Below are 72,089 nucleotides of genomic sequence, written 5' to 3' on the forward strand. Positions count from 1 at the left end.
AGCGGGTGTATGAGAGATTTTCATCGCTGGCGGAAAGATTGGGAGAGCCTGCAGCAGCAGGGAGACCCATCGGGGTCGCCAGAGGTGAAGAAACTCCACCTTCTCGAGAGCATAGACCGAAAGGTTTTCGAGGAACTCAAACTCTCGAGCTACCGCTCAGCGGAGGACGTATTCAAAGCCTTGGAGAATCGGTTTGGAGACAAGGCAACCATCGCGCTGCAAATTATTGAGGAATTGGAAAGAATACCAGCGGTAAAAGGAAACCAGCCGAGGAAAGCGATCGACCTTATTCAGGCAGTGGAAAGAGCCCTCATGGACCTGACTGACTTAGGAGAAGTGGGCGCTATGAAGAACCCACTTGTAATTAAGGCCATCGAGAGCAAACTGCCAGATCGCGTGCAGGAAGGCTGGTTTACCTTTGTAACCGAACCCGAAAACCAAGTCACCCCAGACAAGCAATTCGATGCTCTTCTTCTGTTTCTGAAAAGGCAGGAAGTAATCCTCGAAAGGATGGCGCGAATCCGAGGCTCCACAGAAACCTCTGGGGGAACACCGGAGAGGCCAGTCAGATGGGAGAAGAGGGCATTCACGAGGGCCACGGAGAAAGACTCACCGGTAGATGAAGAAGAGGAGGAACATCGAGGTGAAACCAGAGTCACGGGCAGGAACTCGGAAAGAAGAGAAGAGTGTGACATCTGTGGAAGCGATCAGCACGGTGGCAAAATATTCTTCTGCCAAAAGTTCAAGAGTGTCAGTCTGGCAGAGAAACGAGCCATAGTAAGGCAAAGCAAAGCCTGTCAGAAATGTTTGGGCATGCACGGCGCCGACGGGGAGTGTAGTAACCGGTACCTGTGCAGAGTGTGCAAGCGGGATGAAGGAAGGGCAAGTCATCACTACCTTCTGTGTCCCGAGTGGAGTGAGGGAAAGAAGACAGGGCCAGGGTTCGCTGACAAGCAACGAGAATTCCTGGATTCTTTGGGACTCAACCCTGAACAGGAGAGGAGGGCGAAGGCATTCACCAGTAAGGCTTCGATGACGCTGAGCGCGGGCGCAGAAGGCGGAAGTCTCTTCGCAGAGGATGGGCCAGAGGAACATCCAGTACTAATGATGATATTGACAGTCAAAACAGAAGATGGATATGCCCTGGGAACTCTCATAGACCTCGCCTCCGACACAAATTATATCACCAACCGGGCCGCCGATCGGCTCCGACTGGAGCGGAAGCAAGTAACACTGACTGTGCATGGAGTCGGTGGAATGAAGGTCAAGGTCAAGACTAATAAGTACCTGCTAAAGGTCAGAGCGTGGAGCAACAACAGATGGAGTCCCCACGAGATGGTATGCTACGGGCTCGACACAATCGCTCGTGCAGACAAGGTCATCAGTCCAGAGCGACTCTGTAAGTTCTTCCCTGGGGTCGAGAAGGAAGAGCTGGTCCGACCTAAGGAAATCGAGCTCTTGATCAGCCACCGAGAGGGACGACTCGCTCCACGGTGGAGAAGAGGGACGGGAGACTTGGTGCTGTGGGACGGGCCTCTGGGGAAGACCGTGGGAGGAACGCACCCAGACCTGTTTGAAAGTTGGGAAAGATCCGCACACAACTCCCAGACGCACTTTGCGCGTTCTCTGAGAACGGAGGCAGTAAGATTTGAGGAAATCCCCTGCAAGACGCCCAGCGCAAAAGAAGAGGATGGAGACCAGAAGCCGCAAGGTCATGAAAAGACCGGGAGAACAGCTGCAAGCAGCAAAGAGGTCCTCGAGTGGTGGAGCTGGGATAGCATCAGCGCCGCGTGCGAGCCAAAGTGTGGAGGGTGTCGCTGCGGAAATTGTCAGCCGGGCGGGAAAGAGATGACTCTCGCAGAGGAAAAGAAGATCAAAACCTACGCAATTACCCGCGTCAACATCGGGGACAAGCCAGCCGGATGCATCGCCCAGCTGGCCATGAGGAAGACGGCAAGGCTGCCAGAGGTCGCCCACCTAAAAGAAGAGCAGAGAGCACTTGAGGAGGACACCTATGTAGACGACATTCTAGCGTCTCATGGCGACAGGAGAGAGCTGAGGAGCATCACGGAGGGAATCGAGAGGACGCTCAACGCTGGAGGTTTCGCTCCGGAACCACGGATCCAGTCGGGTCAAAGTGGGAGGAGCAAAGAGGGCCAGCCTGCAGAAACGAGGGCCAATGTGGAGCCAGAGTCAGAGGTGTTGGTGCTGGCTGATCAGCTGAGCGAGGAAACATCCAGGGGAGTGGCTGTAAGTGCTCGAGACAGCGTGAGCATGCTGCAACGGAAAGCGTTCACTGCAGCTGTAACACGCGCTCAGGCGAGGAAGGGGCTGGACCCGAAATGCGGCATTGAGGAGGAAGCAAATGCAAAGGGGACATCCACACCGGTTGGGAGTTCCAGGGACCCCGAGCATGAGAGGGAGAGGCTCTGGGGCGCTGCTCTCATGGACCTGATTGAGCCAGAACGCTTCAGTGAGATAGGCAGGCTCATTCGGGTAGTTGGGTGGGTCCGGCGAGCTGTTAGGCAGTGGTTGGTTTGCAGGAGGGCTCCAGAAGACGCAAAGTGGGAGGCTACACGCCCGAGGGAGACAAGAAGCGGAGTTAGCCTCGGCGTCCAGGAGCTGAACGCAGCTTTCCGCGACCTGTGTCTGGCTGCACAGGATGGAACAGAGTTTCCTAAGACGACTTGGGACAGACTGGTAGTTGAGAGGGTCGAAGGGCCGGGGCTGCTGGTGTGTTCCGGAGGAATCCAGGAGGCGAAGGAGGTGGGAATCCCACTTGTCCCCTACACTGCATGGATCAGCACTCTGTTGGCAGGGGAGGCCCATGGGGCGAACCACGAGGGGTTGGCTGGCACCCTATTGAAGATGCGCAAGAAGGCGTGGGTGATTCAGGACGAGGAAGGAGCGAGGGCCACGATCTCTTCCCAACGCTCGACCGAGACGTTGGGCGGGTGGTCGTGCTGCTTCCCGTGGAGGAGCAGTAGAAAATAACTGTATTAAAGAGAGGGAAAGTTGTGGTCCATTTAGGCACAAAGGACCAATGGACCAAGTGGGAGGTGTTTGGCTAATCCATGGGAGGGTATTTGATTGGGAGTTTATTTTATTGTTTGATTCATTTGATTGGGTAAAAGTATGCATGCAGAGAGTGATTGGCTTAGATAGAAATGGGGGCGGGCTTAATGGAGGTAATCTGGGTGGCAGGGAATCGGAATGACAGTATAGAGCGAGATGGGAGTTGGTAAGTTGAGCTCTGAATGATTGTGTAGTTTGTTGAATCTTTTCTGTTAGTTCGTTCACTGTTAATTATTTACATGTACTAATGGATCAATGTGTTTTCAGTTTTACAATCTGTTTATTAGAGGAAGAAGGAAATCAAACCGAATTGTGTCAGTCTCATCATTTCACCCGTACTGCCGGAGCAAGCAGAAAATTCACCATTCAGCTAAACTAGAGGGAGAGCTGAACAGACGATGACAATTGACTCTTGCTTATATGATAACAGCTGACTCTGCACAATGTTCATTCACACTCACACTCACTTCAATGTTATTTAATTGCACTGCCTATATCACACATACAGACACACTGTGATTGGATGGGAAGTAGAACAAGATCAAATTGAGAGACTGCTAGACTACAGATAATAAATCACCAGTTTGGATGTGCACCTTGGACTGGAAACTGGAAAGACGAACTAATTAGTGCTGATCAAAGCAGTGACAAGAATTCCAATTTACCTGTACCTGCACTAGTTTTTGGCAAGAATAAACTTTTGATTTCTATTTATAAGCTGGGCAGATGTGTAGGAGTTTCAACCTTGAAGCCTATTCTAGGCCGGAATTCAAATCTCTTTATCACTTGCACTTTTTGCTTGATAGTACACCTGTTTGATGAAAATGCTCACAGACTCCACTCCCCTGCCCTGCTACAGCACTGCAGTTGGTTGGGATTGATCACCAGACTCCTCCCATTCACCATCAACAGTTTTTGGCTGTTCACTCTATTTTGGAGACCCTCATGACATGCACATGTGTGACTAACCGTGGCAGATGCAGCACTTGAATGCCTCTTTAAGGGCTGCTTCCTGCTGTGGGGCCAATGTATGACGCAGCCCGGCCACCTGCTGGATCCTGTCCAGCACTGCAGGTAGGCAGTCTGCCGCCAGGACCACCTCCTCGATCTTTGCAGACACCCCATCCAGTGCAACCGCCTCCTCGTTCCTCCTGGCTGGCCTTGGTATATAATGGCCCAATGTGAATAATATTAACTACTGTATGCTTTCATCTGCATACAAAAAGTCACTTTCACCATTACAATAAAGAACACATTACAATGGTGGGTGGAGCAACCAAGTAGTATATTTTTGCTTTTTACTACTGTACAGTGTATTACTACTTGAGTGTTCTTATATCTAGCATGTTTTTTTTAAGTACTACACCATCAAGTGGATCCCTTATACCTCTTATTTGACTAAATACTATGTTAGTATGCAACACTCACCCCATCCTCCTCCTCTTAGCTCTGGTGAGCTCCTCATATGTCTCTTTAGGGAGAGCAAAAATCTTTCTTGAGCTCGACCTCCAGAAGTCGATCCCTGCAAAGACATGAGATTTTAAACACATCAGTCATCGATCTGAGTGGACAATACACGTCAAATCATTAGAGGCACGCTGGACAGAGTGGAATGACAATGGCTAGGTTTCCCGATAAAGAACCTTAAGGAACCCTTCTTAAGCTTCCCTTTGCATGGGAGTTATGAAGTACTTTGGAGTTAAGTGCTTCTTAACTCGTTTGGGAAACCCAGCCAATGTCTCTTCAAATCAAGCACTTAACTGGATGGATTCGCACTAATCTTAATTTATCATGAACAGTGTCTTTCATTAAGACATTGGCCTCTATATTCGTACCGGGGCTAAGGGCTAAGTCCTAAAGTTGATGCTAGATTGGATTGTCCAGAGGGATGCTGGGGGGGGGGACTGCAACACATAGCGGAGCCCCCACCCCCACATCCCTCTGGACGATCCAATCTAGCATCAGCTTTAGGACTTAGCCCCGGTACGAATATAGAGGCCAATGTCTTAATGACAAATAATCATGAAAACAATGTCTTTCAGTAAGATCTGATCCTCAATGTCTTCAACCAAGTCTGCAGCATTCACTAAGACATGTCATCATTCACTCTACACTACACACCACTATGTCACTTTCTGCTGGCAATAGCAAACAAGGCTGTCTGCTCTACCTATTACAGAACTTACCTCGCGTAGCCTGACTGTCAACAATCAGGCACCCCTGGCAGTCAGTGAGGACAATGTCCTCTGTGGTCCCCATGGCTGCCTTTGCTTTTTCGGCCACATGAGTGACCGTTGAGTCACTTGGGCCGAATGCGACCTGGATCACATTGTCGGGATAGAGCCGTCCCCCCTCAACAACTCCAGCTAATATTTTTCTGTAGAGTTAACACACACGCACCAAGAAAGTACTTTAAGCCTAACAGCTTCATTAAAACTTTTTTCAGACAGTCTAATGTAGCTGAGTGATGGTGCAATAAGTATTGGTGGTACCATCATGATGGCCACTGAAAATTATTCATATTAAAATTGTAACCTATTAGCAAGGCCCACCTAATTTTGTTATTAAAAGCCTTTGTTTGACTTGGACTACTGAAAAAACCTTACCGCATGTATGTTTTGGGAGGTCTTGAGCTTGCAGTCGGAGGGCCAGTGGGTGTTGAGGTAGATGGATATACAAATCCATAGTGGCCAGGGGAAGGAAAGTGAAAAGTGGAGGTAGAGGGGGGAGTGGAGGGAACAGGAGCAGGACTGAGGTGTGAGGAGGATGGTGGGACGTTGTCCCCCATTACATTGAAGGTACGTCCTCCTGACACACCCAGGGCATAGGAGCAGAAGCGCCCTTCCTCAGGGAAAAGGGTGATCCCCGCTTCATCCACAAGGTGAATACTCTCTGGTGTCAACTGTGTTTAAAAAAACATCTTGGTGAGCTTACTAATTATTAATAATCACCCATCCAACCACTAAATTTAAAATTGCATTCTTATTGGCGATCATACAACAACAGTTAAAGCACACACTTGTTCTTTGTAGCTTTTCCCACAATGGGACACAGACAGCCTGTCTGTCTGTCTGTCTGTCTGTCTGTCTGTCTGTCTGTCTGTCTGTCTGTCTAACCCTGACCCTGTCTGTCTGTACCCACTATAGACAGTAGTAATAAGATATAGACAGTAGTAATAAGGTATAGACAGTAATAATAAGATATAGACAGTAGTAATAAGGTAATTACTAGGTAATTACTAGGTAATAATTAGGTAATTAAAGGACAGTAGTAATAAGTAGGGTATGCAGTACCACGCGCTACGAGAAGCTAATACCACGAGCCGATATGGGCTCTACATATATAGGGCAATATGAAGTGAGGCCTATCATCTGTAAAATTTTAGCATCTGGCCTGTAGCTCTAGCATTAATAATCTGCCAAATGTAGGACTACTGTACAAACCTTGAATAGGAACGCAAGGTTCCTGGTGGTGCAGTCAATTTCATTTAATTTGTTTGTCTGGCCAGACTTCACAAACACGTAGCTGACGTCTGACATGCTGACAGGATATGTTTTTATAAGGTCCCGGCTTGAGTGATCTCGAGAGATCTCGAGAGATCTCTGTCCAAGATGCCAATTGGCTACCTAACTTTTTTTTAATTTTACCACCCAAAACTTGCTTCCTACTTCAACAATGTCGAATTTGACGCCCTTTGCTGACATTATTTCAAAGATGTTTGAAAGTGGTTATTCAGATTCTGATATTTCGCGACATCTACAAGTAGAGTGCGGTGTAGAGAAAGGTTCCAGCCGAACCAATATTTTGCGCTTCTGTGCCGAACTCGGCCTGAAAAGAAAGGCGCCAGTGAGAAAGGTCGAACTAGAAGGCGCCGTTGCTTCAGCCGTATTTGAGGTAGGCCTAGTCTGTCATCAGAGCTGCCAACTTTTCAAAAAGTTATTTTGTTGACGGGGGGTGGGGGGGGTGCGCTCAACTTATTTTGTTGACGGGGGGGTGGGGGGGGGTGCGCTCAACGCCGGGGGCAGGGGGGGACAATTCTGTCAAAACTGATCAATGAGGCCATTCCCAATCAATGTTTGTCGCCACTCCATCTTTATTACCCCAATTTAAATACAAGCCTTTTTGCTCCACATTCTACAGACAGGTCCAACATATGGCAGAAAAATTATGAAGGGGTACCTGTCTTCAAAAGGAGTAAATGTTGCAGAGTGCCGCGTCGGAAAGGTGTTGAGAGATACCCATCAACCATACAACGAAGCACGTCGTCTAGTAAGTAGGCTATGTACACTAAATAAGTAGATTAATCAATGATACGTATATCATTACTAACATTTTGCTTGTTGTACAGGGTGCCCGTAATTTGAATCCCCAGCTGTATCATGCGGAATACACTGGCCATAAACTGCACTTAGACCAGAACGAAAAGTTGGTGATGTTTGGTGTGACACATGTTTTGGCAGTGGATGGCTATAGCTCCAAGATTGTTGGCCATGCAACCATGCCTGTCAAAAACAATCTTATCATCTATGAAGATGTTTACAGGTAAACACCTACATTTCTGTATAGTAGGCTACTAAAATGCATTTTATTTTAGGCAAAAACAAAACATTTAAAAATGAAACAGCAATACAGTATAGTGCTGTGTTTGGTGTTATGTAATCCTTTATACATGCAACTCTAGTGATTCATGGTGTTTTACAGGCAGGCTGTTGTCACTGAGGGAATGTGGGACACCGTAAGAGTAGACCATGGTAAAGAGTTCTACTTAACCTTGTATATGCAAGAAAAGCTATGCCAACACCGCCACAACACCGAAAGGCCACCATACCGCCAAACCCCGTCCACAAAAGTATGTTTATTTTCATGTTCCGCACATACTTTTCTGATTTCTCTTGTATTTGGTATACTTGTTTCATCAAACAAGTACATGTACAGTAGATCTTCCTAGACATATATAGAATACTTTATCCCCTGGCTGTGCCCAGTCCATAGTCTATCAACAAGTATACTTGTTTCATCAACAAGTATATCATCAATAAGTATACCGTGATTCATAATCCTTGTTGTTTTAAGTATACCATATGTGATATACTGTAAAGCGGTTCTTAAACCTTTTTGCTTACTTTGTTTTGTCCAATTAATTAAAAAAAATCTTTTGAATTGAATTGTGTAAAAATATGAAATGTATGTGAAACAATGTTTTCTTTCAGAATCACAAAGTAGAAAGGATGTGGCCAGAGGTCAACAACCGGGTTAATTACCCATTGAAACAGGCTCTGGTCAACATGGTGAATGAGGACATCATTGACATGAACGATTCTCTGGTCCAATACTGCATCTCGAACCTCACCTGTCAAGTCAGCAAAATAGGCCTGGATAGAGTTGTCCAGTCATGGAATGCGCATCCAATTCCAGGTGCATTATATTCACACATCACATCAGCATGAGTAACATGTACAGTATAGATCTTCCTAGACATCTATAGAATACTGTGTCCCCTAGTTGTGCCCAGTCCATAGTCTATGGAAAAATGAATAGAGTGAATGTTTGGGATGCGATATTATCCTAATCAGTACATACGGTATTGCTCTGCAGGCAAGGGTGTTCCAAATCAGTTGGCAGGAGGAGGATGCCAGAAAAGGATCAATCCTGACCTGCTGCCAAATGGAGAAGGTGCTGCCCAGATGTACCAGCAAGATGTGGGCTCAATACTGAAGCGAGCATCAGTGTTTGGGGCAGAGCCTTTCTCCAGAGACGACCAGAGACTGCATGCTGAGGAAGAATTCAGAGAACAGTTTCCCGACATCTCTCTGCTTTTTAACCATACTGTTAATGGAGATTATGCTCCATTTCAGGAGGCTGTACTTAATCTTATAAGTAGTACAAGGAGATGGGCTTGAAGGGGGAGTGTGTGTGTTTGTGTGTGTTTGTGTGCATGCACAAAACATGACCATGAAACCTGATTGGCTGCCAGGCCTGTGTGAACCAGGCCATGGAAACGAGCCCGCACTTAGGTCTGCCATAATCAGACAAAATTGTTACAGTTACTGGGCTATCAGAGGTGCTGGAGGTCATCCACCTACTGAATAAATAAAATACATTACTCTGTAAAAAAAAAAAAGTGGATTTATTATACATTTACATACATTACTACACACTACTTAGCGTAAGAGTGCACTAGCCATAGCCTAGTGTAGCAGGTTGTCTGAAAAACTGCAGCCTACAAGCTTAAATCAGAATCAGTTTATTGCCATGGTAGTTTATACATACTCTGAATTCCTTTATCTCAATGGTGGAGAATCAAAGAGATTGTGACCAAGGTGAGGGGTCCCATGTAATGTGAATTAAACATGAACTACATTTCCCACACTACAACAGATGAAATTGCAATAAATAAGATTGCAAACAAAATATATTCAAGTAAATGCTGAGTTCAAATGAAAAACGATGTATGAATGCTTTTGTGGTGAGTAATAGTCAAATAAAAGTAATCTGGTGTGAGAGTACAGCTCGATGGAAATTCTTAATATTACATGGTTTGCCCAGTGGGATGTGAACTTCATGATTACTTTCAAAAGCTTATTATTATTATTATTAATTATATAATTATTATTATTATTATTATTTCAAAGACTTATTGAGAATAAGAGTAGCCATTCTGCTCTGCTCTGCGAGAGATGGAGGAAGAAGAAGGCTCTCCCTTGGCTGCTGCTGATGATCTACAGCTCTGCTTGTGACTGTTCTTCACCTGAATCCTCTGCACCACATGACCTGCTATTGGGAGCTGTCAGACAAGCAGAGGAGAGAAGCATTGATGATGATTCCCTCCTCAGACTCTTATCTTCATGGAATAGACATTAGTGCTTTACAAATGTAAACATTGTGTATGCAATCATGTGAGTGTGTGTGTGTGTGTGTGTGTGTGTGTGTGTGTGTGTGTGTGTGTGTGTGTGTGTGTGTGTGTGTGTTTGCCTGTGTGTGTCCATGCCTTTCTCCATGTCTCACCTTTACACAGGACCTTCAGAGTCCACTTGCAGACAGGGTTAGGAGTCTAACCCCTATGATAGATGGGGCCTCAGACAGTGTAGTGAGGAGAGATTGGTGGTTGTCTGAAAATATAGACCACACAGAGGCAGACGTTAAGACATTAGAAGGTTCAGCTGGAATGTTATTGACTTGGCATTATTATTATTATTATTATTATTATTATTATTATTATTATTATTATTGTTATTGACTTGGCATATTGAGCCTACATAAGGTTAATACGGTTTCTAGCTATCATTGTTAATCATTGCGTCCAAGCCATACACAAAAACACCCAAAGTAACGTTAACACCTCGAACAAACCCTCTCCTTGTCGACGCCCACCTACGTCACTGACAAGTCAATCCGTTTTCGTTTTCAAAAGGAAAATGGAATTGACAAAACATACGCCGTCTTCGTTTTCAAAAGGAATATCGAGCTGATAAGTCAATCCGTTTTCGTTTTCAAAAGGAATATCGAACTGACAATACTTCCACGGACCCTCCTAGACATCTCGTGAGCTTAGAATTATAAGGTTCTATCTCCGTTTCGGGTTGTTCAGAGATATTGAGCGTCAAAGTGTTTACATTCCATTATGTTTTGTGAGATGGAACCTTTGTATTTTATGAATTACTAACTCAAAAATGTCAACATTTTAAAAAGAACACCACACAGGCATTAATAAACACCTAATGGATCAGATTATGTAAAAAACAACATTTTGACAAAAATAGAGATAGAACCTTATAATTCTAACGTCACGATCTGTCTCCTGCCCTCTTGCACTCTAGTAAATTATTAAAAGAGTTAGAAGGGGAAGAAATGATTATGTGTACTTGCCATGTAGCCTATTCTCTGCTTTTTCACTAACACTTAGGAGGAGCAGAGAGAAAATAGAGGGAAGTAAACTTCTCTTATCTACCTGCTTCATGGTCAGAGGAGGCAGGGCCTCCACTTTTAACTTTGTTGAAGATCAGTGGCAATCCTGTATGGAGGACCAAGTCTGACAAAATTAACAATAAATATATAGACACATAAATGAATGTATGAACAAATACACATACACATACACACAGTATACCACAATACATTTCTATATGTATTTATTCTTTTCCACATTCATTCTTTCTTTTCCACATTGTTTTCCACATTCATTCTTTCTTTTCCACATTGTTTTCCACATTCATTCTTTCTTTTCCACATTGTTTTCCACATTCATTCTTTCTTTTCCACATTGTTTTCCACATTGTTTTCCACATTCATTCTTTCTTTTCCACATTCAAGCTTTCATTCTTTCCCCGATTATCAGTAATGTATGCAAATATAGGGGCGTGTCTTGCATGTTGTCCTCGCCCCACGCATTTTCATTGGTTGATGCCCCACGCATTTTCATTGGTTGATACCGCGCGTGACGTGGTAAAAGCGACAAAGTTGACATGTTTTCATTGTTAACATACTGTGTTCAAAACGGTGAAGAACACGTTCAAAACAAAATGATTTGGTGCATTTTTGCAGTAATCATATTCCTATCATAATATATCACAATAAAACTCACAATAAACTGTTTTTTTGCACAGTGTTTGAGTGACTGTTATTTTGCACTCTATTGACACTCTTCAGTTCCAGCACCTCAGCAAAGTCTGATAATGGATGAGCGGTGGTATTTTCACTATTTGCAGTAATCATATTGACATGTCTAGACAATATTAGCAGAATATATACAATGAAATGAAATAGACTAGATGCATTGCCTGGGAAGACATTAGATGTGACCATTTCTTAATGTTCTTGCTCTGTACAGAAAGTATGCAGCAACTTCAAAAAGTACATTTGAGGTACACACACTGTCACATTCTGTGCTTCATGTGTTGTGTAGACAGGCATACCCATGCACATACAATTGTAGCCAGTGTTATTTCAGAATTATTTGAGATTTTTCAGACATAATACTGTATTTCGACAGTGACAGTGAAAACAGTGTACATTCCGTCCGTGTTTTGTGATTCAGCATTTGCAGACATTTTTAAGAGATGTATTTCATAGCTATTGGCGAAAACAATCTTAGTTTGGTTCTTTCATTTCTATTCTTGTTCATCACCTGTATTTTCTTTACAGCTTTGATTATACAGTTTTTCTCAATTGCTAAAACACATTTCACAAAACTTCCCTCCATTTTCCCAAAACTCTAAACACAACACACTTTTCTAAAGCCACATAAGCAAAACCACACCTTCTCTCTTCAAAACTCAAACTTTCACACCAAAACAGCTGCTCAAAGCCTGCAAAAATGTAAACACTATATGCATCATTACAGACTACAACAAAACAACTGAAAACACAATGTTCAGTGTGTGAGAATGTTCTTTTTTTCACAACTGCCAAAGCACATTTTTAGAAACCTTACAGTATCTGTTCTCAGAATATATCACTGTAGAGTATTGGGCATTCATAGATGTGTGTGTGTTTCATATGAACAATATGTAAATCTACAGAAAATACAGTATGTATGTTACGGTACATGTGGGAATATGGTACATGTGGGAAAACTAGGGTTAGGGTTAGGTGCTAGGGTGACTTGGTACATGCTGGCATGTCTAACCCTAACCTTAACCCTAACCCTACCCCTAATCCTAACCCTAACCTTAACCCTAGCACCCTAGCACCTAACCCTAACCCTAGTTTTCCCACATGTACTGTATTCCCACATGTACTGTAACATGTACACTACTGTACTGTATCACAACTCAATGCAAACACTACAGAGGATCCATTACACACAACAATACTCACTGAAAACAATGTTCAGGGTGTGATGTTTTTTTTATTTATTTATGGAACTATACCACACACACACACACACACACACACACACACACACACACACACACACACACACACACACACACACACACACACACACACCACAATCATTTGCAACAAGTGTCTTAAATTTTGAGTCGTTATGTTTAATGAATGAAGCCAGGTGTGTTCATTGTGTTCAAATTTTGCTGACTGTGGCAAGCATTTTGCATCACATGAGCTTTAATTTGAGAATTTGAGCAGAGTTTTTTGCAACTTGAATGAATGGATGGATGAATGAATGCATGAATGAATGAATGAATGAATGGACTTTATTGTCATTGCTACAGTACAGGTACCAAACAACGAAATTTAGGAGGGGTGGCTCCCCTGGTGTTAGGAAAGGGAAGAAAAAAAACACTTTTAAAAAGAAAATCACAAGAAGGGAAGGAGCTGGTTTACATAAATAAAGGCTATGTACACTATCCACTGTACTATACTGTACAGATAGACGACTAGGGTTGTCATATTGCACAATAGTATTATTTCACATTTGTTTAAAGTGTCACAGTTTGCAGGCTTGAAATGTACATGTTTGTGCCTCAGCACTACACCTGATTTTTCCAGTCCAGCAGCTGCCATCAATCCGTCCAGACTGTCCAGGGCCCAGAACTTAGGTCTTTGCTGTGTTCAGGGCCAGGACGGCCCTGTGGTAGAAGCTGTAAAACTTGTGTTTTAGCAAGACAAAATGTGTTTAGACTTATGAGAAAAGGAGGATTGTGTTTTGTGAATTGTGTCTTCATGTGAAATGTGTTTATGGTTTTGGCAAATGGGAGCTAGTTTTATTAAATGTGTTTAGAGAACTGGTCATTTGGTTTAGAGAATTGGCTTTTGTGTATTAGCAATTGGGAAAAACTGTAATTAGATCAATGTGAAAGTCAATTGAGAATATAAGTTCAAAATAAATGTAATATGGACGCTTAGTAACTAGCTAGATAAACATTACCACTAACTCTAAACTAGCTTGCTAGCTAAAGTTACCTGAGGTAACTTACCTCTAAATATGGATCTGACTGGGGCTAAGTTAATTTATTTGAGGGGGTAAACACACACTTTATTTGTTTTTTTGCTTTGAACAAATTACTTACCAACAAGGCATCTGCCTATGGTCCTAGCGGTCACCAGCAACTAGACTCACTGAACATGTAACTACAGAGATGTGTGAAACCTGGACATAAACAAAACCTTCCAAAAGGGTTTAGGCAAGGCAAGTTTATTTGTATAGCACATTTCATACGACAAGGGCAATTCAAAGTGCATTATATGCACACATTATATAAAGACAATAGCCTACAGTAAGAGGAGTAAGTAAGATTTGTATGTATTGTATGTGTTATTATCCATATTCTAAAGGCTTGCTTAGATTAGTTTTAGATTAGTTTTTACTGATTAGATTTCTATTCTGGAAAAGTCTGTATATTTTACAGATTACAATACAAATTATATATAATGTATAACCCTAACCCTAACCCTAAACCCATGGATGGGTACATTTATTGTTTGTACAAATTATACATTATCTACTTAAAATAGGCATTTTCCCAGACTTTTTTTTTTTTTCTTCAGATTTTATCCCTTTTTTCACCCAATTTGGTAGCCAATTGAACCCAACCTAGCATCCAATTATCCCCTGCCTATTGCAAGGGATCCGCCGCACGACCCCGCGGCCGGCAGTCCCAGAGGAGGCCGCCAGGCAGACTAGCTGTTGCGCGACGGATCCTTGTCCGGAACTACTCCTATACCCCCCTCGGGAGCGGCCACCCAATATGCCGTTCCCCGTGTGTGCCCTGGCCATATCCGGGTCTGGCGAGCCGGGATACGAACCCCGGCCCCGGTGGGCAGCATGCACTAGTGGCCAGTGCTTAGACCGCTACACCACCGCAGGGCTTCCCAGACTTTTCTAGGGATGTATAGGAATAAAACAATCACATCTAGAATTTGCCCACCCAGATGGTAATGAAATGTTCAGGTAATCTTGGCTGAGTGCTTTACCACGTCACGCGCAGTATCAACCAATGAAAATGCGTAGAGTGCGTCCAAGATACGCCCCTATATTTGCATACACATCTGACAATGACAAAGACAAACTATTCTATGTGAATAGCTAGGTGAAAACAACATTGTCTTTCGCTTTATCAGTAATGTATGCATTATCAGTAATGTATGCATTATCAGTAATGTATGCAGCATGTTGTCCACGCCCCTGCGCATTTTCATTGGTTGATACTGTGCGAGACGTGATGAAGCCCTCAGCTCTCGCCTCAGATTTTAAATCCTCAATTTTGGCCGCCATTGGCTACAATCTGTAATTTGGCTCTACAAGTGTTAATATGTCATTTTATGAAGTTTTTATATGTTTTCAGGCGAGAAAGTAACCATATATATTCACAAAATGTGTCCAGTTTATCAAAATAACCCGTTTATATATCTGATCTGACGTTTTTTCCCCCACTTCTGTGAGAAACTTCGCTAGCAACAAGAGTAGAGCTTTGCATCTGCATCGCACGTTGAAGTACGTCAAGTCCATCCCACCAGGTTGCGCCAGAACGGTGGGTCACGGTCCGCGGTGTGCACGGAGCGTTATTGAGTCAACTGGTATTGTGGTTATCACCAAGTTCTCCCATACAGTGCTGATATTCCATGGAAATTATAGGGAGGAAGACGCTGTGAGAGAACAGGGCTATAGACTCTCTTACCCGTCTGTGGTAATAACAGTGTCGCTGCTTTCATACGTCACGCGTGGTATCAACCAATGAAAATGCGTAGGGGCGTGGACAACATGCAAGATACGCCCCCATATATTTGCATACATTACTGATAAAGTGGAAAAGAAAGAATGAATGTGGAAAAGAAAGAATGAATGTGGAAAAGAAAGAATGAATGAATAAATGTGGAAAAGAAAGAAAGAATGTGGAAAAGAAAGAATGAAAGAATAAATGTGGAAAAGAAAGAATGAATGTGGAAAAGAAAGAATGAATGTGGAAAAGAAAGAATGAATGTGGAAAAGAAAGAATGAATGTGGAAAACAATGTGGAAAAGAAAGAATGAATGTGGAAAACAATGTGGAAAAGAAAGAATGAATGTGGAAAAGAAAGAATAAATGTGGAAAGAATAAATACATATAGAAATGTATTGCGGTATACTGTGTGTATTTGTATGTGTATTTGTTCATACATTCATTTATGTGTCTATATATTTATTGTTAATTTTGTCAGACTTGGTCCTCCATAATCCTGGGATAAAATCCACTCCACATGTTAGATACTACCAAGTTTGCAAATGCAGAGGGAGCGGGGAGGGTGGAGAAAGCAAGAGATAAGAAGAATGGAAGCACGTTGTACAACAATTTAGATGGGTAGGTTCACAGGTGGGTGTGGCTTATTCAGAAGAACAACTTTTATGATGTCTGAAGAAACGGCAGGAATTCAGGAATACAATGGGATTGAATACAATTCTGAACTCTGTTACAAATATGTCATAGGTCTGCAATCACAGGTGTCTTTTCTAGACTGTCAATAGTTTCAGCTTTTTTTTTCTTTTTGTGGGGGGGTTTCCATACTTTTCCTGGTGTGGAAATTGTCAATATTTTATACCAGACTTTTCCAGACTTTCCAGACCTGACAGATTTGAATTTAAATTATTTTCCACAATTATGTTTGGCAGAGACTTTCGGCTCTGGCAGAGACTTTATATTTTCTTGATGGCAAAATCTATATAATATTGATAATCTGACTCCAATGTAATTATCACTATGTGCAAAGAATTGTTAAGTATTTAGTGCAAGAAAGGTAGAGAGAATAGAGAGAGAGAGAGATGTATGGGGGGGGGGGGGGGGGGGGAATGACACATGCATGCTGCCTTCTCTATACTTCACTGCCGACTCTGTGTATCACAGTTCTCTACACTTTATATCTAACTCATTGTCCCGTAGCACATCACTGTGTACTCTATGATCTGGTTTCCTGGCCTACCTTAAACATTCTAAGACCCTCATCATTAGAAATGTCAGAAAGAACATGTATACCTTTATCACTCCATTGGGGATATGAAAAGGGAACTTTTCCGGTTAGAAGAGCGAAATTGTGGAAGATAGGAGTATGGGTGTGCCACTTTAACTGAGAGTGAGTTGCCTTCTCGACAGCCAGCCATACTGATAAAAGAGAGGACAGTATAGGGCCCAGCTTAGATTTGGGTAGATAGACCTGAGTACACTAAGACCTGTAAGCGGTGAGGGGAAGCCAAATGTTCCTCTATCGCTCGCCATGAAACCGATGCATTACAATCTAACCAGGTTGATAAAGGGCGCAGCACATACGCCCAAAAATACATTTTAAAATTGGGGACAGCTAGACCTCCATCCTGTCTGCTGCGCTGTAGAGTGGATAGTTTTAAGCGAGGGCGCTTGCCTTTCCAAATAAATGTTGATATAAGACTATCTTGTCCAAGTAACTCTTGGGAGGTGAGATTGGCAACATATTGGAATAAAAATTTACCCTGGGAAGAACATCCATTTTGACAATGGAGACACATGCTTGTAGGGAGTGTGGATGAAGTGACCATCTATTCATGTCTGCCTCCACTCTGCTTAAGATGCCTTGGAAGTTTTTGGTTACAACTGAATACAGAGAGGGAAAGATATCTACCCCGAGGTATTTAAAAGACTTAACGACTGGAATGTGAGATGGTAGGGTAGATGGATCAAGAGAAGTACTGAGAGACATTAATGAAGACTTGGACCAATTGATCTTGTAGCCTGACAGAGTGCCAAACTCTTCAAAAGTGTCCAACACTCTGGGAATGGATGCTGCAGCCTTATCCATATATAACAGAATATCGTCGGCAAATAATGAAATGTGGTGTGATGTATTACAAAACTTGATAGAGGAGATAAGAGGGTGTTGCCGAATCTTTTGAGCTAATGGCTCGAGTGAGAGACAGAATAGGATTGGCAAGAGCGGACATCCCTGCCTAGAGCCCCTTGAAATTTTAAAAGAAGGTGACATTATATTTCCTGTAGTGACCATAGCTGAGGGGTTTGAATACAAAACTTTGATCAATTTAGTGAAGTCTGAACCTAAGCCAAATTTGTCTAGTACCAGCCACAGATAGTCCCATTCCAGCCTGTCAAAAGCTTTTTCAGCGTCAGTCTAATGATAGGACTGCACATGGAGACTTAATATCCTGAGAGAAGTGGAGTACATGGAGCAATCTACGAATATCGTCCGCAGCTTGGCAAGTTTTTATGAAGCCTGTTTGGTCATGATGAACGAGTTTGGTCATATGCACGTCAAGTCTAGAGGCCAGCACCTTGGCATAAATCTTTACATCGGCATTCAATATTGATAATGCTCTGTAGCTGCTACAGAGGGTGGGGTCCTTGTTAGGTTTTTAAAGGAGAGATAGAATGGCAGAGTTGGCGTCCCTATTGAAACACCCTTTCTCAACAGAAGTAGTAATCATGTCTAACATGAATTGGCCTAACACATCCCAGAAGGTAAGGTAGAATTCAGGAGGGATGCCATCCCAACCCGGCAATTTACCCTTCTTCATCTTTTGAATAGCGTTTATCAGTTCCTCCAGGGATATTGGAGTCTGCAGCTGGTCAGATTCGTCCTTATTCAGGGAGGGAAGATCTAGGCTCTGCAAAACAGTTTTACAATTGTCCCTGTCTAGAATGACCTCAGAAGAATATAGCTTACAATAGAAGTTACGGAATTCAGAGTTAATTGCTTTGGGGTCGGAGATGGTATCATGAGAATCACTAGGCTTGATAGTTGATATGGTTGATAATTTTTCGTCATGTTTCAGTCTAAGGGCTAGGAGGTGGCTAGGTCTGGGGCCGTTAAAATAATAATTTTGTCTAGTCTTATGGATTAAGAATTCAGCTCGTCGTCTAAGAAGAGAGTTAAGTCCTAATTTGGTAATACGGATATTCCGGTCCCTAGTTTCAGAGAAAGATATCTGCTGCTGTTTTTCCAGTGTTGCAAGATCGGATTCCATCTCATCAATTCTGCCCAACCGAGTCTTGTTAAGGTGGGATGAAAAAGATATTGAAACGTTCCTGATACACCCTTTCAACGCATACCAAAAGATACGAGGGTCATCAACACTACCAACATTCTCAGATACAAATTTATCAAGCTCGCTCCTAAAATAAGTACAATAATCAATATTTTTCAGAAGGGTTGTATTGAAGCGCCAGCGTGATGCTTTAGTTGGTGTATTAGCTAAAGTCAATGTGACCATAGTGACACAGTGATCAGAAAGTGGACAAGGAAACATTAATGCATCATGTAATTCAGAAATGGATGGAGAAATGAAAATGTAATCTATACACGAGTATGTTTTATGTCTGTTGGAAAAGAAGCTGTATTGTTTAACCGAGGGGTTAATAACTCTGAATGTGTCCAGGAGGTTAAAGTCTGATATAAAACGTGACAGAAAGGCCGATGCTGAATTTTGGGAGTGAGAATGTTGGTCCTGAGGATGTGAGCGATCTAAGGCAGGGTCCAGGGTCGCATTCATGTCCCCACCCATGATCAAAGCATAATCTTGCAACTCTGACATTATCACTGACAGTTGTTGGAAAAACTCTTTGTCAAAAGGGTTGGGGGCATAAACAGACAAGAACGCCAGCTTTCGCCCAGCAATAATGGTTTTGATCAGTGAGACCCACCCATCAGCACTGCCAGACTTCTCCAGGACATTTATAGATAGGGAGCTTTTTGTTACAATAAGAGAACCACGGGATTTGGAATTATATGAAGCCGACGCTGCTATACAGTAGTGTCTGTTAGCAAAACGACGTACATCAGCTGCTTTAAGATGTGACTCCTGTACAAATGCTATATCAAACTTCTTCCTATAGAGGTAATCTACGTTTGATCGGGCCATTTAAACCCAGTGTTTCCTCTACATGCATTTCATCGTGGCGGGCCGCCACGATGGAATTTCCTCCGCCACCATTCAGATTTCTCAACCCAAAAAAAAAAAAAGATTTAGGCCGCTTTTCAGACCTTCACAGCGCTAGACACACCCACAAGCGCGAAGCGACGCGCTTGCAAAACTGTTTTGTGATTGGTCGAATACATCTAGGCTGCGTCTAGTCTACAAACTACTTCAAATGTTACAATCCATTACAGATTGATTAGCAACACTGCATCAGCACGACGGTGGGTTATTGCATTCTATGGTTCGTGTTCTTATACCAGTGCTCAGTATACAAGTATTTTAAATGAACATTCGTAATGTAGTCTGATGTTCATGGTCAACTAAATCAGGCTATTTTGTGAAACAATTATGTTTCCGCTACCTTAGAACTACTTAAAGTAATTGCCAGAAATGTTAGCTAGCAATGTTAGCTAGCTATGTGTTCATAAATTCCTGGTTCCATTTTCAGATGAGTTTGTTAAAGTATTTCAAACGAAAAGTACCAGAAGATGAGGAAGATGGTCAGGTAACCACACATAGTGAAAAATATGATGATAAATACGATGTAATAATATGATGAGACGGTATGATATAGCACGTGTGTGGTGGTCTTGCGGCCTGTCTCGTTCCAGCGAGTCAACTCGTATACATTGTGCGCTCTGCGCTGCGGGCTAACGATCTTGTAACTTCGCAAACAATAGCAGCATTTAAAATGTTTTTAAAAAAAGTTTAGTTTATGTTCAACTGGAAAAGGTAGTGAGCACAGAATTTCGTGTTTTGAATCTGCTAAAATTGCCTTTTAAAAAAGCCTGGAGCAGGAGAGAAGAGTGGAGCAGCAGAGAAAAGAGTAGCAGGAGAGAAGGGTGGAGGAGAGAAGAGTGGAGCAGCAGAGAAGAGTGGAGGAGAGAAGAGTGGAGGAGAGAAGAGTGGAGCAGCAGAGAAGAGTGGAGGAGAGAAGAGTGGAGCAGCAGAGAAGAGTGGAGCAGCAGAGAAGCAGGGAGACAAAGGAAAACACAGACTCTCAGGCTGGGACCCTAAATGGGCAGAGAACAGGAAGTTCCCATGGCTGTACAACAGTGACCGTGGTGAGTATACTATTTACACCATATCATGCACTTCAGAATATTTCAGTGCAATATGACCAATAATGCCAATTTACTCTGTCCTTACAGGAATGTTTTGCCGCTTATGTCGGCAACATAAACAGACCCCAAAGGGAGGACCAGCAGGAGCCAATCGGCCATTTATAGAGACAGGCAGCCAACAATATAGGCTTGATCAATTGGACAGGCATGCGAGGACAGAGCACCACAAACAAAGTGTGAAGTGTCATGCTTCAGTGGCACAAGGTGAACTTTCTTCTTTAGATATAGGAAGCTATTTTAATTGATAAAGGACTATCAGGTATAACCAGCTTTTGTTGCAATAACCATTTGTACCTGCTTTGTATAGGTTCTTCAGTTGTGACTGCATTCAACCCAGTCATCAATTTAGAGCATGAGGCCATCATTGGGGGGTTTAAATGCCTCTATTACCTCACCAAGCGAGAGCAGGCACACCACACCAATTATCCTGCTCTCCTTGAACTTGCCGAGTTGCTGGGGTGTGACTACTTCAAAAAGCTGAAGGTAAACAATGATCATGCTTGCTATGTTGTTCTTGTTCTTGTTCGTTGTTCTTGTTCTTGTTCGCAAATTATCTTCAAAATGTAATATTCCAACTATAATCAAATGTATTTTTAGATAGGGAAACAGACCACCTACCGGTCCCATGTCATCATAGATGAAATGTTGGAGATTTTGGCTAAAGTGGTCATGGAGCCAATCCTCCAAAACATCCACTCGTCCTTGGCTATTGGGCTGGAGGTGGATGAGAGCACAGACGTCTCTGTGCAGAAGCAGCTGGATATACACATCAGGTACTATTCAAATCAAAGTACACTGATTGTGTCTGAGTAATACATATATGTTGAGGATGTCTTTTTGTGCTTTTCAGATATATGGACAATGAAGGCCAGCTCCACAGCCAGTTCCTCGATCTGGTGTCAGTGCCTGACGGAAAGGCAGCTACTATAGTGGCTGCCATAAAGGATGTGCTGCACAAAAACAAGGTTCCAACCGAAAGGTTATTTGGATTGGGAACAGATGGAGCTGCTGTAATGACCGGTATGAGACACAACATGAGCAAGTGGAATTACTGTAAATGGGTTTTTATTTTTACTGCATGTTTTAGTTGCTCAGACACTGACCATGAAATGGTATCTGCATGTCTTGATTCGATTATATTTATTTTCCTGTAACAGGGCGGGTGAATGGTGTGGCCAAGCAGCTGCAGGACGACTTCCCCTGGATGCTGCCAGTGGCGTGTGCTGCCCATCGCCTCGCCCTGGCATGTAGGGATGCCTCATCTGCGGTCCCCTACATGGCTACCTTCAGGGACCACTTGCAGCAGCTCCATCTATACTTTCATAACAGCGCCAACAGAACGGCCGTTATGAAAGCTGCAGCACAGACCTTGGGCCTCACTGACTTAAAAATGAAGGTGAGATCACAGAAAAACATAATAAAATACTTTTAACTTTTAACAGTAATGTTGGCCATGATTGTGTACTTCAGATGCACTTCCTGTGTTCTGAATGTCTTCTCTCATGACGGAAATATGTTTCAGCAAGTGAAGGACACACGCTGGCTGTCCCAGCACCTGGCAGTAATGAATTTGCAGCGGAACCTCAGTGCAGTCCTGGGTGCCTTGGCTGATGAGACAGAGTACCATAAGTGCCCAATAGCCAAGGGCCTGTATGGGTTCTGTTGCACCTACCGCTTCGTTGCAGCGGTCTATCTGCAGGCGGATGTTCTGCCACATCTGACTCGGCTGTCCAAGATGTTCCAGAAAGAAAATGTCAACTTCTTGGCCATCAAAGAGCAGGTATTTCCTAAAGGCAAATCACTTTTAACATGTTGCTCTAGAACTCAATAGAACTAATCATAGCCTTACTGGAAAAAAATTAAGCCTGGCCCTTGTGTGACTACCTTTATGAGGTCCCAGTGACGATGGCGTGCCTGAGGACCATCAGAGATGCAGGAGATGCACAGCCCCCTGGCTCATTCTTGGCCAGGGGGCTGTTGGTCATGGATAGCCTGGACAGAAGGTTCCAGAACCTGGACATCATGGGGGCATTTCATGTTCTGGGACCCCAAGCAGCCAAGGAGGATGATGCCGTCAACATTGCACATCTTACCTCCCTGTCTGCAAAATTCCTGCAGCAGTCTGGAGGAAATGTACCGGTACTGCAAGAATGGCCTTCTTATAAGCAGCATGTGCTGATTGGAGCATTCAAGGTAAAATCTGAAAGTCACAATTAATAGTTCTGCAGAAAGATAATTGAGGACCCCAGAATAATGTTGTCTCACTGTGTTATGTGTTTCAGAACATGGACCAGCTCACTATGATGGGTAAACTGTCATCCCAGCACGATGAATGGGGACAGCTCTACCCATGTCTGAGTCAGCTGGCTGCCATTGCCCTCACAGTTCCCATCTCCAGTGTGAACTGTGAGAGGGACTTTTCCACAATGAATAGGGTAATTTACTAAGTAATCTAAATCTGATATTGTTTGATTTCTCTCACCTTCCCACATACCACTTATCTTATTTTTGTCATTGTTTCTATTTGCAGGTGAAGACTGACCTGAGAAACAGACTGCAGGGGGACCATCTGGCCGCCTGCATGATACTGAGCATCAACGGGCCGCCAATAACCGAGTTCCCTTATGACAGAGCCTTAGAGCTCTTCTTCAAAAAGAAAAGAAAAATAAAGTGCTCTCAGCCAGGCTGCACACTTTGCCACTAAGGCCCCCCCCCTCCAAAAAAAGCATGACCCTCCCCTGTTTTTCCACCTAAGAAAAATCCACCTCTACCAGAAAACTGCATTACTTACTTTACTCATGTACAATTATTGTGATTATGTACCTTGCTGCAATGCTAATGTTGAAAACATTAGGACACAGGAATTGCACACTACCTGACTACTTGAGAAATACCTGAACACTTTCATTTTCATCTTGTTGAACTTTGCACAGCATGTTACACTATTGATTGCACTTTAATTCTGCTGTAGTGCGACTACCATCACTTATCACTTTATTCCTTATCATTACTTAATTTACTTATTTACTTGTGATTATTGTGATGATGGTATTGTTGTGATTATGTACCTTGCTGCAAAGCTAATGTTGAAGAACCACAGCCAAAGATTTGTATTATTGTGTACTGTAAAATAAATTCAGATTCTGATTCAAGATTTTTTTGTATCATTAAAATAATAATAGTTACAACAACCATAAAGCCTCCATAATGATAACGAAAAGAAGGGGAGACGATTTTTTTATTGACAACGGAATTACATGCTGGAAAAACATGCAGACACAGACAATAAGAGACACACGGGAGAAGTACAGGAAAACATTTTATTTTTTTGGGCCATCCTCGAGTTTTGGCTGAAATTACGTCGTTGTTTTGAGCGCGCGTGCGCGTTTCATGCGCGTGCACGCGAAAAAATCGCGAGCGCGCGCGGTCAGCACTACCCGCCACCATTGTAAAAATTCCTGGAGGAAACACTGAAACCATTCACATTCCAGCTGGCTATTTGAAGAGTTGTCATACTAGATGAGAGTTGGGCTGTGTAGAAAGAGGGGCAACAGTAGGAATTACCCACTCCCTAGAAATGACCAACAGGAGTAGACCTGTGGGTCCGGTAAACAAAGACAGTACATTGTAATGACCATCAATATAGTGAGAACAAGAAGAACTATAACACCCCCCACCCATATCGCCAAAATACCCAGAAATGCCACCAAATAACGTGTGACAAGAAAAAAATAAAAAAAAATAAACAGACATATTCCCCATATCCCCAAAAAACATTAGACACCTGACGCTGAGAACGGGGGCTATAAACACAGTCACCTAGCCCGTTCCCTTAACCAAAACAGTACATAGGCAGTATTGGGTAACTATCCCATAAAAAGAAAAAACTATATTATTCTGATGCATAATTTTCTATGATAGGCTTAATAATTGCTGTATTTTCGGTCCTTTAAATCACCATCAAGTAGGCTATATTGGCCTAATGGTAATGTTAACTCAGCAACCTAATCAGGGATTTGAAACATAAGCAATTTTAACACTACCCTTTCGTATGTCCTGACATGTGGCAGTTAGTGAAATAAAAATAAATAAAAAAGGATAACTAGCCTAATTAAATAGAAATGACCAAGCGCTCAGTGGTTTAACACCAACCATCCAACCTGTACTCCTGCGTGTGCGAGAACGATCACCAAATTGCGTTCAGTCCCCAGCCTCCAATGGCTTCTGTGCGTTGAGGAAGTCCTCTGCTTCGGCATGCGAGTCGAAGACACGCTGATGGGAACCGTGGATCACTTTAAGCCTGGCCGGATAAAGGAGGAAAGATTGGAACCCTCGCCTCTTCGCGATGTCCATGGCAGTAGAGAAGAGTCGGCGCCGAGCGATGCTGTGTTGGCTGTAGTCAGCGGAGAAGCGGATGCTCCTCTCGCCGAGGTTGAGCGGTGTCAGCCGGGCAGCTTTGAGGATCCTGTCGCGGTCTGTGAATCGTAACATCTTGCAAATGAGGGTCTGTGAGCCATTGGCATTACGGGGAAGAGGGAGACGATGTGCCCTCATGACTTCTAACGTCTCTCCGCTCAAGTTGAGGAACCATTTGGGAAGATTGGAGGAGATGTATTGGACCGCGTTGGAACCCTCGTTTCCCTCAGGTATTCCCATAATGCGTATGTTGTCACGTCGGCTACGATCCTCTAAATCACCTAGCTTAGCTTCGAGGTTAGCCTTGTTATCAACTGTAGTTTCCTCAGCTTTCTCCATCTTTTTACGAAAGTTCAGTGCATTCACCGCGGAGTTTCTGCACGTCTTTTGTACAATTAGCTAGGTCGGTCTTGATTGCATCAAGTTTGCCGTTCATACCAGAGAATTGGTTTTCAATGAAAAGACGTTGGTCCTCCATAGCCTTACTCAGCATGTTCGCTAGCTCGTTTGTCTCCACTTCGTCTTGAGAAGATTCTGGGTCAGGAGAGGATGGCTTGGACTTTCTTGTGTGCGGCATTTTGAGCTATCAGTTGTTAAATAACATTTACTGTATCAGAATTATTAAATAAAAGTTTACTATGAGTAGTTTCAAAAGAAATAGGGCAGGAGCGAGCGCGCTAAGCAGCCATCTCTTCTGCAGGTCACGTGACTCTTCAAGCCGCTCTACTATTAAAGTAATTTACTATAACAATGGTTGTGGCGCATACTTACGCCAAATTTGAGTTGTTCCCTTCGGTTCACGCGAGTCCACTATCGGCGATCGTTATATAGAACACCTCTGCCACGTGACACTCCGTCCAAAACATGTGGACACACATGCGCTCAAATAAGGTATTTTACTTCACTAACTTTCTAAACATGGACATGTTTCATATGTGCTGCACATATATGCTCACATATATCTGACAACCGCAAACATTATTTTACACATGAACTACGCCAGCTAACTGTCAACAGTCTCTCCAAGTATATCCAGCTGCATCCGACACGCGCTTCACCCGGACGCATGAAGACCATATTTGGTTCGAGCGCGTGATCATACCGCGCCTGCATATTTGCATATTTGGTTCGGACTACGTCATCGCCTTACTACGGTGGCTGAGGACGATTTCAAGTATTTATGGATATGACAGATCATTCGCTTACTATGCATTTCGATATGAGATAGATGCATTTTTGTATTTCAAGTACTTATGGATATGACCGATCGTATTTATGGATATTTTGATATGAGATAGATCATTTATGAGATAGATAATTTTCGTATTTCAAGTATTTATGGATATGACAGATAATTTTCGTCCTATTCACTTAATGCTTAGTTTTTAAAACAAACCAAATTAACACATTTCCAGCAATGGATTCTACAGTTAGGCCCATATATATTTGGTCACAGACAGAATTTGTGTTATTTTAGCTGTTTACCAAAACATCTTAGTTACAGTCACACACAAGTGTGGCCATCTCAAAGGTATCACCAAATGAATGGGCATACCTAACTTAGTTGGAAAGGACACCTAAAGTGTTTTTCTACTCTGTTTGGTTCCAAAATTAAGCATGTTTTAACATTAGACACGGTGGACTGGCGGCCATCTTGAATTTGACCTCTCCCGGGCCTCTGGGGTCAAATCTGACTTCCCTCCACATCTGAAAATAAACCTTATGGTATGTACTAACTATGGTAGAAATGTCATGCTTTCTTCAAAAAGTGCACAATTATTGTGCTAAGCCGCTCTACTATTTTTTTTTTGTAATCAATTATTTATTGCAAAACAGTACACATGAAAAACTCACATTATTACACCAAACAAAATAAGTGTCTGCCCTGATTTTTTTTCTCTCCCTATCTTACACCCCCCCCCCACTATAAACACATGAGTAACCCCCCCCCCCCCCCCCCACGATAACATCCCTTCCACCCCCCCCCCCATAGTTCTTCATTACACTATATTTGGTATATCATACAATCATAATAATACAACAATTACAGGTTAACTTCACATACAACACAGCCTACAAACACAGTCACTCCATCAACTCTTTTATCTTATGTATTGCAGAGGTCCATGTTTGAATTGTCCTTTCTTTAGCTCCATGTATTCTGGCTATAGATTGTTCCATGTATAGTATGTCCAGGAAAGACAGCAGCCATTGTTTACGTGTAAGAGTATGTGGAGGATTCCATCGTAATGCTAACATCTTTTTGGCTGCGGTAAGACCAGCAAATAAAACACGAAACATGGAAGCTGACAGATCCAATGATGAAGTATCATTCAAGATCAAAAATCTCGGACAACAAGGTATATGGATCCCCAATAGGTTAGATAAAGTGGAAGATATTAGTTTCCAAAATGCCGCCACCCAAGGACATTCCCAGTACATGTGTAAAAAGGAGCCCACATGACCGAGTGAACACAGATCACAAATTGAGGAGGGTATGATTTTCATGAGGTGGCGTCTTCTCGGAGTGAGGTATAACCTGTGTAAGAAGTTAAAGTGAATAAGCTTATGATTAGGATTTTTAGATGTGATATCCAGATTGTCCCAAACAGTCATCCAATCAATATCCCCATCAGAAAAATCAAGGTCTCTCTCCCATACCTGGTGAACAGCAAGAGGTTTACAGGAAGCTTCTAGTAAATGAGTGTATAATTTAGAGACTAAACCCCTTGTCTGTACTCCCACATCTAACATCGTGTGAAGCTCATGGGTATATAGAGATTGTCCCCAGGGAACACCATATGCACGCATGGAAGATCTAAGTTGCAGGTAAAGAAAAAATGAGAACTTTTCCAGTTAGAAGAGCGAAATTGTGGAAGATAGGAGTATGGGTGTGCCACTTTAACTGAGAGTGAGTTGCCTTCTCGACAGCCAGCCATACTGATAAAAGAGAGGACATTATAGGGCCCAGCTTAGATTTGGGTAGATAGACCTGAGTACACTAAGTCCTGTAAGCGGTGAGGGGAAGCCAAATGTCCCTCTATCGCTCGCCATGAAACCGATGCATTACAATCTAACCAGGTTGATAAAGGGCGCAGCACATACGCCCAAAAATACATTTTAAAATTGGGGACAGCTAGACCTCCATCCTGTCTGCTGCGCTGTAGAGTGGATAGTTTTAAGCGAGGGCACTTGCCTTTCCAAATAAATGTTGATATAAGACTATGGATCTTGTCCAAGTAACTCTTGGGAGGTGAGATTGGCAACATATTGGAATAAAAATGTACCCTGGGAAGAACATCCATTTTGACAATGGAGACACGTGCTTGTAGGGAGTGTGGATGAAGTGACCATCTATTCATGTCTGCCTCCACTCTGCTTAAGATGCCTTGGAAGTTTTTGGTTACAACTGAATACAGAGAGGGAAAGATATCTACCCCGAGGTATTTAAAAGACTTAACGACTGGAATGTGAGATGGTAGGGTAGATGGATCAAGAGAAGTACTGAGAGACATTAACACTCGGACCGCCACGGGATCGCCATTCATTCCACCGCAATCAGGTGTGAAACAGCACCAGCAGATTTTAACATGGAGAAGAGTGTACTGTTGGACAAGGATCGCTGGAGGGCGATGTCACACAGGGCCGTCTGCCAGGCTCCGACGCCTTTTTCCCAGAATGCATTTCGCACCGGCGAGCAGACGGCGATTTGAATCCTCCATTTAAAAAATAAAATAAAAAAAAGTTGTAATTTTGCCTTTACAAGGGTTAACTTGTCATTTTATGAAGTTTTAATATGTTTTCAGGTGAGAAAGTACCAATATATATTCCCAAAATGTGTCCAGTTTATCAAAATAACCCGTTTATATATCTCCTCTGACGATTTTTCTGTCTGAGTTCGCTAGCATGCGTTCGTAAATTCGCCCTGGAAATCTGGTCAGCACCCATGGAATGCCTCTTGTCCAATCAAATTACCTGGTCCCTTTATGACGTTGAACCCGGTGTGCGCTCCGGCGCTCTCATAGCGAATTTACGAACGCACCCTGCGGTTTCACTTTCATTCATAAAATTCCCCCCGTCTGTGTTGAAGCACTTCTACTGACTATAGCGTCTTACATAGCTGTAAATAGTGTTATTTTATTTATTATTACCAAGGCTACAGAAACATGTTCACACAATGACAAACAATGGCAATCTAATGTTCGAAAACTATTATTATCAATATATTGATACATCTTCTCCTTTCTTTCCTGTCTGTCTTCACTATAGGCCTATCTGTCCAAAAATTAAAGTTGAAACAAACTAAATAATTACACTCTGTAATTGGCTACTACAATGTTGCCAAAATCAACGATCTAATGTTCGAAAACTCTACAAATATTAATCTGTAGGCTACAACCGTCTTGCCTGTTGTCTATTACAGTTTTTCTCAATTGCTTTGGTGCATTTCTCTGATCAGAATTGAAATTCTCATAACTGTTAGTTCAACCTCCACAACATTTAGTCATTTGTGCACATCATAGTAGCAGTTTCTCATTCCTTCAAACAAATTGCAAATGCTTTTGGACATGCATCAATTGCTGTCATACAATTCTCTTCTGTTTTATAACATTATCTTTGCTTATGTCATGTCAGTCAAAATGAACTATACTTTTGGATGCTGAATAGTCATTCCCTATAAAACTAATAGTCCTCATTTCACTGCTTGAGTCATTACATCCAAAAATGTTGAACAAGTTGTCAAAATCTGTCAAGCAAATTGTATACATTTCTTTATCATTTTTCCTGAAAATTGAAACAATTGAAACAAATTGAACAATTTCTCTCAGGTGAACCTCAGCTTTCACTGATGAGGAGGAGTGTGTGAAGCATTCATTGTAACCAATGATAAGCCACTTCTCCACAGTCACTCAGAGCTGAATCCCATAAACCCTCAATTGGCAAGCATATATGAACCGAGCAGGACATAGTGTGTACCATTTCAACAATACTGTGACACAGAAATGGAAGGTCAGCATCGTGGAAGAGGGGCGAGGATGCGGGGAGGAAGGGGAAGGGGAAGGGGAAGGGGAAGGGGACAAAACAGGGGAAGAGGAAGAAGAGGCCAAGTACATTGGCAGATTTCAGATGAAATTAGGGCTACAATTGTGGACCATGTAGTCAATCACGGCCTCACAATGGCTGAGGCTGGTCGAAGGGTGCAGCCAAATGTTGGGAGAACCACTGTGAATTCAATTATTCAAACATTTCGTCGGGAGAACAGGTGTGTATATTGGACAGTAATTCAGCACTAAACTATCTGCACTGCACTACTGTCATTGTGTCATACATGAAGCTTACAGTGGGACAAGAACTTGTCGTCACTTTTTACATTTTACATTTAGATTTACAGATTTACTGCAGCACAGATTTACTGTATTGTAGTGTAAAGTAGTGTTACAGTAAATATTTGCAATATTTACAGTATGGTACTGTACTGCAGCATTTTACAAGTGGGAAGCACAGTTATTGTACACTACAGTAATATGGGTTAAAGCAGTATATCTCATGTTTACTGTACATTACTCTAATTTTACTCTGCACCACATAGGATTGCAAGACAACCTCACAGAGGTGGAAGAGGGCCCATTTTTACTCCGCAACAAGAGGAAGCCATTTGTGCAATGGTGATTGCAAACAATGCCATAAGGTTGAGAGAGATCCAGAGCGCTGTTATAGAGGATGACAATATCTTTGGCAATATTGAATCCGTTTCAATCTCTACAATTGACAGAGTGCTTAGGAGAAATGAAATGCGCATGAAACAACTGTATAATGTGCCATCAGCATGTTAAATGTGCAACAAGAGGAGAAAAAACACTGGACAAGGTATACACCAACATCAAACGTGCTTACAAGGCTAGTCCGCTAGCTCATCTAGGCATGTCTGACCATGTGTCAATCCTCCTGATCCCAGCATACACTACCATGGGTAAAAGTGCTCCCATCACCACTAAGACTGTCAGAACCTGGCCAGAAGGGTCCGCTCCACTGCAGATCTGCCTAAATGACACCCCATGGCAGGAATATGAGCATGAGGACCTGGAACAGTACACGTCGTCGGTTCTGAACCACATAGTGAACTGCACCAACTCAGTCACCGTGGACAAACGGGTCCGGGTCTACCCCAACACGAAGCCATGGATGACTGGGAAGGTCCAAAAACGGATCAACGAGAGGGACAACGCCTTCTTCGCAGGGAAGAGCACACCGCTGTACAGCACCACCAGGGCTAACCTAAAGCGCGGAATCAAAGCGGCCAAGGCAGACCACAGAGAGAAGATTGAGGAATGCTTCCTGAGCAACGACTCCAGGCGGATGTGGCAGGGGGTTCAGCACATGACAAACTTCAGAGCCAACAGGCTCACAGCCGCAGAGGACGACCCCCTGCTGGCGGGAAAGCTGAACACCTTCTACGCCCGGTTCGACGAGGGGCGAACGGAGGTAACCGCAACACAAACACCACTCTCTCCAGCTCTTTCTGGTACCCCAACAATTATTTGGGGCTCTTAGTCTCCAACTGGTTGGCCATCCCTGGAGCCTCATTTATAAAAAGGTACTTGAACGTCATCTTTGACTTTCACGTAAGCACATTTTTCTAAACGGACATAAGCATTATATATAAAACGAGCTGCGCTTGTTTAACATAGCGTATGTACCAAATATACTTTAAATTGAACGCAGGTGAATAGCGGCTCACAGAAAAGCGGCTGAATTAAGCCAAGTGCTAAAATATAGGGTAGGCGTTCGTCTGGAAGCGGGAGAGGGCAGAGAAGGGTGATTTAACGTTTGATTACTAACCAGGCAAATGCTTGTACTCAAGTTGTAAAAGAAAATCATTTCTTAACTCATTTTCTGTTAATTTTATTACGAGCCACATTCACTTCGCATGAATTACAGTATAGGCAGTGCGGCTCACATGCCTGTAATAACTCTGCATAACCAGTAGGTAATACCCGACGTAGAACTACGGTCGTTTCCAGAGCAGTGGTATGGTTACTCTCCTGTGTGTGTTCTCTGATGCATCTTCAGGCTTCCTCCTTCACTAAAACTCTTCCCACACTGGGAGCAGTGGTATGGTTTCTCTCCTGTGTGTGTTCTCTGATGCCTCTTTAGGTGTCCTGCTTGATTGAAACTCTTATCACATTGGGAGCAGTGGTATGGTTTCTCTCCTGTGTGTATTCTCTGATGCATCTCTAGATTTCCTGCTTGATTGAAACTCTTATCACATTGGGAGCAGTGGTATGGTTTCTCTCCTGTGTGTATTCTCTGATGAATCTTTAGATGTCCTCCCTCACTAAAACTCTTCCCACATTGGGAGCAGTGGTATGGTTTCTCTCCCGTATGTGTTCTCTGATGTATCTTTAGATTTCTTGCTGTATTGAACATCTTCCCACACGGAGAGCAGTGGTATGGTTTCTCTCCGGTGTGTATTCTCTGGTGAATCTTCAGACTTCCTGATTGATTGAACCTCTTCCCGCATTGGGAGCAGTGGTATGGTTTCTCTCCTGTGTGTGTTCTCTGATGATTCTTAAGATCTTCTGCTTTACTGAAACTCTTCCCACACTGGGAGCAGTGGTATGGTTTCTCTCCTGTGTGTGTTCTCTGATGAATCTTAAGATGTCCTGCTTGATTGAAACTCTTATCACATTGGGAGCAGTGGTATGGTTTCTCTCCTGTGTGTGTTCTCTGATGATTCTTAAGATGTTCTGCTTTACTGAAACTCTTCCCACACTGGGAGCAGTGGTATGGTTTCTCTCCTGTGTGTGTTCTCTGATGAATCTTAAGATGTCCTGCTTGATTGAAACTCTTATCACATTGGGAGCAGTGGTATGGTTTCTCTCCTGTGTGTATTCTCTGATGAATCTTTAGATGTCCTCCTTTACTAAAACTCTTCCCACACAGTGGGCAGCGGTAGGTCTTCTCTCCGGCGTAAGTCTGTGGGTGTGTTTTAAGGTGATTCTTCCGCCTCGAGCTCCTGTGTTGTTGATGGTTTCCTGGTGTGGTGGAGCTGGGCTCGCTGTCTGAACCTGGGTTGGAGCTCTGCTGGTCTGTAAGAATAGGAACATATACAGGGTTACATAGGCAAGTTTATTTGTATAGCACATTTTATACAACAAGGGCAATTCAAAGTGCTTTACATATAGCATTAGGATATTAAGAAAGATTTTTTTTTATAGAAATTAAATATCAACATTTAACAAGATAATAGGCAATGAATACAAATATATGAATTAAAGTGTTCTCTATCTAAGTATGTCTCTCAGAGAGATAAACCTCTGCACCTCCTACAAGCATCGTACCACCATACAGGATTACGGTCAGATTATCACGGGAGTGGCTGCACATATGATGCAGAAGAGGTTGATTATCATTATTAAAAAATAATAGTCATAAATATGCTAATATGTGAAAATTGATATACATTATATACTGTATCATAAATACACTTTATACACATTATATACTGCATCATAAATAAAATTGTATTTGTTCCATGAAAATCCGTTGAGGATTACAGACATAATCAAATGTAGGCTACTGCAAGTACATTGCTGCGATAGCTATAGCGAGACCTACTGTACAGTTTATCATTCATAACTGTCTGTACATAGACATATAATATCCTATCACTACTGCGTATGTAACTTGGGTAAACCCTGTTATAGAAATAGCTTTATACTAGGTAGATTTTAAAAATGTAAGGATACTGGGTGGTAGAACGTACTTATATCGGAAAAGTCATGAAAGGAGGGTCCTGAAATTTTATTGACTTTAAAGGTAGAATTTATTTTTACTCGCTAGGTCAAATGACCCCATCCGTGGCTGTTCTAGTGTTAATGACCCCATGGCTGTTATAGTGTTAATGACCCCACCCCAGGGTTTCCGTTAGAAAAATTTGCCGTCGGACATTGTGTCCGGGAAGATTCCGATTTACCGGACAAACGTGAATTATTCCGGTCATCATAATAAAATATAATATAGCTGTTTGTCGCGGTGATTACTGTTGTGTAGCGGCCTATATATGCCATTTAATGTCTATTTCTCATCCGATACGATTAGATGCGAGCTATATAATATATAATAATATAACATGATTTGACGCATGCGCGCTATGCCATTATGTCCAGCGCTGAACGGGCGCCTCACTGGGAACTGAACAGACAGCATCGATCAATGAACGGACTCCACATTACGTTAACTGAAGTTTGTTAAATTGTTTGGGATTAATGTGAGTTTTCTATTTTCTCTTTCCAGTTTTACCCTTTTTTTTTAATCAATAAAACAACGTCATTTCTATAACCAGGTCTCGCTGGTTGGGAAGGCATTTCGTTTAGCTCGGGAGTATGACAATGAGGAGAACATAACTGTTTATTGAGAAACAATTGATAGGCAGTCTGGGGATACGTATATAAAGAAATACCACAATGTCTAGATGTATAACATTTTATTGAACAGTAACAGTGCAAGCATGTAGGCTTCTGGCGTGACACGGCTAGCCTAATTTCCGTTCATATGCCTTTTATCAGATAAAATAAAATAGAATAAAACTCTTTGAAAATAAATAGGCTTTAAATTAACTTGCAATGCGTATGTATAGGCTAATTTCTGTTCGATGTTACAGCCTAGGCCAATCGCCTATGCCTTTTCTCAGATAGATAGGGGATAGCCTTAAATAAAATAGCCTAGAGTAAAAACTCTGAAAATAACAATGGCTGCTCATATAATTCAGCTACTTATTAGGCCTACGTCGCTTTTTGGCAGCATTGAAGCGTGCAGCTGCGGACTTGAAATCAAAGCTGCAAAGTGTCTCTCCGCAACTTGCAATGCGCATTAGCCGTGTGACCTTGCCCTCCCCAAGGCGACTTCGGTCCGCAGTTTTAATTCGGTTCTGCAGAGAGAATCCTCTCTCTGCAGGCACACTGGAGACGGGAATCAAGCAGGCTATCTTGGCCAGTGTGGCCCACTCTGGGTAAATTTCGCTGAAGTCTCGGATGAGGACTTTGCAGGCTGTTGAGAAACGCAAGCCCCCATAACCACGAAGCGCTGTCATGACACCGATGGCATCTCGTTGCACGTTAGTTGCTCCTCTCGTGAATCCATTATTCCTCCCCGATGTTTCGCACGGTGAGCAGAACATTTTTCCGGCTTCCTCATCTAAACGCAGCCAGGGGAAACGTTTTTTTCCATTCAACTCTGAATCCACGAGACTTCTTGGCTGGAGGAGCCACGACGGCTTACTTTGTTTTGCCATCTTTCCATTAATTTAATCGCTCGCTATGGTGCACTTTGAGCTGCAACGTTTGCGTATTATTATGGTGGACGGGTTGGCAGGGTTGCCAGATAGGCATGGGTTACCGCCGAATGGGCTACTGGGTTTAAGCGGTAATAGACTGGTTAGGCTGTAATCCCATCTGGCATCAATCCCATGTGGCACCTGTGCGCTGTTTCGCATAGGCCGGCCTACACATTAGGAGTCATCATCATGCCGGTGTCAAATCATATCATAATAAAAGAAATACATAGCCTATATATTCGTCTTTTTTAAAATAGAAGGAATCAGAATGTGAACTTTAGCGAATTGTATTCAAAGGGAATTATTTTCACCGGACAATATGTCCGACGACTTTTCAATTTGTCGGACTTCAACAAATGTTACCGGACAAAGACCGGTAATTACCGGTTAACGGAAACCCAGCCCCACCCATGGCCGTTCTAGTGTTAATGACCCCACCTATGGCTGTTCTAGTGTTAATGACCCCACCCTTGGCTGTTCTAGTGTTAATGATCCAACCCATGGCTGTTCTAGTGTTAATGACCCCACCCGTGGCTGTTCTAGTGTTAATGACCCCACCCATGGCTATTCTAGTGTTAATGACCCCACCCATGGCTGTTCGGGTGTTAATAATCTCGTTCAAAGCTCTGAATAATTGTGTGACAGTAGAGTGCAGTAGAGAGCAGTAGAGGGCAGTAGAGAGCAGTAGAGAGCAGTAGAGGGCAGTAGAAAGCAGTAGAGTGCAGTAGAGAGCAGTAGAGGGCAGTAGAGAGCAGTAGAGAACAGCAGGGGGCAGTAGAGAGCAGTAGGGGGCAGTAGACGACAGTAGAGAGCAGTAGGGGGCAGTAGAGAGCAGTAGAGTGCAGTAGAGAGCAGTAGAGTGCAGTAGAGAACAGCAGGGGGCAGTAGAGAGCAGTAGGGGGCAGTAGAGAGCAGTAGAGGGCAGTAGGGGGCAGTAGAGGACAGTAGAGAGCAGTAGAGGGCAGTAGAGAACAGCAGGGGGCAGTAGAAAGCAGTAGGGGGCAGTAGAGAGCAGTAGGGGGCAGTAGAGAGCAGTAGAGAGCAGTAGAGGGCAGTAGAGAACAGCAGGGGGCAGTAGAGAGCAGTAGGGGGCAGTAGAGGACAGTAGAGGGCAGTAGAGAGCAGTCGAGAGCAGTAGAGAGCAGTAGAGAGCAGTAGAGGGCAGTAGAGGGCAGTAGAGAGCAGTAGAGAGCAGTAGAGTGCAGTTGCTATTCCTAAAATTTATTTTCTATCATATTTCTCTCTTGTCTGTTTTTATTATGTTTTGTTCCCCAATTTTGTAAACTGTTTCACTTACTTTAGACAAATGTAGTAAGTCACTTTGGATAAAAGTGTTTACATGTGGCTGTCCTGTAGTCCAGGACTGGGTTCGATTGGGGATAACGGTGTTTACATGTGGCTGTCCTGTTGTCCAGGACTGGGTTAGATTGGGGAACTAGCCCTGATATATCAACCCCACACAGCGGGAGAGAGCAGGACTGTCAGACGATTAGGGTTGGGTACCGAAAATCGGTACCGGTAGGTACCGGTTACTTTACATTCGGTATGTACCCGTACCGAATCGCAAAGGAGATTTCGGTGCCTCATTTCGGTACTTTTCTATCTCGCCGGTGTCAACTGGTGACTCGTGACGTCACATCGCCTGTTAAATTTCCACTCAGTTAAAGCAGCGAGTACGGAAGGATAACGAGAAGGTTGCTAATAGCAACTTCCGCTAGCGGGTTGGCGTAACGCGACGCTCGACTTATGGGTGCGTTCCGTAAATTTGTTCTGGAATTCTGATCACCACTCGTGGAATGCCTTCTGTCCAATCAAATGACTTGCTCCCCTTATGACGTCGGGCCTAGTGTGCGCTGCGACGCTCTCAGAGCGAGTTTACGAACGCAAGCCTTTGATTGGACAGTGCACTCCAGGATTCGACGCGTCTGTTGATGACGTTGTGCGGATGTGTGGCTGCGTCTCTGCGAGGTGGACAATATGATCGGGGATCTCTTGATATTCGGGTACTGTCCTTATCTTACTACTGTGTCTGAAAAATCAATCGTCATGTATCATGGACCAGAGAGGGGGAGGGGAGTTGTAGTAGCTGAGCGGCAACATAGTTTGGATTTTGACGAGGTGGAGGGCTCCAGTTCATCAGAGTTATATTTCCTCTTGGTCTTCTTGGTTCTGGGGGCTATGCAGGCCTCTTCACTAGATCCCTTTTCTAAGAATATTCTGATGTCCTTGAGGGGCTGCCGAACAAGTGTGTACTGTACTCGTATTCGACAACAGTACCAACGATAGGCACCCCCAGCTTAATGGAGTCCCCAAGGCTCAGGAGTTTTATTTTCATTTATTTTAATTTGAGTGTATATTTAACTAATATATATTGTGCCTCAGCAATAAAAAAGTGAAAAGCTGTTTAATGTTGTCGACCGTGTTATTATTATATATACAGTATATGTCATTTTAAAAAATCAAAAGTACCGAAGTAAGAACCGTTTTGGTACCGGTACCGTTTTTAAAGTATCGGTTAGGTACCGGTACCGGATAAAACCCAAACGGTACCCAACCCTACAGACGATGCAGGTACTGACCGACTTACACTGCACTGGCAGCATTGGTTTTACAACAGTGCAATGACACTCACCAATAACAAAGACTTACCATCCATCTCACTGTCTTTCATCTCCACTCTTCCTCTGTCCTCTTGATTCACCATCACTCCCTCCTCCCTCCTTTGGTCTCCTCCATCCTCTTCTTTCACCATCACACCATTCTCCTCTACATCCTCTTCCTCCAGCTTCACTGCCACCATCTCTGGACCCCACTGTGGGCTTTTCAGGGCTGGAGAACCACAGCCAGATCTGGGGGACTCGGTGCATTCTGGTTCATACATGGTTACCATGGTTACATGAGCTGAAGAGGACCTGCGGCTGGAAACACTGGAGGCAGAAACAACGCAGGGTCGTTTAGACATGACAGACAAACAGTTCACTGAACTCCCATCTAGACTGACAGGACACGTCCTGCAAATGCAATAATAATATTACTGATTGCATTTGCTGTAATTTAAGGGTCTGGAAAGTAAACATTAAATGGTTCCAATTGTATTTTGTGTCCAGGAAAAATGTTAACACATGATAAACTACGAAAATAATCTTCTAGTTAGGCTCTACTTCCTGGTCAGACAGTTCTGAGGCTGTGTGGGCGTGGCCTTTGCACGCTTGACTGGCAGCTCCCTTCCAAGCCAGCTTGCTGCCTTATCATACATGACATTCATCTGTTAGACGTGCTTATAGTTCTGCCCTTTAACTACCAACTGTTTAATTACCAACTGCCCTTTAACTACCTACTGTTTAATTACCTACTGTTCAATTACCAACTGCCCTTTAATTACCTACTGTTTAATTACCAATTGCCATTTCATGTGTTAGGGTTAGCAGCATGTGTTAGCGTTAGCAGCATGTGTTAGGGGTTAGCAGCACGTGTTAGCGTTAGCCGCATGTGTGACTTACTGATCAGTTGTAGCACAACGGTGTTGGTCTGGTCTTCTAATTCGCTGCTGTATTTTCACAATATCCGCCGTGTTTAGTTTCTTCCCACACTGGACGTAGCACTGGCGCATGTCCTCATGACCACAACTATGTTTCCTTTGCTCAGAGGTTTGCCCTGCCGCTGTCCTTCTCTGCTGCTCCTGTAATCCAATCACTGAGCTGCTCTTGTGACCACCTGACTCAGGATGTGATTGGTCAGCTCTAGCGCGGCCTGTGGTTGGCCTTTGCTGAGAGGAATTCCTACCATAGCACTCTTCGATCTTGACCTCCTGACCTCCAGTCTTGACCTCTGAACTGCCGTTACTGTCACTATCCATGTCATTACTGTCATTCGCTGCTTCAGAGAGGTGACACCCTGAAGCAGATCTGCTGAGCATCTCATCTTTGGCCTTTTGGTTTTTGATAAAGTCCCGTAGAAACCTGTCCCACGGTGTGTCGTACTCTTCTTTAATGTTGGGAGAGTGATGGTCCCTGTGGGTGGGAGGTGGTGGTGGCTGGAGCCTAATAAGATTATCCTTCCGGTGGTTCTGTCCTTCTGCCTCTGCATCAGGGGACCGAAGGTGTGTCCTCTGGCCCTCTGACACTGAGTAAGCAGAAGCCTCCATCTCTCTGCCCAGATGGACAGTTCACAGTGCAGGGAATCCTACCAACACAGATGATCAAAATATTAAAACAGAGTGACGAAATTTAATCAAAACATTGAACATTTATTTTTCCAGAATTGGAAAACAGTAGCCAAGCTACAGTTAGATCCATTTGGACTCTTTGACAGAACTGTTGTTATTTTAGTTGTTTACCAAAACAAATTCAAGTTATAGTCATAGAATGAATATGGCCTTAAAGTGCAGACTGTCAAACACCCTCTTTAATTTGAGGGTATCCAGATCCAAGTTGGAGGAATGGTTTAGATGTTACAGCTCTTTAATACGTGGCACCCTCCTTTTCAAGGGACCAAAAGCAACTGGCCCAATGACGTGACGTGATGTCCAAACCCCTTTATGAAGGGAAAATAAGGAAAATGTTTATAAAAAAAACATTTATTTAATCTATTAATCTCTGTTTATTAAACGATATGAAAATGTATTGAGGGTGTAGCATAGCCTAGTGTTACTGACATGCTGGACATACCCTCACTGCCTTAAGGCCGATTTAAACTTATGCGTAAAATCGACGGCGAAGCTTGCGTTGGCCTGCGTGGCCTTGCGTTGCCTACGGAGAGGGTTGACGCGCACATCTCCAAAAATGTAAGTACGCGTCAGTTTCTACGCAACCGTAAGCTCTGTGATTGGTCCGCTTGGTAGCACATGATTCCGACAAGATTCCGACTCTCTCGTCGGCCAAAATGCGGAAGCCATGACAGAAATATCATTTACTTTTTCTGTAATTACTTATTAATAAAGATTTGAAAAATTATGATAACCATCGTATTATCTTTTAATGTCATTTCAATGCATCATAGAACTTTTATTTACAACATTAAAAAAAATCGCTATTATGCCGCTTTGAGTAGAGCGCCCTATGGAAGAGTCAGGCACAACCCGGAGGCACCCTTTGCGGGTCAATAACTGTGGTTTACCGTGGGTTAGGATAACAATTCAAACGTGTCTGGATAGGGGAGAGGACAGGGAATCTGAAACAATTTGAATGGTGTCGATACGACACTCCTATCACGATCGACACAGCTAGGAGCGAATTCCTGGGAAGAACTTGTCTCCCCCCCCGCTGTCAACGGGAGTTTCATCCACCAGGAAGCGGTGGTGCGCGCAGCAGCGGGGGGGACCCGTCACTTACGGACGAATATCTTCACGTCACAATGGGTTAGAATTCAAAACTAAAATTCTCCATGACCAGAATAGCATGCTGAACACACTGAACTTTGAATGGAGTCTTAGTCATGTACCGTTAACGAGATAGAATAAGAAAAGCATATTTTTCTATGCCGCTATGAGTACACCGACCAACGCGACGCGGTCTGCGTAGAACGTAGAACTAGAACTTGGAACTATAAACTTGGAGACCCCTTACGTAGGCTACGGCGTAGACGTGCGTAAATTCGACGCAGAAGCTTAAATCGGCCTTTACAAAGGTCAAGAGCTATTAGACTCTTTACTCAGAACATGTCATACCGGATAACTGGCATGGTGGAATGTTAGAAATGAAATAAAACCTAAAACCTCTCTAACCCTAACCCATATATTTAAATATAACAAACAATATGACGTCGTAATAATATGATTGTTATGCTCTGAAGCATTCTGTCCTAAACTGGCAGTCAGCCAATGTCATCCGGGATAACAAGCAGTCTGGAGCAATTTGATGACATGTTATCAGACAGGACGTTACACAATGATGACATGTTCGCCTTGCGAATCAAGACAAACCAGGTTCACTTTATTTCCTTTATGGTGTTGTTACCTTGTTTGGAACAGATCACGAGTACAACCTCTGAGTTCTCAGACTATTTATCAAACAAAGGAACAGTTACAAGAGCAGGGGCCCATTCCACTAAGGTCGATTATCTTCTAAGCCTCGATAAAGTTCTAAGCATCGATAATGTTAGCTTGCGTTCGGTTCCATCAATGTGGCTCAAATAATTCGCTGCTTGATTGAGCTCCTTCTGAGTCAGATATAATTAGCCTGGTCGCGACCAGGCTAAAACACTGGCTGAAGTAAGACGCGCGTCAAAAAAGGCTCACAGGCGGAAACTACATCCCGAACGACAGTTCCTCTTTTAGGAAATATTAGTTCCCACTTCACACGAGATAGATAGATGGATAGGTTGACTGTGTGATAGATAGATAATTTGATATTTTGAAAGTGTGATAGATAGATCGATAGATCAATAAATAAAAGAGTGTAAAAAAAAGAAAAAAAAGTTATTGTCTCAACTTGCATTGCTGTCATCACAGCGGTCTGGCTGGCGCAGTGGTTAAGGCAGCCAGCTAGAGTTCCGAAGGTTGCGAGTTCGAGACTTGATATATATATATTTTTTTACATTTAACCGAAGATTTCATGCAAAGGCTTCAAACACCATTGTAATCGTGTCAGTTCTTGTAAATTAGCCTGCACCATAATTGTATAGCCTACATACTTTTTTAGATGAGATTTTAGATTAGATTCAGACAACGAAATGCAGTAAAAAGTGTGTCCGAAGAGGGATTCGAACCACCGTCTAAAAATGACGAATAAATCCTATGGCAGCGGTCGATACCACTAGGCCATTGTGGCGATATGACGGTTTGTAGCCTGCTGCTGATATCACCACAGTAGTAATATTCATTTATTAAAATATGAACATAACAATAACTGGGGCTAGTATGACCTACGCATTTAATCGGTCAGCAATTTCTTGCCAAACCATTTCCCTCGCCTTGTTAATTGCGGCAGTATTGCACTATTTTACATCTTATTTTTCCGTCTTCATAAAGATCAATAATTCGGAATCCTGCGCAAATGTAGAACCCCTGCAGAGTGGAGTATCTTCATTTCGACAGATCGACTCTTCGGGGCTCTTTATGTCTGCGTGCACGCGCCCATATCGAAGATTTGTAAGCCTGTCTTCTGTGAACACTCATCACACAAGCCTGATCCTCGTTCGAGGAATCACCTGAGGCTTGAATTCCAATCCCGAGTTGCCTGATCGCCTGATTTATTTCAATCGCCGATATACTGAGCCACCTTTAGTGGAACGGCCCCCAGGTGTTGCTGGTGGTGAGGGGCTGGCTGAGGTGAAGAGAGCCTCACCCCCTGGCTCCACTCCCCTGTTTGTAAACAATGATGTGTAAATACAGTTTCAAATAATATCCCATCACCTTTACTGTAGAAAAGCCCAAGGTGCGAAAACTAGGATGATCCACATGATGTCATTAAATTAAATTAATTAATTTTGCCATTTAGCAGACGCTTTTAATCCAAAGCGACTTACAATTACGAATTACAGGGACATTCCCCCTGGAGTAACTGAGGGCTAAGTGCCTTACTCAAGGGCACACTAGTAGTGGTGTGGTTTCAGGCGGGATTTGAACTCACAACCTTCCGATCACAAGTCCAACTCACTATCCACTAGACCACCACTACCCAACTCATTAGGTTATAGGTCACATGATGTCATTTCAGGCTATAGGTCACATGATGTCACTTCAGGTTATAGGTCAGGGGGTAGGGCTCAGAACACAAGAAGCCATTTTGAGATGACCACATGGCTTTAACAAAGGGTCGTAAACCCTACCCTCCCCTCCCCTAGCCCCCATAGTCAGGAGGGTCGTAAACCCTACCCTCCCCTAGCCTATGGTGACCAGACGCCCCCGATTTCAGGGGGCAGCCCCCGGTTTGGATGACCTGTCCCCGGCAACAAACTGTCCCCGGAAAAGTCCCCGTTTCAAGCATATTTTAAATGTATTTTTAATCTTGGCTTGTATTGTCACCGAACCTGCTGCCAAGGGTCCTACCCATGGGGTCCTCCACCCCTTTATAACGTCAATGTATGCATATTACCCGTTAATGGACGATCGTTACATTCAATAGAAAGCATTTCAGCCCCGATTGTTCCCCATTAACGAGCTCATTATGATTGAATGGAGCAATAACAAGGTCATTCTTCACCACTCAGTGAATGACATCCAAGCGTGGGGAAAGCAGCACGCAGACAGTCTCAATGACACAAACTGTCTACTTTCCAAGGTTTCTGCTCTGCTCGGAAATACACTCTTCAGAGAAATATGCTCATTAGGTGAGAGAGAGAGAGAGAGAGAGAGAGAGAGAGAGATGGATGATCTATGCTCATTGTGTGTGTGTGTGTGTGTGTGTGTGTGTGTGTGTGTGTGTGAGAGAGAGAGAGAGAGAGAGAGAGAGAGATGATCTATGCTCATTGTGTGTGTGTGTGTGTGTGTGTGTGTGAGAGAGAGAGAGAGAGAGAGAGAGATGGATGATCTATGCTCATTGTGTGTGTGTGTGTGTGTGTGTGTGTGTGTGAGAGAGAGAGAGAGAGAGAGAGATGGATGATCTATGCTCATTGTGTGTGTGTGTGTGTGTGTGTGTGAGAGAGAGAGAGAGGGGGGGGTGGATGATTAGATGAGTGAGAGAGAGGGATGGGTGATCTGAGACTTAATACAATGTGTTCCTCTAAGGAATTAATTTTATCAGAGCAGGTTATGGGCTATATTTTATTTTGTGTAAAAAGCAAATTACAGAATTCAGAAATATTAAAACGGAAAAAACGGAATTTGGGAAAAAATAAAATGCCTAATTTCCATCAAGCATACAGCCGGTCCTCCACCAAGTGCATCAGCCGCCCGCCAGACTTTACCTGCTGAATAAACTGTGGTAAGTGCTGTGAATCTTGATGACAGTAAGCACCAGAATGTTCATGACACGTTATAAATACAGACTAATCTGCTGATTTTAAGCTGACAATGCTTTGTGGTGTTTGTAAAGAGCATTGATCATTTACTTTAGCTAGTGATCACTTAACCAGCCTAATATTGGTAGCTATAATGTCAGCGCTGTTGTGTGAAGCGTTACGTTAGAATTATAGACCCTATTATAATGTCAATGTATGCATATTACCACGTTAATGGGCGATTGTTACATTCAATAGGAATCATTAGTCTTATGTCTCAACATCATTAGTCTTAAGTTAGGCTTAAACATTATGTTAGGCTTAAAGTATGAGTAGGGTAGTGGAGATAAAAATGGGCATAAAAAGCACAATAGTGTGTACAAATTCACCAGAATGCAGGAAATTAAGTGTTAAATCCTCTTTTTTTCTGGGGGAGGACCCCCAGACACCCCGCTTGGTTGATGGTTGGCTCGTCAACCTGAACAGTTCTAAGAATTACTTTTAATACCACTTACAGTTAGGGCTGCCACGATTAGTCGACTAGTCGCGACGACGTCGATTACCAAAATCCTCGCCGACATATTTGGTAATCGACGTCTTCGCATGTTTTTTTGGAGCTGAAATAAGCGATAAGCATTCGTTTTTCTTCCCTGAAGCTGCCACTGGCTAGCGTCTCCCAGTGTCTTTGATGTACATGCGCAGTGTCGGTCATCCGGGGCACACGTGACGTCCCCGGAAAAACAAACGGAGAAATGTCTTTCCGTCCTCGTACGTCTAAAGGAGCATTTCAACCACAACGTTGAAAAAAACAATGTAAAATGTAAAATTTGCAAAGCTGAACTCGCTTATCATGGCAGCACGTCTATGATGCGCGAGCATCTCAAAAGGAAGCACGTTTGTGGCAGATGACGAGGAAGACGATGGCTCGTCTCGGTAAGCTAGTTAGCTTGTTATTGGCTAACGATATTGTTACGTTAAAAGCCTTCTTACATTATTTTACGTTATGTGCTATAACGTTGTCATCAAAGCGATACTTATCAAATAGCTAAAAATGTTGTCTTAACGTTACAGTGCTAAGAAGGCGTGTTCTATGGATAGTTATCTTGTCAAGATGCCAACGTGCACACCCCAGCAAGCCACCGTCCTGACCGGATCAATCCTGAACATGCTGGTTAACAAGGGTCTCATATCCTTAACCAACATGTTCAGGATTGATTAGGGGCGTTTCCCCACACTATCTAAGCTGGCAAAATCTTTTCTGTGCATCCCTGCAACCTCCACCCCATCCGAGAGGATCTTCTCTGCAGCAGGGAACATCTGCTCTCAAAAGAGAGCAAGCCTCTCTCCAAAACATGTGGAAATGCTGACTTTCCTCGCTATGAATGAATAGTCCACACAGGAGAGAAACAATTTCTTTGCTCAGTCTCCTGCACTTTTCTTTGTTATGTTATTTGATTGAGACCAAACTTTTTCTCTACAAACATTTCTTTTTGTGGATAATTGCTCTTTTTTAGTTGCCTTAGTGCCTACTGTAAATAACCCCAAGAAAAGTTATTATTTTATGTTGATTAACCTGCCATACATTTGTAAACTGCTTTGTTATGTGATTCATATGTTGTTTGAATAGGATATCGGTGACTTTTATTTTGAAGAGCTTTAGGCAAAATGTGTATGTATTTTGGTTTGATTAGGCTTCCGTAGTTAGGAAGCTCACACAAAAAGAGATTGACGGTAAAGGAAGACAGTTTAATGGACCCGTATGAGGCCATAAGTCCTTACGGTGCAATTTATGGTGCAATTTATTTGTTTGTTTGATTATCACATGTGGACTTTCAAGGTTCAATAAAGGAAAGAAGAAGGAAATAAACACTTTATGTTACAGCAGTAAGTCTCAAGCCTTTTCATATACGGGGATCCGTTACAGTAAGAACTTGCCCTCGCTAACGACCTGCTACACCGGAGATTATCTACAACCAACGGACTACAAACGGACTACGGATAACAGTTTCTATCGATTAAATGGAATACTTTTACTGACGAAAAGGATATGGACAACGTTGAGTTGACGGTGTAGTAAAAGGACAAAGGGGCGCGAAAACAAAACAAAGGTAAAAAATGGAAGTAGAATCAGAACAAGAATTGTTAAACAAAGATGAACATTTTGATGCCGGTCTGCCATTAGCAAGACATTCTGATAGAGAGACAGTTCCCACTGAAAGGATGCTAGCATACCGTGAGGAAGAACAGAGCAGACGGACAAAGAGAATTGTTAGCCTTTATGAACAGTGGAAAACACAAGCTCGTGAAACTCGCAGAGACCTAAAGTCTGAGCTAACAGAAAACCACCTAGCATACTGTGCAGACAAATTGGAGCAAAGGAAAATGGATATAATGAAACTATATGATGAATTGAGAAGTCACGGCACGCCTGATACTGAGCTGAGACGTAAAGTTGATGCATGTTCAGCAGTAACGAACGACATTGTCAAAATACTGAATGAGAGACTGACTGGTGTGAACAGAGATTTTGATGCAGACTATGAAAGACAGCGCTTGCAGGAGCTACGTGAGCCTCACTATGCTCGGTCCACTATAGCTCCTCCGCTTCAGAACACTCAAGTGTAGGGCTGTTACGATTAGTCGACGTCATCGACTACGTCAATACGTCGGTTGCCGTAAAATGCGTCGGTTAGTCGTAAATAAACAAAATGGCTGCGACCAGTGCAAACACGGAGGCAGAGCCGGCGGCTAAAAGACTTCGCCCACGATCGTCCAAAGTATGGGAGTACTTTACAAAAAAAGAAACCAATGGCAATGTGGTGGTCTGTAAACTGTGCAAAAATTAATTGGCCTATCACAGCAGTACGACTGCAATGAACGAGCACTTGAAGCGAAAGCATCCTGGAGCGCTTTGTGAAGACAGCCGTAAGCTAGCACCGTAAGTCAGCGTTGTATTTCTGTTCACTTTTCCGGCCGTGTATCAGTGAAAAATGGATAGCTACTAGCTAATGTTACACAAGCAATGTAGCTCACCACAGTTTGTATGTCTTGTCTTCTGGTGTTAGTAACGTTAGCTATGTAGCTGGCTAGCTACGGTAGCCTTACTAGCCTATTGTTATTGTGGTGCTCGCACCTACTGTACGTTATCTAGCTCGTAGCTCGCATGCTACGTTAGCATCAATTTAGCTAATCATAACATAGCAGCGAGAGTAACGTTAGCTATGTAGCTGGCTAGCTACGGTAGCCTTACTAGCCTATTGTTATTGTGGTGCTCGCACCTACTGTACGTTATCTAGCTCGTAGCTCGCATGCTACGTTAGCAACAATTTAGCTAATCATAACATAGCAGCGAGAGTAACGTTAGCTATGTAGCTGGCTAGCTACGGTAGCCTTACTAGCTACGGTAGCCTTACTAGCCTATTGTTATTGTGGTGCTCGCACCTACTGTACGTTATCTAGCTCGTAGCTCGCATGCTACGTTAGCATCAATTTAGCTATTCATAACATAGCAGCGAGAGTAAAGTTAGCTAGCCATGTAGCTACTAGCTAGCTATGTGTTGTGGTGATGGACATACTTCTAAATGGCCATGTTGGCTAAACATAGCAGTGAGGTGGAAATTAAGGGGCCTACACATGATAAGAAATGTGTGCTTTTTTTATTTTCAGGAGGCAAAGCAGTGTGGAAAACTTTTTCCACAAAAAGAACACAACTCCATGCACACCCCAGATGGCTGCTCAGCTTTCTAACAGCATCTTACAGATGATCGTCAAGGACATGAGACCTGTTGCTATTGTGGAGGGTCAAGGCTTCCGTGAGATGATCAACACATTTCACCCAGGGTACACACTTCCCTCCAGGCATCACTTCACAAATTTGATGGAGAAAAAATACGAGGCTACTATAGAGAGGGTGAAATCTGAAATAAAAAATAAAAAAATCACACTCACCACAGATGCTTGGACAAGTATTGCCACCGAGGCGTACTTAGGAGTCACCTGCCACTTTATATCTGAAGACTGGGAGATGACTTCATACAGTCTGACCACGATGCCGCTTGAGGAGCGCCACACAGCGGTAAACATTGCTGGCTGGTTGGAAGAGGCAGCAGAGAGGTTTGGTTTCTCTCTCAGTGATGATGTCCTGGCTGTTGTACATGATAATGCTGCCAATGTGATGGCAGCTCTCAGGATCCTGGAAGAGAGGCATGGAGTTGCTTCACATCGATGTGCTGGCCATACAATCCAGCTGGTGGTCAACCACGCCCTGAAGAAGGACCCCCAGATAAGCAAGACACTGGGGGCTGCAAGATGCCTGGTAGAACACTTCAAGCGGAGTGAGCTCGCCAGCAGCAAGCTCAAAGACAAACAAAAGCAATGGGGCACAGCTGAACATAAGTTGATCCAGGATGTGTCTGTAAGATGGAACAGTTCTTACTACATGGTGAGTCGCCTCTTGGAGCAACGGTGGCCGGTGACCGCAACCCTTTCAGACCATCATGTCACACAGCGAGGAAAGCACTACCTGGACCTGAAAAATGACCAATGGACCCTACTGGAGGAACTGGAGCAAGTTCTCAAGCCCTTTGAGCAAGCCACTGTCTTCCTGAGTGGAGAGGCTTATGTCACAGTCTCTGCTCTACCTCCACTGGTAAAGGGCCTCCTGAAAACCACACAGAAAATATCCTTCGAGTCTGCTCCCATCAACTCTTTCCAAACAGCTGCAGCAAAGGAGATAGCTTCAAGGTGGAAGGACGAGGCCACATTCAGAGAAGATGGTCAAAATGTGTGTGTCATCGCTGCTGCCCTTGACCCCAGGTTCCGCAAGCTAAAGTTCCTGTCGTCAGAAGATAGTGAGTAGTAGGGGTAGTGGTGGTCTAGTGGATAGTGAGTTGGACTTGGGATCGGAAGGTTGTGAGTTCAAATCCCGCCTGAAGCCTAAGACTAAGATGCCAGTGTCTGTGCTGGACACATTGCTAGGCTCAGACTCAGAGGAGCAGCACAGCAATGAGGAAGACAATGCCCAGGAAAGAAACAGCGAGGACAGTGACACCGACACTGACATTGTGAGGAATGAGGTGTTAGTTTATTTTGGAGAACAAAGCGTTTCAAGGGATAAGAGCCCCCTACACTGGTGGAAGGAAAACGCAGCACGGTTCCCCTCCCTGGCTATGCTGGCCAAGTCCTACCTGTCTGTCCCTGCAACGTCCACTCCGTCTGAAAGGCTCTTTTCAGCTGCTGGGAACATCGTTTAAAAAAAAAGAGCAAGCCTGACCTCTAAGCATGTGGACATGCTCACATTCCTCCACAGTAATGCCTAAGGTGGAGAGGGGAGAAGGGAGAGAGCTAAGGGGGGAGGGGGAGAGCAGAGAGAGGGGGAGAATGTTATGTTTGTTATTGAGATTGTTATTGTTAAAGATTGTTACTGAGAGGTATACGGTATTCCGGTTAGAATTTTACTTTTTTACAGAATTTACTGCATTACTTGCACTTTTCCTTTTACTTGAAGTTAACTTTTATATTTTATAATATTATATTTTATGTTGAGATTGTTATTGTTAAAGATTGTTACTGAGAGGTATACGGTATTCCGGTCAGAATTTCACTTTTTTACAGAATTTACTGCATTCCTTGCACTTTTCCTTTTACTTGAAGTTAACTTTTATATTTTATAATATTATATTTTATGTTGGACTGTAAGAAAGAGAGGATCTTTTTCGTTGTGTGGAATATTGCCCTGCAGTGCAAGAATAATTGAATAAAATACTGAAATGTTGATAAGAGAAGTTTTTGACATTTATTTTGGGAAAATTAAGTGATACATTAACCGAACAGTAAAAAAATAATCGTTAGACTAATCGCTAAATTATATAATCGATAGATTAATCGTTAGAAAAATAGTCGTTTGGGACAGCCCTACTCAAGTGTTGCATCCAAGCGAGTAGAGGCAGTGGTAGACTTAGCTGTTAAGGAGGCTAATTACAAGATGCTATTAAGAGGAAAAGAAACAGAAAGAAAAAATCAGAGCCATAGAGGAAGAACACAGGAGGGAATTAGACCAACATTAAGATGAATTAAATCGACTGCAAGCTGAAGGGGATGTAAAGGCTGCCCAAGCCAGACTTGAAGCATACAACAGAGAAGTGAAGGAGGAGTATGAGACCCAGTATTTAATGGTAATCCAATTGACTTTGTTGAGTGGAAGGCTACATTTATGTCTCTGATAGATGGGAAGAACATTTCCACTGCTGACAAGCTACACTACCTCAAGAGATATGTAGGTGGCTCATAGTGATGCTCCGATCTGATCGGCGCCGATCGGTATCAAATCAAAATCAAATCAAATTTTATTTGTATAGCGCATTTCTTACAAGATGTAACTCAATGCGCTTCACACAATGAAAATGTTCAGTCAATCAGTCAATCAATCAATCAATACTGACAGAGCCGCGAGCAGGTAAAAGTAAAAAACCTGTATACTATGTAGCCAGGAAAAAATTCCCTTGCAGCCCTCTACCAATAGAGCGACTACTAGCCAGTTTGCTTACCAGTACCCAGCGGTCCAGGGGAGGCCAGGACCACCGGCACAAAGCAAGCAAGCAAGGGCAAAAACCTGTACACCATGTATCCAGGAAAAATTCCTTGCATATTATCGGCGTACACACTGTCCATAAATTTTGTGTTGTATTTGCATCGTTCTGCATCCAGTATGGTCACAGGTCCTGCCAAAAGAGAAACTTAAGCACAGTTATGATGCAACAACACAATAGAGACAGTAAAGATGACAGCAATACAACCTGATGGTGGTCTTGGTACACCCTTGTACCGGTTCCAGTACTGCTCTAGGTGCTATTTGGAGCTGACAGTGCCTCATCAGCACCTGGGTCCATTTTCCTGTCAATACAAATCTCAAAAGCACGAGTATGGTGTAATGGCCTAGTGATCCTAGTTCTATAATGTCAAATGTCTCCCTTAGTATCAAAAGGCGACATTGAATAAGTAGGTTTTGAGGTCACGCTTAAAAATGTCCTGAGTTTTAGACAACCTCAGGCCCTCAGGTAGGGTGTTCCACAATCTAGGAGCATATATGCTAAAAGCTGATCCTCCAAATCTCTTTGTCCTAGCCTCTGGCACTATTAAAAGTTCCGTGCCACTAGACCGTAGGGGTCTAGCTGGTGTGTATCTTATGAGCATGTCCACCATGTAATTGGGTGCATCACAGTGAAGTGATTTATAAACTAGTAAAAGGATCTTAAAGTCTATTCTATGAGGTATCGGCCGATATGGCCTTGATCGGAGTTCTCAAAACGGCCGATCAAACACGACCGATCAGTTTACAAAATGGCGTCGCCAGTCTGGAAATATTACACAGTGTCGGAAAGAGACAACAAATATGCCGTTTGTAATGTCTGCTCAAAAGAAATACCTCGGGGAGGAACGCACGCAAGGTCTTTCAATACCACGAATATCATACGGCATTTGCTGCGTTCGTCGATTCGCTCAGAGAGCGCCGAAGCGCACACTGGGCTCGACGTCATAAAGGGACCGAGTGCTTTGATTGGACGAGAGGCGTTCCACGAGTGCTGGTCAGAGTTCCAGCGCGACTTCACGAGCGTAGTGTAGGTAGTGTTCAGCGACGTCATGTGACCCCGCGAGCAGGAAGTCACTTGGCCCATAGCAACAACTATTAGCGCGTGAGTTTTAGGTCTTCCTCTGTGCACCTTGCACAAGTGTAGATAGCGAGTGACTTTTCAGCATAGCAGGACATATTTTAGATGATAAGATGAACAGGCTGAGTGCCAAAAACGCACAGATGCTTGTATTTCTCAAGGTTAATCTGCCAGTGATGCTGCTTAATCAGAAGTAAGGTTTGAGTCTGAAATCTCCTTAGGTGCAAAAATGTTTTGTTTTTTTGTTTTATTGATTATTGCTGACTTGCTGTCTTATCTCCTCCTAAATATGACTTGAAACTGACTGACTTGAAACAGTATTTTATATTTGGCTATAGCCTGTTTATGTTGCAGTTTAGTTTGGGTATGTTTATTGTTCCTCAGGAAAGCTACAGTATAAGCTCCAAGTTCTCTAAGAGCCCCTAGTTCCTCTCATTCGAGTGGAATGTTGCACATTTGATGTGACAGTGTACATTTTATTTATTATGATTTTTATTTTCACATTTTATTTGTTTTTCCTGAAGTAAGCTACAGGTGGTTGTGAATTCAATAAAACAGATGGTCGTCAATTCATGATACTTTCTCATCTCCTAATTTCATTTAAATACTTAATATACAATGTCAATGGTGTTAAGAATAATAAAAAACATAAATAATGCTACACAATAAATGCTTCAATTGCCATTTTCGACGCTGTGATCGGTGATATCGGATCGGCAGATCACTGATTTCAGTGATCGGTGATCGGCACCAAAAACCCTGATCGGAGCATCTCTAGTGGCTCAGCACACAAATGCCTAGAAGGGACATTCTATCGAAGCGATAGCGAAGCCTACAATGACGCTTGGAGTAAGCTCGATCAGAGGTATGGCCAGCCATTCATAATTCAAAAGGCCTTCAGAGAAAAGTTATCCAACTGGCCAAAAATACAGTCTAAAGACGCTGAGGGACTGCGGAACTTCTCAGATTACTTAAATGCTTGCCTGCAAGCCATGCCACATGTAAAAGGCTTAACCAGTGTTTCCTCCAGGATTTTTCACATTAGTGGCGGAGTGGTCATAAAACGCGTGCACGCGAAAACAAATATAATTTCTTAAATAGCGGTTAAGTCATTAAAGCCGAGCAGGTGATTTTATATAGAAGGTGATCAAATACCAATATTGTTATGTACGACAGTATGTCATTGCAGCACTTTGTTGCACTTTACGACGTCACGTTCTGTTAGAACTTTACGACTGTGTGTGTTGTCAGAATGAATGGCACTTAACAGTAAACGGAGCTCAGTTTGTATACCTGTGTGGATCTACATTTATTAGCATAACACAAACATAATAAATTAGATAGAACAACCCTGTTCATTAATGTTCATTAATGCTTGAGTTCATGTTCGCACTGTTACTGTGTTGTGGAGGTCACGAGGGGGGGGGGGCGGGTGCTGTGTGTGTTATTGAGACCGTTGGGAGAGAGAGCTCGGGTGAACTAAGAAAGTTGTGTATGAGATAGTTTACAATTAAACGCACGATTACATGAGAGAAGCTATCTGTCATTATTTCAACCACTGTCCAAGTGGGGACGTTACAATACTTTAGTTTTAGAACGAAACGTTAGCCGCTAGCAGCGTTTAGCAGTCACCATTCTTGAGCAAAACATGATACAAACAAACATTCAAATACTCGTGTCGTCTTGTTTTTTTTTTCGATTTCAATGTATGACGCATCATTTGAAAGCTTACCATCTGTAGTTTCAGACTATGTAAACAAACAAAAAATTACGTAAGCAAATGGTTATTATTTATCTGGTATAGATACCACTTCTGCGCCGAATGTACCGCCGCCGGCACAAATCCGCACCCGACATTGTAATTACCGTAATTTCTAAACGGTTTGTGCTATCGAAAAAAATCCAACTGTCCCTGAAAGCTGAGATGTTGCACTTCAACCAACATATAGGGTATTACGGTAAAATGTGACGTGAGGACATTCTCAGAGTCAGTTTACTCACAGTGAGTGGCGGAGCGTTCAGGGACACATGCTTTTTTTCTGTTCTCTGGTCAAAATAACTCGCTGCCTTTCTGCGCAGCCTGAATCAAAGTGGACTGTCTGAATCATTTGGTGGCGGAGGAAATTCATTCGTGGCGGCCCGCCACCAATAAATGCATATAGAGGAAACACTGGGCTTAACCATCCTAAATGACTGTGAGGAGAACCAAAGGTTGATACGGAAGTTGCCTCGCGATTAGGGCTGCCACAAACGATTATTTTCATAGTCGACTAGTCACCGATTATTTTAACGATTAGTCGACTAATCGGATCATAAATTACAGCTTATCGCACAATTACTCAATCGCTCTTATTTAGCTATCATCTTCTAAATCAGCTTCTAAATTTTGCTTGAAGTTGTTAGTTGTTGTTGTAGGCATGTGCTAACTAAAAATAAAGACAATTAAAATGATTGTTCACTCAAAAATAGATATTTTAATGAACTTTGCAGATTTATTTCTGGCATCACTTGCATGTAATGTAAAGAGTAGTAGAGGGTGCAAACTGCTGAGTAAAATGAGGTAGGCTAGGCACTAGGCAACCAAAAGAATACAAAAAAATAAAAATAAATAGTTGTACAGAGTACAAAAGTTTTGCTTTGCTTCACTCATCTCATAGTAGAACGCGCCTTCTTAGCACTGTAACGTTAAGACAACATTTTTAGCTATTTGATAAGTATCGCTTTGATGACAACGTAAAATAATGTAAGAAGGCTTTTAACGTAACGATATCGTTAGCCAATAACAAGCTAACTAGCTTACCGAGACGAGCCATCGTCTTCCTCGTCATCTGCCACAACGTGCTTCCTTTTTAGATGCTCGCGCATCATAGACGTGCTGCCATGATAAGCGAGTTCAGCTTTGCAAATGTTACATTTTACATTCTTTTTTTCAACGTTGTGGTTGAAATGCTCCCACACTTTAGAGGTACGAGGACAGGAAGACATTTCTCTGTTTGTTTTTCCGGGGAAGTCACGTGTGCCCCGGATGACCGACACTGCGCATGTACATCAAAGACACTGGGAGACGCTAGCCAGTGGCAGCTTCAGGGAAGAAAAACGAATGCTTATCGAATGAAATGAATGGTCTTTATTGTCATTGATATAGTACAGGTACCAAACAACGAAATTTGGGAGGGGGGGCTCCCCTGGTGCTAGGCAAAAAAAAAAAAAACGCTTATTTCAGCTCCAAAAAAACATGCGACTACGGCGATTACCAAATATGTCGGCGACGATTTTGGTAGTCGACGTCGTCGTGACTAGTCGACTAATCGTGGCAGCCTTACTCGCGATGGAACCGACAAGTGACAGTGCGTCTCATGGAAGGAAAGGATTTCCCCAGCTTCAAGGAATTTGCCACGTTCATATCCATGGAGGCTGAAACCGCCTGCAACCCAGTCACCTCATACCTTGCTCTCCAGGCAGCTGAATCCTGTCAAGACAAGAGGAGCAGCAGAAACAAAGTCAGCGTTTTCAACACACAAACAGTGGTAGAAGACAACAAGCAGACAACAACAAAAGAAAGAGTCAAGCCCCCCTGCATGCTCTGTCAGGATATCAGTCACCAGCTTTGCAAATGTCCAGACTTCATGAAAAGAAAACTGGAATACAGAAGGACATACGTTAAAGAAAACCGATTGTGTTATGGATGTCTAAAACCTGGTCATGGCGCTAAGGAGTGTCGGCATCGCCACACATGTGACTCATGCAAAAGAAGACATCCCACCTGTCTCCACGACAACAGCTATGGAGAAAGGGCAAAAAGGGAGAATTCAGCGCAGCACAGTGAAACGGAACCAACACCTGCTCTGTCTCTCAACGTCACCAGCCACGGTCAGTCAGAAAGCAGCTCCATGATAGTGCCAGTGTGGGTGTCGAGCATTAAGAATCCATCCACAGAAAAGCTTGTGTATGCCCTTCTCAACACGCAAAGCGATACAACTTTTATAGAGCAAGATCTAAGTAATGAACTCCAGCTGACCGCTTGCCCAGTTCAATTGAAACTCACTACCATGATGGGTGAAAATATGGTCCTTAAAAGTGAAAGGACGTCCGGCCTGCGTGTGAGAGGATTCAATTCCACTGTGCACATCAATCTACCGCCTGCATACACCAAAGACTGCATACCGATGAACAGACAACACATACCAACGCATGAAACGGCCAAGAGGTGGCAGCATCTCACAGCAATTGCAAATGAAGTACCCCCTCTCCTCAATCTCAATTGTGAAGTGGGGCTCCTGATAGGTTACAATTGTCCAGGAAGTCTTGTACCCAGACGTTGATCAGGAACAGATGAGGAACCCTTTGCCGTTCTCACAGACTTAGGGTGGAGTATCGTTGGCTGTTCCAATACCTCACTCACAATCGTCAACCGGTCACTGTCACAGAGTCACCATGAAGGAGCTGCCTGAAATGACTCCAATTGATGCAATCAGAATCCTCGAAACAGATTTCAGAGACACTCAAGGAGATGACAAAAAGGTCTCTCAAGAGGATTTGATCTTTCTGGACAAATTAAAGGAAAACATAAAGACAAATGAACACGGACACTACGAAATGCCACTACCCTTCAGAGAAAGACCATGCTTACCTGACAACAAGCAACTTGCTGCTGTGAGGCTCTCTCACCTGAAAAGGAAGCTCAACACAAATGAAAGCTACAAGAACGACTACACCAACTACATGAAGGACATAATAGACAGGGGTGACGTAGAGGAGGTATGTGCTGAAGGTACGAATGGAGAACAATGGTATATACCTCACCATGGTATTTATCATCCCAAAAAGCCTGGGAAGCTGAGAGTAGTGTTTGACTGCTCGGCAAAGTACAAGGGTAATAGCCTCAACGAACACCTTCTCCCAGGCCCAGACATGATAAACAATCTGACAGGTGTACTCATTCGTTTCCGGCAGCATCGCATTGCACTGATGTGTGACATAGAAAAAATGTTTCACCAGTTTCATGTCTCAGAGGAGGACCGTGACTACCTACGCTTCCTGTGGTGGAAGAACGGCGACCTCAGCACCTCTCCCCATGAATACCGGATGAAGGTCCATTTGTTTGGAGCCGTATCCTCACCGGGATGTGCAAACTATGGATTAAAGCAGCTTGCTAAAGAACACCATCTCACACACCCTCTAGGGTCACAGTTCATCTCCAGAGACTTCTATGTAGACGATGGCATTGCTAGTGTTGAGTCTGTGGAAAAGGCTATTCAAATAGCAAAGGAGGCTCGTGAGCTGTGTGCAGAGAGAGGTCTACGCCTTCACAAATTTGTGTCGAACAACTGTGCTGTTCTCCAGAGCATTCCCTCAACAGAACACGCTACAGACACCAAAGCAAAGAATCTCATGTTCAACGACGCAGCCCTAGAGAGAGCGTTGGGAATACACTGGAACGTTGAGAAAGACTGTTTCACCTTCAAGGTGACACCAAAGGACCAGACAGCAACACGGCGCCGCATCCTATCATCTGTCGCCTCTGTATATGACCCGCTAGGCTTCATCGCTCCATACGTCCTCAACGGAAAGAGAATTCTCCAGGAAATGTGCCATCACGGAACAGGATGGGATGACCCAATTCCAGAGACAATGAAGCCACGGTGGGAGAAATGGCAAGAGGACCTCGTCAACATAGAAAAAATAGACGTAGCTCGCTGCTACCAGCCAGCTGACTTTGGAAACGTGATAAAAACGGAACTACATCACTTCTCAGACGCCAGCACCAAGGGCTATGGCCAATGTACTTACCTGAGACAGAAAAACGAAAGAGGAGACATCCACTGTGCTCTTCTCATGGGGAAAGCGCGCGTCTCGCCGCTGAAGGTCACAACCATACCAAGGTTAGAACTTACTGCAGCAGTTGTCTCTGTCACAGTGAGCAATATGCTCAAAGAAGAATTAGGCTACTGTAATGTAGAAGAGTTCTTTTGGACAGACTCGAAGGTTGTTTTGGGCTACATTAATAATGAAGCTCGTCGCTTTCACACCTTTGTAGCAAACAGAGTACAGAAAATCCGTCACGACTCAGACCCCAAGCAATGGTTTCATGTATCAACTGATGAAAACCCAGCAGACTACGCATCAAGGGGGAAAACAGTAGATGAGCTGCTCTCTTCTGATTGGTTCACTGGCCCCAGCTTTCTGTGGAAAAGGGAGATAAACACGCCAACAGAGGTGACATCAGAGCTGCCTGTCGGGGACCCAGAAGTTAAAAGGGCTCAGACCTTCCAGACACACACCACAGAACATGTCAGTCTTGCAGACAGACTGAATAAGTTTTCATCCTGGTCCCAGGCCACCAAGGCAGTGGCTCGTCTGCTACGGCGTGCTAGGAAGATAAAATCAAGTGACCTCTCAACAGTGGACGAAAGACGAAGTGCAGAGCTACTCATCATTAAGGACATACAAGGCCAAGCCTACGAAGAAGAGATAAAGCTACTAAGCAAAGGACATCAGCTACCAAGACACAGCAAGCTGCATCACCTCGACTGTTTCCTGGATGCAGAGGGTGTACTCAAGGTGGGAGGTAGACTTAGACGCTCATCTCTCCAGAGGACATTCAAACACCCAACAGTCATTCCTCAGAGATATCACATAACAAAGTTGATCATCGCCCATCATCATGAAAAAGTGAAACATCAGGGTAAAGGCTTCACCATCAATGACATTAGGTCTAATGGCTATTGGATCTGTGGATTGAGCAGAGCTGTTGCAACCTACATCCGTCACTGTGTAACATGTCGAAGGCTGAGAAGGCCTGTGGAAAGCCAAAGGATGAGTGACCTGCCTGTTGAACGAACCGAACCCACAGCACCGTTCACATACTGTGGGATGGACTGTTTTGGTCCCTTTTTGACAAAGCAAGAGAAAAGGTATGGTTTGCTATTTACCTGCTTCTGCTCCAGAGCTATACACATCGAAATGTTAGATGACTTGTCCACAGACACATACATTAATGGACTGAGATGTTTCATTGCTTTAAGAGGTGCTGTGCGACAAATTAAATGTGACCAAGGCACTAATTTCATGGGTGCAAAGAATGAACTGAATGCTGCATTGAAAGAGTTGGACATGGACAGACTGCAAACATTTCTCACAGAAAAGCAGTGTGACTTTGTGATGAATGCACCTCATGCCAGCCATGCAGGGGGTGTGTGGGAACGGCAAATAAGAAACGTGAGAAGCGTCCTCAGCGCCACCCTGCTACTCTCTCCTGGCAGGCTCAATGATGCGTCATTGCGCACCTTGTTTTATGAGACCATGGCTATTGTAAACAGCCGTCCACTCACCGTCGATACGTTGAACAGTCCAAATAGTTTGGAGCCGCTCACACCTAACCACCTCACCACTATGAAATCTACCACAGCCCTACCTCCACCCGGAAGATTTGAAAGAGAGGATCTGTATGGACGAAAGAGATGGCGTCAGGTGCAATACTTGACAGAACAGTTTTGGAGTAGATGGAAAAAGGAGTACCTCCACAGTATCATAACAAGACAGCGTTGGCATAGCACTAAAAGGAACCTACAGGTCGGTGATAGTCATGTACACTGATGACACACCACGAAACCAATGGAGACTTGGAAGAGTCTCAGAAGTCAACCAAGGCAAAGATGGACTTGTGAGACGGGTCAAAATCTTGCTTGGAGAGAAAGGACTGAACCACAAAGGAGAACGTATCAGCAAGCCTTCAATATTGGAGCGCCCCATCCAGAAATTAGTTATATTACTAGAAGCTACTTAAACAGTGCACTATGCAGGTGTGAAATGTGATTTAGTTTTATGTGCAGTATATACTATACACCTGAATGGTTATTCTTGTAAGTGAAAATTATATGTTTTAAAAGGTCTCCATTTTATAAAACACTATAATTTGGTGGGAGTGTAAATAACCCCAAGAAAAGTTATTATTTTATGTTGATTAACCTGCCATACATTTGTAAACTGCTTTGTTATGTGATTCATATGTTGTTTGAATAGGATATCGGTGACTTTTATTTTGAAGAGCTTTAGGCAAAATGTGTATGTATTTTGGTTTGATTAGGCTTCCGTAGTTAGGAAGCTCACACAAAAAGAGATTGACGGTAAAGGAAGACAGTTTAATGGACCCGTATGAGGCCATAAGTTCTTACGGTGCAATTTATTTGTTTGTTTGATTATCACATGTGGACTTTCAAGGTTCAATAAAGGAAAGAAGAAGGAAATAAACACTTTAAGTTACAGCAGTAAGTCTCAAGCCTTTTCATATACGGGGATCCGTTACACCTACCTCATTTTATTTTGCAGCACTATTCAATACATTAAAATGTATGTTTGATGCCAGAGATGAGTGATGCAAAGCACAACTTTTGTACTCTGTACAAGTATTTATTTTTGTTTTTGTATTCTTTTGGTTGCCTAGTGCCTAGCCTACCTCATTTTACTCAGCAGTTTGCACCCTCTACTACTCTTTACATTACATTACATGCAAGTGATGCCAGAAATAAATCTGCAAAGTTCATTAAAATATCTATTTTTGAGTGAACAATCATTTTAATTGTCTTTATTTTTAGTTAGCACATGCCTACAACAACAACTAAAAACTTCAAGCTAAATTTAGAAGCTGATTTAGAAGATGATAGCTAAATAAGAGCGATTGAGTAATTGTGCGATAAGCTGTAATTTAGTCGACTAATCGTCAAAATAATCGGTGACTAGTCGACTATGAAAATAATCGTTTGTGGCAGCCCTACTTACAGTACACTGACACTAATGTTGAGAGGCACATTCCAGTTGTTACACTTGAGTATTCTTGCTTGAATGTGTTTTGACCAACACACGCCTCTTACCATACGTCATCAACACATGATGGAACATTGGTCAAAATAAGGTCAAAATAAATGAAACAGCAATTGTCCCCGTTTCTGTATTTCATCATGATAAAATGTATACATTTTTCCTAAAAAGTTGGAAATGTCCCCAGATTGCATCTGAGAAATCTGGTCACCTTACCCTAGCCCCCATAGTCAGGAGGGTCCTTATAGCAAAAGGCAAACTATAGAGTTTATACGGTTTATGTGTGCATGTGTGCCAAAAGCTACTACAATGGCGCTACGTGTGGACACGGGATTTCTAGACGTTATTTGCGTTGATGGCCTTCCATAGTGGAGAAGCGCCATCAGTACCTCCGTGTGCTCGTCCAGACCAGGCGACACGGACATAAACTGATAACAAGTTCCACCAACATTATATAGTGTTCTATATATAACAACATTGTATAGTGTTATATATAACAACATTGTATAGTGACAGAATAGCCTATCTCTGCAGACAGAAGAGGTCAGTAGTAACATGTTAGACAGTGAGGCAGCGAGCTGAGACAAAGGACTACTGACCTCCGACACTCAGAGTCTCCCGTTGTCCTTGTTGACTGTTGAGATGTTTTCATATGCAGTAAAGGAAACCAAATACAGAGATGTAACTATTCTAACCGTTCTGGTTCTTCTTGTTCTTTTGGGTTTAGCGGCAGCTCGCATCCCAGATGTTTAGTGATGTGTCCTTCCGTGTCGAGTAACCGAGGCGCATGTTTGTGATGCGCGTATCGAGGCATGTGTTGATGACGTATGGTAAGAGGCGTGTGTTGATGACGTATATGGTAACCGGCCGGCCGTACCACGTGACCGATTCGGGAAGTGGCTCGGATTTGTCGCGAGACTCGAAACATAAAAGGGACTGGTAAACACAGGTGAAATCATCAACAACAAACAAAAAAAAGAAACGGCCTGAAGCCCAGCACTGTGGAGAAGTTGTTATTTTTAAATAAAAATGAATAAATGAATACAATGTTGTTGTTCCTAGTAATCAGTGTAATATCGAAGATGCTATGTAGATCATGTGGTGATATTGAGTGATAGTGGCATGTGATCAACTTCAGCAAATATGTTCAAGTCAAGACTAAAAACCCATCCTTTTAATATTGCATTTAAGTAAAAAAAATAAATAATAAATTAAGATTATATAATGATTAAAGCACTTTGAGCTGCAACGTTTGCAGGAAAAGCGCTATACAAATGAAGTTATTATTATTATCAGCAACAGATCGAACATTAGATAATATGATATGATAGTAGGGTTATGTGGACACCTCCAGTACAGAACCAGCATGGCTAAATTTAGATGAGCATATCATAATCAATCAGGAACGTTGAGGCACTAATGGAAAGGCATTTATTAGATAGAAAGCTAGATCAATACTCTGGACGCAGACATAAATTCCATCTTTAATTTTCTCAAAATGTCAAGTGCTTATCTGCTGCCAGACACAACAGTTGCAGGACAATAATCGATACACAGATAAAACCACAGAGCACAGTCGAGTCCAGTCTCAGCCTGCTCCGCTAACAGGCTGGCCCACCGGTCTCGGTGGACCAAGCCACATCCACATTTACCAGGAGCTGTTCTTCAATTATCACAGTGAATAATAGCCTCACCCCAGCCGCAATCAAGAAACCATTATCCGGAGATCCATTCTGTCTTGACCACGTCTGTTAAAAGTTATCTTGTATAGTCTAGTTTAGAAGTTATCTTATAATGTTAGGTGGTCTCCAGAAAGCCACAATCCTGGGCAGGACAAATGCGGCCCTGAATACTGATACAGGGGATGATTAGGAGACATAAAGACCACACTTTATAACAGACACTGGAGAAGAATAGGGCATAGTAGAGCAAGGATATGTGGAGGAATACAGAGAGAGTCAAGAGGTCTAAAAACACCTGACAAACTTTGATTTTGGGATTAATGGGGACTCTTTGTTGTTAATGTAATATATATTACAAATTAATATTAATATTAATATATTATAACAATGGTAATCCACATTGAGAGGTGTTGCATTCAACAGCCTACGGCCACTTCTAAGACTCGATTAAACAACAACGTTTGAATGAATGAAATCAGACTAGGCACTTAATGAATCCCCATTCATTTGAAGGTCATTTTGTTTTTCCCATTTTTCATGATTATTTACAATAATCAGCGATGTTAAATCGCTTCATTGGGTCTCATAATTGTCTTGCATAATTGTCTTATCTGATGAGGCAAAAAAAACAAAATCTCCCTCAATTCAATACAACTTTATTCATCCGAAAATGAACAATAGCATACTCTCTGTTAATAAACCCATTTACTAAAATCTTGATTGTGTGTGTGTGTGTGTGTTTATCTGTCTCCAGGAGTCTTCTCCAGTATAACACACCAGTTCCCTTGGTCATGGTAGCTACTCTGCACACTCACTCCTCTAACCCTGCCACACAGCTCCTCTAGCTCCCCCTGCTGGAAGACATGGTAATAGCGATGAAATACAGGACCTGGGCTGGGAGCTGAGCCATGAACATTAGCAGTGGGGAGGTCTGATGTCTTTTTTGAGCCTCCTCGACCACCCTGTTTGCCTACTCCCTTCCCCTGGTTACCATGTCCTGTCTCTCCTCCTGCCCGCTCCCCCCCTCCCCCCTTAAGATGCCAGGGGACCAAGAGGTCTTGGGAGTCGAAGGCCGTGCGGTTGGTGTGGACCCTAAGCTTGGGCCGACTCTCTTTCTCAGGGGGGACCTGGTTGCAGTCCAAGTTGTTGTCCGGGGGGTTCTTACTCCCGACCTGCCCCTGGTCGTAGTCTTTGCCGTTGCCTGGGGCCTGTAGAGCTGCCTCCGGGCCTGTGTGCTGTGGGCTCTCTGAGGTATTTAGACGTCTGGTCGTTGTGTTTCTGTTCCAGGGCCCACACGTAGATCAGCGCCCTTCCTCCAGGCTTCAACAGCCTCACCAACTCCTCCACCGCAGCCAACCGCCGCTCCTACACACACCACACAAAGGAAATCATAAAACAACAGTAACCAAACTGTGTGTGTGTGTGTGTGTGTGTGTGTGTATGTGTGTGTGTGTGTATGTGTGTGTGTGTGTGTGTGTGTGTGTGTGTGTGTATACCTTTGTAGAGAGGTGGTGAATGACAGCTATAGAGATGCAGGCATCGCAGGTCTCTTTGCGTAGAGGAACATTGAGAGCGTCAGACACAAATGCCTGGAAGCCTCTCTCTGAGCAGATCTGCACCAAGGCACTGCTGCGGTCACAACCCACCTACAGGGGACAGACACACTCAATGGAATCCTAACACAGCCCGTCTAAAGACGAGACATAGAAAACAGATCTAACAGATCGAAATTAAGTAGCATTTACCCATTTTTTTACTTTGCATCTACCCTCAACATGTTCAACATGCACTCACCGCAAACAGCTCTGGGTTGACCCCGAGGTACTTCCCGTTCCCGCAGCCCACGTCAGCGAGAACACTTCCTGGTCGGAGCGAGGACAGGAAGTGACATACTTGTGGCCAGGGGGAGTGGCGCGTGCTGCTGAAGTGACAGGCGATGGCGTCGTACACGCTGTGCACGAACTCTGCCTCCAAGCGGGCCGCGTCACCCTCGCTGCTGGGTAGGGAGGGGGGGGAGGGGGAGGGGCCGGAGGGACGCTGGCTGTCACAAGAAGATGGGAAGGCTGCAGGGAGACAGACAGGCCCAGCTTCACACAGGTTCATCCAAAGCCCGTGTGTCAAGTCAAAAATGTAAACAGTCGTCTGGTGTGCTAAGCAATGGAGACATGAACGCACTTGTTCAAAATCGGCAAACCCAACAAAGAAGCTCACCACAGTCGCACGGTGTTCGGCGGACTTTGCGGAAGGTGAGAGAGGTCCTAGTGCCCCTCCGGCTCAGGGTCAGGTTGCTATGGTTATCAGAGGATACTGCAGCAGGGGACTCTGGGTGGTCAGCTGGGACCACATCAAACTTCCTGGGAGTTATACTAGTGACACAGAGAGAAAAAACCTCTTTGACTCTCTTTCTGTCTCTCCTCTGTCCTCTCTCTCTCTACCCTCCCTCATTCCCTTTCATTCTCACCCATGGGTCCATAGGTATCTGCTCTCTCCCTTCATCACCAGTAGACTCCGCCCTGGCAACACCACGGCAACTAAGGGCCCATCGGGGTGACGGAACTCCATCACCGTCTGCAGTGACATTATGTAAAGTAAAAGTCATATCAAAGGAAGTTCCTGAAGAAACTGTATGTGTTCTGCACTGTAGGTCTTCTGCTGTTTCCATTCATAGCCCAAACTCGACATTCCGGGTTTTTTAAGTTTTTGACTTACAGAAAGCTGAATATTTTAAGAAATATGAAGAGCTGTATATTAAATTGGATTTGAATCTCAAGACCGACTTCACCAGTCAAAAACCTTTCACTTTTTGGCCCTGAAAAACTCCCTAGTTGCTATGGTTGGGAGTATGTTTGTCTGACTGTATAATGAAGCACCAACCAAGGGGATAACGTGTTATTTAAAAAAATGTATGACTGTATTGAAACGGACACCGTTGTTTTTTTCATATACCGCAATATTACAGAATTACCGCGGCCGCCCAACCATAGAAAACGTATTAAAGCCGATTATAAAGATGAATGAATCACCCTGCCCTTCAAGACCATGTATATAAGCGCACACATAGTGTACAGTAAGATCATTATTTACAGCAAGATGTATGTGATGTATGTATGCACACGTATACACGTCAGAACACACACACAAACGAACATACACCAACGAACACACACACACACACACACACACTCTTCATATCGCGACGACTCTCCACTCCACTCTATCCCACCTGGAGAGGGGAAACAGCTACGCGAGACTGCTCTTTGTGGACTTCAGCTCTGCCTTCAACACCATCCTTCCAGACAGGCTAGTGACCAAACTACTAGACCTGGGACTATCACACTCTATATGTGCATGGATCAAGGACTCAGTGTTTCCTCTACATGCATTTATTGGTGGCGGGCCGCCACGAATGAATTTCCTCCGCCACGAATTGATTCAGTCCACACAAAAAAATAAAAATAAAAATATCTGAACATTTTAGCTGATTAATATATATCTGATCCTAGATCAGCGCTATAATGGATGTTGACTAAAAGTGCACCTAAATCCACGCCCGTCTCTCTCTAACCGCTGATCCAAAATCAGATTAATGACATTCAGTTGACGACGTGACACAAGGGCTCCTGATTGGTCTAAATGTGAACTGTGGTATTATTGTTATTGTGTACAGGCCACCGTGGTGACATCAGGGGGGTATTCCATCAACATCGCTAAAGGGAAAATCCAGGTTTAGTCTGATAAATCTCGCGAGAGTTCTTAAAAATATCCAGGCATATTCTGATAGGTCTCGCGAGAGTTATCAAAAATAAGCCAGGATTTTCCTTTAGCGACGTTGATGGAATACCCCCCAGGTCAGGTGGGCAGGTTACGACGAGACAACAAGAGACCGGTATTGTAGAGCTTACAGAGCGAGTTAAAATAAAGACACTTACATTGAAATACAGAAGGACTCACGTGTATGTTTAATAGAATAACACGACATGGTGTCAGAAGTCCTGTAAGTGAGTGTTAAGAGTTAGATCGGCCGACAAGTGTCATTTGAGCTCGTGACGGTGAGAAGGGAGAAGAAAAGATGGATGCTAATGCTAACGCGGGAGCAGCTGCAGTCCAGAGAACGGCGCCAGTTTCAAGTGCTACGTTAGCAGACATTAGCAAGTCAAAAAACGATTCTTATGTGCCGTCACTTTAGCAACGACACAGTATTGTCAAGGGGAAAAGAAGGGGGAGACGATTTTTTTATTGACAACGGAATTACATGCTGGAAAAACATGCAGCTAAAATTCAGGGAACATTTGGACAATAAGAGACACACGGGAGAAGTACGGGAAAACAGGGCTCATGTGGGTCTCATCAAAGGTAAGAGTTTGTTTTCTTTAACTCAGCTGATACTCAGCTGTTTACCGAATGCTCCATCTGACTGTGATTTTACTTCTGTAATGTGGTGGGTTGACATAATTCACGCACGGAACTATAGGTTGAGACTATTGTTCCGTCCGTAGTACCCAAGTTGTTTAGACTGTTCTATTTACTGCTTGAGTGTGTTGTTGACAATCGTTCATGTCCTTCATTAAACATTTAGCTTTGTCATTTGATACGCCGCCTACGACTACCATCTCTCTGCACTACAGTAAACAGTTAATCAGTAACGTTAGCCGCTTTTGTGCTCATGTAGGCCTACTTCGTATTATATTATAGCTGATGATCTTTGTGTGTGTGTATATGTGACTGTCAGTCACAAGTTTATATTCTGTATATTCATTATTTATTTATTTTGGCCATCCTCTAGTTTTGGCTGTGATTAGAAAAAAAAATGGTGCGCGCGCGGTCACGGCCATCCGCCACCATTGTAAAAATTCCTGGAGGAAACACTGGGACTTCCTGTCTGACCGCCCCCAGAGGGTGCGGGTGGGCTCCCACACCTCCACAGCCCTCAGACTCAGCACTGGGTCCCCCCAGGGCTGCGTGCTAAGCCCCATCCTCTACAACCTCTACACCTACGACTTCACCGCCGTCCACCCCAGCAACTCCATCGTAAAGTTTGCAGACGACACCACCGTGGTGGGCTGCATCTCGGGGGGGGACGAGGCGGCGTACAGGGATGAGGAAGAGCAGCTGAGCAAGCTGTGCAAGGTTAACAACCTGCTGCTGAACCAGTCAAAGACCCAGGAAATCATCGTGGACTTCAGGAGGAACAAATCTGAGGTCCAGCCCCTGCTCGTCGATGGAGGGAGCGTGGAGAAAGTCTCAACCCTCCGATTCCTGGGGGTGCACATACAGGATGACCTGTCCTGGAAGAACAACACAGCAGCCATCATCAAGAAGGAACAACAGCGGCTCTTCTTCCTGAGAGTCCTCAGGGAAGACCACATCGGACAGGAGATGCTGGTGGCCTTCTACCGCTGCGCAGTGGAGAGCATGCCTCAGGAAGGCCTCCAAGATCTCCAGAGACCCATCCCACCCTGGGTACGAACACTTTGCTCGGCTGCCCTCGAACAGGCGGTTCAGGACCATGTTCGCAAGGACAAACAGACTGAAGCTCAGCTTCTACCCCAGGGCCATCCAGGCCCTGAACACAGCAAAGACCTAGGTTCTAGGCCCTGGACAATCTAGACAAATTGATGGCAGCTACAAGATTGAAATCAAGTGTAATACTGAAACACAACTGTGTACATTTCAAACCTGCAAACTGCGACACTTTAAATGAATGTGCAATAACACTATGTGCAATATGACAACCCTAGGGTACATAAGGTTCAGAGAATAGGAAATGTTAGAATAGGTATAGCATAGCATAGAGTACAGCACAGTGTTTTATTTGTATAGTATAGTATAGTGGATAGTGTACATAGCCTTTATTTTATGTAAACCAGCTCTTTTCCCTTCTTGTTTTTAGTTTTTTTTTTCTTAGCACCAGGGGAGCCCCCCCCTCCCAAATTTCATTGTTTGGTACCTGTACTATATCAATGACAATAAAGACCATTCATTCATTCATTCATTCATATCTACCTTGGCTCCCAGGCTCAGGGAGAGGATGGTATCCGCAAAGGCAGAGTGAGTGTCAACATGAGGAGGGATACCTAACAACAAGAACCACAGAAACACAGCTTAGAAACGTAAATGGACGTGTTTTTGAAGCACAGCAGTATCACAGATGAAAGGCCTATTAACAATCTCTGTGGAAACGGTTGAATAGTGGGATTCCACAGGTAGATTATCAATCTCTCAGCAACAGGATCTGCTTTGGGACACAAGGCAAGCCAAGGACAGTTTATTTGTAGCACAAACGCACCCAAAATATAAATGGTGATATTAGATGACTGAGGCCTGTACTTGATGAGGTTTTAAGTTTTTATAAAGAACGTTAAAGTCTTTAAAGACGTTTCCTGTTGTTTTATGACGTTTTCTTAGCCCCTTTTTCATACGTTTGACCAGAAGTCTCAAGGCTCACAAGTTGAGTTGCCCTACAGACCGTCTCTGTTTAATAAGGCACCTTTCATGAGGCAATAACAGATCTAAATGAATGAATTAATTAATTAATTAATAAATGAATTATCTTTATTGTCATTGTAACAGGTACAACGAAAGGTACAACGAAACAAACAAACACAGTCCTAAGATAATAAAAAAAACAATAATGAGACATAAATAGACATAAGTAGGGCGGGGTATAAACAAAAAAAGGGGGATAAGTGATCGGTAGACATCTGAGAATGTATCTATTATGTGAACTTTACTATACTTCTATACACTATATAGCCTATTCACAGGGGGGTATATAGACAGGGGGGAGTTAACATGTAACTGTGTACTTTTATAAACATAATGACCATATGGACTAGTAGACTTATATACAGTATATGGTCATGTTCTCACATGAAAGTCCGAATCTTGAGCCGGAGCAAGTGGATGAGTTTGCAACATTGTTGCATAAATTATTTCTCTGATTTGCGTTCTCTCAGCCCTTTATGTAAACAAAGTAACATACGCAATCGAAGCAACAGACGGGGTAGTTGATTGGTCAGAAAAATAGGAAATTGCCCGTTCATCCTGATCAACACGCATGTGCTGTTGTTTTCCTATGGACTGCCTCAATGCGTCGTTTCTAACCGGAGCGAAACCACCCTTTTCAAGCGGAGCATCCGTTGGTTGTTTGCTGCGGGAGCGACTTCGCACGTTTTCACAGCTACAAACGACGCAGAGCAAAGCGAATTTTATCCTAAACTCTGTTTCAAGTGAAGCAAATGTTCTAGTGAGAACACACCCTATGACTCCTTATAAAAGGGTTCGATTGGTGAAACCAGTGGAATGGGAAGCTCACACTCATGTATACATTCACATACAGATCAGTGATGGAGATGTGTGGGACAAGGGCATCCAGTATTCAAACAGGGCCTTGGTTTCACTGTAAACCTAGTAACAGGGTTCCTACAAGTTTCAACAAGTCAAATTTAAGACCTTTTTAGACCTCTTTGAATATAATTTTAGACTTGTAGCTTTTTGTCATCCTCAAGGTGAATTAGGGCTGCCACGATTAGTCGACTAGTCACGACGACGTCGACTACCAAAATCGTCGCCGACATATTTGGTAATCGCCGTAGTCACATGTTTTTTTGGAGCTGATTTTTTTTTTTTTTTTTTTTCCCCCCCTAGCACCAGGGGAGCCCCCGCTCCCAAATTTCGTTGTTTGGTACCTGTACTATATCAATGACAATAAAGACCATTCATTTCATTCGATAAGCATTAGTTTTTCTTCCCTGAAGCTGCCACTGGCTAGCGTCTCCCAGTGTCTTTGATGTACATGCGCAGTGTCGGTCATCCGGGGCACACGTGACTTCCCCGGAAAAACAAACAGAGAAATGTCTTCCTGTCCTCGTACCTCTAAAGTGTGGGAGCATTTCAACCACAACATTGAAAAAAAGAATGTAAAATGTAAAATTTGCAAAGCTGAACTCGCTTATCATGGCAGCACGTCTATGATGCGCGAGCATCTCAAAAGGAAGCACGTTGTGGCAGATGACGAGGAAGAAGATATATTTATTTATATTTATTTTTGTTTTTGTATTCTTTTGGTTGCCTAGTGCCTAGCCTACCTCCTTTTACTCAGCAGTTTGCACTCTCTACTACTCTTTACATTACATTACATGCAAGTGATGCCAGAAATAAATCTGCAAAGTTCATTAAAATATCTATTTTTGAGTGAACAATCATTTTAATTGTCTTTATTTTTAGTTAGCACATGCCTACAACAACAACTAACAACTTCAAGCTACATTTAGAAGCTGATTTAGAAGATGATAGCTAAATAAGAGCGATTGAGTAATTGTGCGATAAGCTGTAATTTATGATCCGATTAGTCGACTAATCGTTAAAATAATCGGTGACTAGTCGACTATGAAAATAATCGTTTGTGGCAGCCCTAAGGTGAATTTGAGACCTTTTTAGGCCTTATAAATTGGATTGCTGGATTTTAGACTTTAAGGCTTTTTAAGACCAGGGCGGGAACCCTGTAGTAAGCCAAACCTACCTTGTCCTGACTGATACTGGTTGACTGTCAGTTGGTCTGGCAAGATGTCCACATGTCTGTCGCTGACACACCTTTCCAGAACAGGTACACACTCTTGGGGAAGACCTGGACGAAACATGACAACATTTCAATAACATGACAGGGTTGTCCTATGCCATTAGAAAACAGACAATTGAAAAGTAATATTGCACGAGAAACCAAAAGTGGTCACAATCAAACACACACACACACCTCCAGCTAAGGGCTTGTCTTTGTCCACATTATTGTTGTTGTAGCGAAACTCGTACCCATAATGCTTCACTCTCCTGTGCTTTAGAGCTTTCTGAGCTAGAAGACAAAAAGATAGGGACAAACAACATACATATTTATATGTATATAATGTGGTATATACCATAGAAATGTGGTGTGTACAGGGGCTCGACCGAGCTGCCCACCTGTGTCATCCTCATTAGGGGACGTCCAGTCAATAGCATCTAGCAGCAAAGCCTCTTCCTCTGGAGACACAAAGTCCTCAACCAGCACCAAGCCCGCAGGCAGGGACACACACACATCTGCTTCACTACCTACTGCGGGGACAAACACAGACAAATAAAAATAAAAACACCAACAAAAACACACACACACACACACAGACACAAGACTCACAACTAGGGGTGGGACGATTAGAAAATGTCATGTCACGATTATCGTGGGCAAAATAATCGCGATCCACGATATTATCGCGAGAATTAAAAAAAA

The 72,089-nt window shown here is 43.3% G+C and overlaps 1 protein-coding gene and 1 pseudogene across 2 annotated transcripts in view; both read right to left on the bottom strand.

Annotated features, from left to right (window-relative positions):
* Positions 1–25,235: 25,235 nt before the first annotated feature.
* Positions 25,236–39,498, bottom strand: LOC308169015 (uncharacterized protein; the record flags this gene model as incomplete). Its single annotated transcript, XM_080543651.1, has 4 exons — positions 39,288–39,498; positions 38,437–38,714; positions 33,209–33,541; positions 25,236–25,510 (listed from the first exon to the last, which is right to left on the bottom strand). The coding sequence occupies exons 1-4, from the start codon at positions 39,395–39,397 to the stop codon at positions 25,236–25,238; spliced, it is 996 nt and encodes a 331-aa protein (XP_080399777.1). The 5' UTR covers positions 39,398–39,498.
* Positions 39,499–63,363: 23,865 nt separating this feature from the next.
* Positions 63,364–72,089, bottom strand: part of LOC308169017 (tRNA (carboxymethyluridine(34)-5-O)-methyltransferase alkbh8-like) — a 13,772-nt pseudogene continuing 5,046 nt past the window's right edge. Inside the window, exons 4-12 of the transcript in view lie at positions 71,786–71,914; positions 71,583–71,678; positions 71,352–71,456; positions 68,834–68,904; positions 65,292–65,398; positions 65,042–65,196; positions 64,625–64,893; positions 64,327–64,476; positions 63,364–64,195 (exon numbers count right to left, since the gene is read on the bottom strand). The product of the transcript in view is annotated as a tRNA (carboxymethyluridine(34)-5-O)-methyltransferase alkbh8-like (transcript). The remainder of the gene's footprint in view (positions 64,196–64,326; positions 64,477–64,624; positions 64,894–65,041; positions 65,197–65,291; positions 65,399–68,833; positions 68,905–71,351; positions 71,457–71,582; positions 71,679–71,785; positions 71,915–72,089) is intronic.

The sequence above is a fragment of the Nansenia antarctica genome, assembly GCF_963989245.1.
Source record: "Nansenia antarctica genome assembly, chromosome: 12".
In the NCBI taxonomy this organism is placed as follows: Eukaryota; Metazoa; Chordata; class Actinopteri; order Argentiniformes; family Microstomatidae; genus Nansenia; species Nansenia antarctica.